We start from the raw sequence: 72,089 nt of genomic DNA, 5'->3' as shown, positions 1-72,089 counted from the left end.
TAACTTATTTCCTAATCCTCTGTTATTTTTTTTCGAAAACTTTTTCGCCTACCTCAAATACCCTGTTTTGTCTATTCGGGTATTATGTCGATGGGTGTTTGGTCTATAACCGAATGTACAGATCGATTGTATGCTATTGTTACTCTCGACTGTGTAGTGACAAATTTTTTGAAGGCGAAACGCTCTGGCTATGTCTGCGAGTCTACTATGAAAGCGTTTCACCTGGCCATTGCATCGCGAAAGATTTGTTTAGTATTTTCCTGGGCGGCTCTGTGCGCACGGTCGACCACGATATTTTTGCAGTGCTGGAATGGGGTTGCCGGGAAATTTAAAACGAAATCATATTGTATACTGGCTAGTGTTGGTTAGATCGCATTATACATTATTATTTGTTTCGAATAGGGTGTTTTTGTCTGTGAAATTTATAAGGTGACTTATTTTTTGGCCAAAGAGTTAGATATCTCGTTTCGATGGGAATTTTGATTCTTCAAGAACGATTTGATTTTTGAAACAGTTTTAAGGCTTTTCTGTCGTTTCGATCGTGTAGGTCAGGGAATTTTCGCTGTGAATCGTTGCAGCGTCTGACTGTATCTCGTTTTGTAAGGTGTTTAAATTGGGTCTGCCCCCTTGGGGCAGGACTGCACCAATGCAATCTATGGAGGTGTCAGTAGTTAGATCTAAGGGCTGCTGGAAATCTGGGTACATGAGTATGACATCTTCTGATGCCAGGATATTGCTCAGTCTTTCGAATTACGTTGAGTTTCGTGAAACTCAATCGAGAATTTTTGGACATATGCTTGGTCACCGAACCATTTTCTCTTTTGAGAATGTTGGTTAAGGGCCTTGCTATTGCTGCTAGTTAATAGAAAAAATCGAGTCGATACTACCGCAACTCCTATTTACTACATAAAATGATTTTCGTTTCTCTAACAAACCTTATGCCGAATATGTCGGTCAATATGACAGCGATATATGTATGCAAGAGTAAATATTATCCGGTAGCACCCGAACTTAGCCCATCCTTACTTATCATTATTACTTTTATTAAATTTCCGCTTCAACATTTGCTTTCATCAATTTGAACAATTTCGTCAGGATGACCAATTTTACCGGGCGCTTCCTACTCTGCACTTAGTATGCGAATACTCTTATATAATGCGGAATTAAATTCACTTAGGATGCGAATACTAAATTGTTGCGTAGCGGTGGCGGACAAGCGACGTAGCGACCAAGACGATCGAATCGAAACTGATTTGTGTGAAAGCGGACCCTTTTTCCATGGAGTGATGTGGTGTGTGTTTTAGTGTGTGGATCCTGCGCTCGCGCGTGTGGGTGGTGTTGATGTGAAGTGTGGTGATGTCGAGGTGAGTGTGGTGAGTGTGCGTGTTAATGATGGGTGTAGGTGTGGTGTGGTCCAGGCGACTAAGGCTCATTTAGCCATCCCGGCCCCCCTAGGCGAATATTTCAGCCTAGATTGCTTTGAAGCTGCTGGAGTGTGGCTACGACGCTGCTAAGGCCTGAGGCGCGGCGTGGACGCGGTCGTGGTTGCTGGCGTCGTGTTGATGCCCCATTGTGTGGCCGTCGGACACGGGATGATGATGGCCCACTTGTTCGACGGGGCCGCGTATCCCGGCTTACTGGAGGTCGTCGTATTGCGCCGCGGTTGCGGCCGGAAGGTTGTTGACGGGTGTCATTCCGAGTGAGTCGGTGCAAAATGGTGTGATGCGGCCGCATACAAATTTGGCACAGATTGCCCGACGTACACTCGTGCGTTTGGTGGACAGGAGTCAGGCAATTCAGACAATGGCCGTGCGCCTGCACGACCAACTGGCGTTGTGGAGGTGGCAATCCCTTAAAGAAGACGCATTGTGGCAGCCGGTGGGGTCGACGACATAGAGGACATCTACGGCGTTGTGGGTCGACGACAAGCGCGGGTGTTGGCGGCAATGCTACCCTTCCATTCCGAGGTGCCGTTGGGGTGGTTGTTCGGGGCGCTGCAACTGGGGCAGCCACTTGGCGTGGCACTTTGACAGCCGAACGAGTGATTGGTGTCGGGGCTGCTGGCATGCCTGCATCCATATTGACCTGTTTGAAAGAGTGTAATTTCAATTAGGATTTGGTTGCATATAAGACATATGAGCATGGCTGCCACGTTATGCGACATGAGTGGGTCGTTAGATGAATCGACTACATTTGTGTGGTATTTTAAATATATATATATGTATACGTATTTATATAAATTTTTATTTTATTTGTTTTTATATTCGGTTTATTTAAGCGGTTTTTCGGTTTTTGTTTCGCGGTTATTGGCGATCGGTAAGAAGCATAGTTTGACGAGCGATCTTGTTAGCTTTCCGGATTGCGTACGGAGATCGACTACGCGAATATGACCGTCGGAGCCTGGATAAAGCTTCTCTATGCGGCCCAGCCGCCATTTGGTAGGTGGCAGGCAATCGTCGTGAATCAGGACACAATCTCCAACTTTTGGCGCATTTTCTGTATTTTTCCACCGGTACCTCTTGTGGAGGTCCTTTATATAGTCTTTTTTCCATCGGCTACTGAAATTATGATGGAGAATTTTAATTCTTTCCCATCTATTTAATAAGGAAAGCGACTCCACGGCTGGCTCAGGTGTGGCCAGAATGGGTGCTCCTTTTAAGAAATGCCCTGGAGTTAGGGCTGTGAAGTCGGACGGATCTTGCAATAATGCTGTGAGCGGCCGTGAGTTGAGAACGGCTTCAATTTTAGCTAATAACGTCGTGAATTCTTGAAATGAGATTTGAAGCTCTTTACAGCTGATTCCCATAAACCACCCATATGAGGAGCGCTTGGAAGTATAAATTGCCAATTGATACCTTGAGGGGCGTACTTTTGTACGATATCAGGGAACACTTGTTTTAAGAAATCCACAAACTGTTTTTCTGTGGCTCGTTGGGCTCCTATGAATGTTTTGCCATTATCGCTCATGATTTTGGAGGGGAAGCCACGTCGAGCGACGAAACGAGCAAATGCCGCGAGAAAAGCCTCCGTCGTCAGATTAGTACACAGCTCAAGGTGTACTGCCTTTGTCGTGAAACATACAAAGACAGCCACATAGCCTTTCATGAGAGTGGGAGATCTTAGCATGGACACCTTTATTTGAAAAGGCCCAGCAAAATCGACACCGGTGGTCGTGAAAGGCGGAGCGAAAGTGCAGCGTTCAGGTGGAAGTGCTGCCATAATCTGAGTTCGCATTTTTTGCTTATGCATAGTGCATATCTTGCATATGAAAATGCATTTCTTGATCTGGGGCTTAAGACGGGGAATATAATACTCTTGGCGTACCATATGTTGCATGAGGCGCTGCTCTGCGTGCAACATTAATATATGGATGTAATTCAGGAGTAATGTGGCAAAAGGAGGCTTCTCAGGTATTATGATGGGGTGGCGTTCGTTGTAAGTCAGGCTTGAATTAGCGAGCCGGCCATTGGCACGAAGCAGACCTTTCGTGTCAAGAAATGGGTTTAGTACTAAGAGTGAGCTCTATTTGTCAATTGGCTTCGATTCTCTTAGTAACGATATGTCGCGACTGAAGTAGCGCGTTTGCGTTGAGGCGATAAGCGCGACCTTTGCTTTTTGTAAGTCCTGGTGCGTCAATGTATCGCAATGGGTGTAAGTTACTTCTTTAACTTTAAGTTTAAGTTGCTCTATGAATTTGAGCATATATGCGACAACTCTGAGGGCTCGGGGGAACGATGAAAATCGTTCAAGGATTTCATTATCATCCACTACTGTATGATAGGTGTCGATTTTTCGACTTTCTGGGGCGATTATGTTGTGCATTGTCGATTGTGGCCAAGAATCTGTGGATTCAGTTAACCATCGGGGGCCATTCCACCAGAGCGTGTTGGTGGCAAGATCCAGGGGTTTGCACCCTCTTGTACCTAGATCAGCAGGATTGTCGGCACTGGCTACGTGTCGCCATGTGGCTGCTCCTACTAGGTCAAGAATTTGAGACGTTCGATTAGAAATATATGTTTTCCACGAGTGTGGTGGCTTTTCTAACCAGGCTAGAACGATTTTGGAATCGGACCATAGATATAATTTGCATTTGGTCATGTTCATGTGGGTCTGCACTGTGGAAACCAGCTTGGCTAGTAGCAGAGCGCCACAGAGTTCAAGTCGTGGTAGACTTATCGTTTTTAGAGGCGCAACTTTTGCTTTTGCCACTAGTAGGTGGCTTGTGGTTGCGGTGTCGCTTTGTGCGCGCACATAGATCGTGGCACAATATGCCTTTTCAGAGGCATCGCAGAAGCCGTGTAGTTCCACTTTGTATTCGGAGGAATAATTTACCCACCGTGGAATTTGTATCTGCGAGATGTCTTTTAGATTATTAGCAAACCGGGACCACTTCTCTAAGCGAAGAGGTTTCACTTGTTCGTCCCAGTCTGTTCCGTCAAGCCATAATTCTTGAATCAGGATTTTCGCTTGTATCATAATTGGCGCAAGCCATCCTGCGGGGTCAAAAAGTTTTGCCATTGAGGATAAAATTTGCCTCTTTGTTACGGCGGATAATGCGGTTATGGACTCTGTCGTGTATGAGAACTGGTCCGATATCGCATTCCATTGGATGCCCAGTGTTTTTGTTATACTTTCCTTTTCAAATATAAGGAAATTAGAATCCAATTTGTTATCGTTTGGTATATATATTTTTTAAGATACTTGGGTGACTAGCTGTGATCTTTTTTAGGGGAAACCCTGCGGTGTTGAGGGCCTTTATCACTTGTGATAAGGACTCGTATGCTTGTGAGAGGCTGTGGCTCCCAGACAGGATGTCGTCTACATACGTATGTGTTTTTAAGACTTGTGTTGCCAGAGGAAACTCTGACTTTGTGTCTTCTGCCAGTTCGTGGAGTGTACGAATGGCGAGGTATGGGGCACAGTTTACGCCAAAGGTAACTGTTTTTAATTTAAAGTCGCGTAATGGACTATTGGGAGATTTTCGGAAAATAATTCGTTGAAAATCTTGATCATCTTTATGTACGACTATTTGTCGATACATTTTTTCAACATCCCCATTGAAAACGTATTTGTATATACGCCAATTTAATATGAGGAGCATTAAATCTGGTTGGAGTGTGGGGCCCGTGAATAGAATATCATTGAGGGAATTCCCCGAGCTAGTGCATCTGGAGGCATTAAAGACAACTCTAACTTTTGTTGTTTTTTGGTCAGGCTTTACTACTGCATGGTGTGGCAAGCAGAATGAGTGATATTTTCCTTTTATAATTTTTTCGCATGGGCTTACTTCCTCCATATGATCTAAATGGAGGTATTCTTCTAAGACACCATCATAATGTTGTTTGAGCTCACCTTTTCTAAGTAGGTTTTTTTCCATATTTAGAAACTACTGTATTGCAGAGGTGCGAGAGTGACCTATGGCGAGTGTGTCTGGAAATTGTTGTTTAAATGGTAGTCGTACGACATACCGACCATTTCCTGATCTAGTAGTTGTGGCTTTGTAAAAGTCTTCACAATACTGATCTTCTGGCGTTGTATGTTCGAATGTTCGAAAATCCTCATATTAGAGTAACAATGACTTGGCCGATTTTTCGGTCAAATGTATCTATTTTAGTCGCAAAGATACACTGTTATGAGTAAAACACGCTCTCTGATTTTCATTGAGATGTCTCACATATTGGCGATATGTAAACATGGGTTACAAAGTCACCTGCAAGTTCAAAAACCTTTACATCAGGTATATGGGTGCTGAGCCAAAGTATTTACCCGATTTAACTCATTTATGATACACAGAGTAATTATTGTCAGAAAAATATACTCGCTGAATTTACCTAACTATTTCGGTACATAGGGGCTTTAACAGTTTCGGTTGCATTTGGGAAATTTTTGGTCACAAGGTGGCATAGTGTAAAGGAATTATTCGTGCAAAATTTTATTCCGTTATGTTTGGGACTTCTTGATTTGCATAATGAATGGTGTAATAATCAAGTGAAATTCAAAATTGTGTTATAAGGAAAGTAGGCGGGGTTCTAGTCAGATTTCGCCCATTTCCGTACTATGTCTTATATAATGATTATATAATGATTTTCGAACTTCCGGGCGACTTTATACCGCATGTATCGGTTAATTTGCGACTTCTTCTTCTTTACTGGCGTAGACACCGCTTACGCGATTATAGCCGAGTTAACAACAGCGCGCCAGTCGTTTCTTCTTTTCGCGACGTGGCGCCAAGTGGCGGAGTGGAAGTCTTCCTCTTCCTCTGCTTCCCCCGGCGGGTACTGCGTCGAATACTTTCAGAGCTGGAGTGTTTTCGACCATCCGGACAACATGACCTAGCCAGCGTAGCCGCTGTCTTTTAATTCGCTGAACTATGTCAATCTCGTACAGCTCATCGTTCCATCGAATGAGATATTATCATAAATCTTTCGCAGAATTTTTCTCTCGAAAACTCGTAACGTCGACTTATCGGTTTTTGTCATCGTCCAAGCCTCTGCACCATATAGCAGGACGGGAATTATGAGCGACTTATAGAGTTTGGCTTTTGTTCGTCGAGAGAGGACTTTGATTCTCAATTGCCTACTCAGTCCGAAGTAGCACCTGTTATCAAGAGTAATCCTGCGTTGGATTTCCAGGCTGAGATTGTTGGTGGTATTAATACTGGTTACTAAATAGACGAAATCATCGACAACTTCAAAGTTATGACTGTCAACAGTGACGTAAGAGCCAAGTCGCGAGTGCGACGACTGTTTGTTTGATGACTGGAGATATTTTTTACGAAATATTGCTTTGCTTTGCTTCCTTGTCCAGTCTGGAGATTAACGGCGCGGGTGTTGAGACCGATGATATCAATATCATTGGCATACGCCGTATGCTCGATTAAGTTCTGCAGCTCGAACTATTTTCTACAGCAGCAGATTGAAGAAGTCGCACGATTGGGAGTGGCCTTGTCTGAAACCTCGTTTGATATCGAACGGCTCAGAGAGGTCCTTCCCGATCCTGACAGAGCTTTTGGTGCTGCTCAACGTCAATTTACACAGTCATCAAAAGGGGTGTCACTCATCCGAGGCTTGTTGTTCCTTTTCATTGGTATAATTTTTTACGTGGCGGGTCCCAAACCCAACGCAAAACCCTGCGAAGGGCATGTTTCGCCTTCTCACTTTAGCTCGCCTTCAAACGGATGTTCGTGGGCTACCCAGAGGATACTTGGCCAAAGAATCGTTTCTGGCCACTCCCAAGTGAATGGCGATCAGAGAACTTTCCTCACTTGCGTGAACTTCTACACATGACTCCATCCTTAATTTGTTACTAGCCTTTATAAACTTGAGAGAGCGTGTTTTTTTATTAACGGGGCATAAATATACAAGTAGTATAATGAGTAAAATCGGGTGAAAACTTACCCCTGACCGTATCGTATTCTAATGCTTCTGTCTTATTGGCCGATACATACAATGTACAGTAAGGTGGGTAAAAAAAAATAATAAAGCGAATGCTCTTGTTTCGCTGCGTACTCTATACTCGTAAAATTGGTTGATATTCGCCTATAAGAATGGCTCCAATTGTAATGGGAAGGTCCTCAATCTAACAGGTTTCTGTTTTTTTTTTATTTATTTTAACGGATAGAAAAGATGATATCTAGCTTTTAACTATTTTAAAAATTTTCATAAATTTTGTAGGAATTTGCTGAGTTCGCAAATTGCAACAAATTTGGCATAACATTCTGTATTCATAATTCACAAAATAGTGAACGGATTGCAACCACATTTTGTAACGTAGTAACATGTTTTATGGGCCTAAGAGAAATTACTGGCTTTTGGTCGAATAAAGCGCTAAAATTTACCATACAAAATAAAAATCTTACTTGACTACATTAACTCTTAATCGAGTTGAAAGAAAAGTGCAGCACTGCGAGTTGTTGTCAATACTGTGAATAAAGCTGTTTTTAACTCTGAGGGTTCTTGTACAAGATGTAAAATTGTTTGCGCGGATGTACAAAATATCAATCAGCTGGTGAAATTAACTCAATAAAAAATATACAAAATGAAGAACACATGCAAATGTAACACAAAAAAGCCTTGCTCTAAACAAAAATATTTGGCACAAGCAGCGCAGTTGTACCGCGTTTTTTTTCTTTGATGCGCAATATCCACATCGGCCAATTTTATTGTTGTTAGATGCAGCTGCAGATTCAGGGCCATCTTAACCTCAATATCCTTGGCAGAGAAAGAGTGAGGGCTAGTCGCCTGAGGTGAGGATTTAGCAAGTTGTAAGACAGTGTTTCCAAAAACGCTCGGCGGCTAATCTTCTTGTTAGCATTATTCATAAGATATAAAACAAACGAATTTATTCCTGCCAAATTCATCAAAATGTAAAATATTACCATAGGCCAACTTTTTGTGCCTCGAGCGACATTATAAGTCTCACACATTTGGTCGACCGTATAGACTTCACTTTTAGTCGCATTATTGTCCATGATGATCTGTGGTTTGCCTATCTCTTCATCAATATTTTCATCATCGTGCATGCTGGACAAAAGTAAGACATTTTTGCCTTTTTTAGGTATATATGATACAAGGCTGCAGTTGCCGCGATGTCCAAATACACTGGATTTTTCAGCTTGACCTCGTAATTCAGTAAACTGTTTGGGTAGCTCTTTTTTATTTTTCCGCACAGTTCCAATCAGGCTCAACTTATATTCGTGATCGAGGTTATCTAGCAGCGGAATGCTTGTGAACAAATTATCACATGTGATGTTACGACCAGTGTTTCGAATACATTAACTCAGACGCAAAACTAGTTCTAAAGCCGAGTTATCAATTTCATAGGGACCTTCAGGTTGTTTTCCTACATACACTTACATGTTTTGTGTATAAAACATTTTAGCGTCTGTCAAAGCGTAGATTTTAATTCCATATTTATTTGGCTTCGATGTGATATATTGCCTAAAAACGCTGCGATTTCTAATAGCTTTTCCAACTTTTCGTCCATTGTTAGAAACTGTGACAAGCTGTTATATTTTTTGAAAGGTTCTACGACCTTTTCAAACAACTCTCTGATGGGAGCAAACTTATCCACTATGTGCGTTCTACACGAGTATCCTTATCATGAACCGGAGACACCGTAGCAATAAATAGAATCTGTTCCAGCTCATAGCTAGTCGAAATATTTCCGGGGAAGACCCGTCAGTTTTGAACCAATCTTTGGAATTTAGTCGACTATTTCTTCTTACTCCTGCAAAGAGTAAGAGACCCAACAACGCTTCAATTTCTAATGGATCGGTCTCTAATCAGTCCCTTTCTCGTGAAAACTTAGGCGGTTATTTCTTTATTTGTGCACTGAACAATCCGAATACAAACACTTTCCGAGAAAAATATCCTCCATATTTCTAGTGGCGCTTTCGTGTTTCTAGCTTCACCCTTAGCACCTGGAAGTTGTGTGACGAGGTTTCTCATACGGCGCCTAAACTGACTTGATCCAGGAGTTTTACTCCACCGCGTACGCCCGTCTTTTCCGATGTAATAATCTCTGTTAATTTCATTATTTTCTGTTTCTGATTGAGAATCATCCTCTCTGTCAGAAGACTTAATTTTATCCTTGAAATCTTCAACTTCGCTATAAAATTCATCGTCGTAATTGGAGTCTGAAATTTCCTCCTCCAACAACAATCGAATACGTTGATCATTCATTTTTTAATTATTCATAACCTAAAAATTTCATAAATCGTTACTGTAGTTGTAAAAAAATACAACGCAATTCAAATAAATACATAAAATCAAATAAATAACACATAATTACTCATAATAAAAAATATGACTTACGTAAAAAGTTGATCGTATATCGGCGTCGGTGTGACAGACCGATCAGACCGTAGTAGACCTACACGTCCTGCTCGCATGACTGCATGCCACGTACTAATCTAAAGCGAGCCCCAAATCATGCAGCTAGCAGAACGCGCAAACTGTCAAAGTTCTTGGAAAAAAACTGTTTCGTCGGCCTCACAGACATGTGCGCGGGTATAGGAAGGTTAAAGTTTACCATCTAACCAAAATTACTATAAATGGTATATTGGGGATAATGTAAGATATGAACTAGTAGCATTAACTTTGAAATTGCTCATGTATACTCGATGAATACCTTTCCACAGAATTTTATGAAGATAACACATACCAACCTATATGTATAAAGGTCATTAAATGAAATATATAGGAGCCCGTTGACCGTTTTCCAACATTCTCAGTCTACTATAGTCCAACTAAACTATTAAATATATCACATTAAAAGGTGACCATGTTATTAAGATATCTTACATTCTTTTTCTTCTTCTTTAATAGCGTAGTCATAGTCGAGTTAACAACAGCGTCACAGTTTTTTCCTATTCGTAATTTGAAGCCAATTCCTTTATCTCAGTTGTCCTATAACTCATACAGCTCATCGTTTCATCGAGATATTATGAGATAAACTTTCCGCAGCACCTTTCTTTCGAAGCAGGACGAGAAAAAGGAATGACTTATAGAGTTTGGCCTTTTTCGTCGAGAGAAGACAAGAGGCAAGAGTTCCTCGATGTTAGATTTGGAAGCTGACGTTGTTGTTGCGAGTGCGACAACTGTTTGTTTAATGACAGGTGTCAGTTTACACAGCCGTATTATTTTTGCGTGGATACCGAATTCAGACATAGCAGCATAAAAGCAGCTCCTTTTCATGCACGGTGATTTTCCATAGAAGTCATAGACACTGGCGTCTACTTATTCGGTCTGGAACTCGAAAATTATTTCAACATATTGTTAGACGCGAAATACCCTGAAGCGTCTAGCTTTTTCGGTGTCACTGGTTTTTGATTTATATAGTATACTGTGAATATCACATGGAATTTAAAATTATAATATAATAGCATAAGAAAGTTCCAGTAATGTTAAGAATCAAATTTGAATTTGTATAGTCGAGTAGTTCTTCATATAATACATATAATAAAAAGCACATCAGCAACAATGAAACAACTATCTCGTTTTACAAAGGTTCTAACTGAAAGCGTCAAAATCTACTTGGACCCAGAATGGCTGCACTCCTGTCTACTTACTTATTTATATGGGGTTATATGGGAACTAAGCTGTATATGTATGGATACATATATACATATATTGATTGTCAAAAAAGTCTTGCGGTATTTTTATTGAATCAATTCGTGTGGTACCCATAAATCGAGCTCCTTGGTGACTTCAAGCTCCTTCAAATGGTTTATAACGGTTTGATGACTACTATGCCGGTCTCTTTCGATCAATTCAGCGATTTTATCGCAATTTTCGACGACAAGCCTTCCGGAGCGTGGCGCATCTTCGACCACCTCTACACCAGAACGAAAACGTTGAAACCATCGTTGTGCGGTGGAAATGGAAACTGTATCGGGTCCATAAACTGCAAAAATTTTATTGGCGGCATGAGATGCATTTTTGCCTTTATCGTAGTAGTACTGTAAAATATGCCGTATTTTATCTTTATTTTGCTCCACGTTTGCGACGCTATAACTCACCAACGACTTAAAAGAAACGACAATCAATCAAACGCGTGTTAGCGCGTGAAATGAACTTTCCAAAAAGGTATAGCGTGACCCGATGCGACGAATAAAACTAGAACTACGCGCTTTCAGCGCCAACTAGCGAAAATGCCGCAAGAATTTTTTGACAACACTTTATAGGTGTTTGATTAACGGCATTTTGTAGGCAGACAATGAATCGTCTACGTATACCAAGCTTTATCAATATACATATGTATCTGAATTTTTACCGCTATTTAGTAGTTTTGAATATAATTTTTTATATGGGAACTGAGCGGTATATATGTATATATACATACTGTATAGTTATACAGATCGTTAAATGTATTGGCCAATTAAAAATAAAGATTCGAGCTGTATAGGAGCCGTATACACCAACATTGTATAGGTGTTTTGTACAATATTTGTTTCCAATCAAAACGTAGCCATTTTGCACGACGGCATGACGCTGAGTCATCCTGGTAGATTAGCGAATCCTATAAGGATAATCCCCTTCAACTGCGGATCCTAAAAAAAAAGTTGACCACTGTCGCATATTTTTATGTATTCATTATTCCATCAGCAAGGTGTAGAGGTTCCAAAACACGGTATAAAAAGCAGCATCAAATTACTTGTATTTGAGGAAACTTAATTTTTTTTAATACACAATTATTTTGGAACCTTATTAGCCCGATAGAGTCGTGCATTCTTCGTTTTAAGTGTTTTTGCAGGTATGTTCCATATAAACCTACATCTGTTAGACCTATGTTATTCTAATGGCGTATGGTTTGGATATTTACGAAATCAAGTTCTAGCTGGTCTTTACAGAGAAGATCACTTTTCATCGTTTTATGCCATTTTGCGAATTTTTGGTCACGCTTTAAGGGGCTATACCAATGTGACCAGTCTTTCAATAGTTCTTGAATAGTTTTAGGATGGCAGCGTTCTAAAGAGCGACCGCTCGAAGGTGCAAACATATATGTACGTTATAGTGAAGCTTTAAATGCGTTTTTCTCGAAACGACATTTTTTCAAAATTGCTGGCGTCATAACTCAACGACAAATAGACCGATCGACTTCAAATTAAAACTGAGTATTTTTGAATACATTTATTATATGTACAATGACCTACGCTCTTTTTGAGAGGTTGAAAATTGTCAATTTGGCATTAAAAAAACGGCAATTGTCATTGTATAGGAAATATCTTTAAGTTTAATAAACTTTTAAAATTTTTTTGTTTCAGCTACTCATTCGGCCGGAAGCATGCCAGCTCTTTTTTTTTAGCACCTCCAAAGACAGCCCATAACTCCGTCATTTTTCAACATTTTTGAAAAAAAAAAATTTAGTATAGTTGAAAATATTTACCTTATTACATTCAAAGAAGTTCGAAATATTCAATCGCATACTTTCTCTTAAAAAAATTCACGAAGATCGCCTAATTTTCATGCGTCACACTTGTAAAGCACCTTAATTTCTTCTGATCAGTGGTATTTTGCGATCATTAGAGCTTGGTTATCTACGGATGGGTGTAAGCATCCCTAGATTATAATTTAATTCTTTAATAGTCGGAATTTTGATTTCGGAAATTTGTTTATCTTTTTTGTTTTTTCTCTACTTTCTACTTCTTTCTATACGCCGTGTTGTCAAGTTTTTGACATCAATGTAGTGCTTGGGGCAAGGTTGTCGGATCTTTCATGCTGAGAAGACGAGGTAAATCGCCATTAAGTCCCCTAATGAATGTGTCAAGGGTTTTGTCCTTATATGAATTCGTCATAGTCCGTTTGGACTCGTCGCTCAACTCGAGACGTGAAATTTAGTCTAAAATAAGGTTGATAAACTTTTTGGTAGAAGGTCGGAATGTCATCGTGGCGTTGGACCAGAGTGGTCATCTGGTATTCGAGGGTACCTATGTATGTCCCTTTTATCCGAATAATGCATCAGAAGGCATTCTTGCATTTGACTCCAATCAAGTGGAGTATTGTACGATTCCAATGCGGTGTCGGCATCGCCTATTATTTTATGCCTGATCGTATGAAGTATCGCGAAGTACTTAGGAGTATTCTTGACTTCCTCATGTGTTTTAAAAATTGTGTCGACGCTTTTCCTCCAGAAGTAAAATTCTCCTTATTTGGTTTAGTTGTTCGATCAATTCTTCAGCAGTGTCTGGCATTAAATTAAACTTTTTATTTTTATGTCAATTAATTAAATTTATTTTCCTTATAATAGCACTCGATTTCTTTTCTTTTATTTTTATGTCAATCAATTAAATTTCTTTTTCTTTCTAACAGCACTTGATTTATTTTATAATATTTGGATTTTTTTGTAAAAGCTTATAGTAATTTAAGACCTTTTATCTCTTATAAAATTTATTTTTTGATTTTTGATACACAGAAATACTATTGCCAGGAAAGGATTATCTGTGAATTTCAAATGTACATACATACATACATATGAATGTCCCATACTTGACCGAAATTTTTGGTCAAACGTCAGCTTTAGATACTAGGGTTTACATATTCGGTTCCTAGGGGCTTGAAAAGTTTTGGTTGGATTTCGGAAAGTTTTCGTCGTAAGGTGACATACTTCAAGAGAATTATTAATACAAATTTGTATCCCATTAATTAGTATTAATTACTTCTTAATTTGTACGTAGGAAAGTGAAAGACTGAAAAGGAATTTAAAGCTGTGTTATATGGGAAGTAGGTGTGGCTGTACTTCGATTGCGCTCATTTTGACACCGAGATGTAGCAATGTGTGAGGAATGTCACCTACTAAATCTAGTGGAAATCGGTTGGTGGGGTTCCGAGAAACGTTATTTCACCAAAAAGTTAAGGGTGGCTCGCCAAACGTCTATCTTGTTCCTTTGATATTATAATGTCTTCTCATACCATTTCTCAGGTACATATATTTTAACATCTCTTGCGTATTTAGTTATTGATTTATCGTAACTTTATATGGATAGTGAGCAGCATTTTCATCCGATTTCATCTATTTTCACACGGTCGGTAGGATTTCTTATAATAGTTTAACTGGGTAAACTTAATTTTGGCACTTTATAGGTTTTCGGTTAATGGTTAATGGCGTGGCTGTGGTCCAATTACGCCCATCTACAAACTCGTAATTTTAATAACCCCGCATATCCAGTTTCATCAAGGTATCTCAAATTTTATTCAAGTTGCTGCTTGCATGGACAACGGACAGACACACTGTCACCCGGATTTCAACTTTTCTCGTCATCCTGATTATTTATATGCATATACGAGGGCTGTCCGATAAATAACCGACCTAACCATGATGCACGCGACTTTTTCAAAAATTTTTTTTTTTTGTTTTCCTACATAGTCTCCTTGTAACTCCACACACTTCTTCCAGCGATGTTCCCATCTCTGCAACCCTTCCAAATAGTACTTAGCGTCTTTGTCTGCCAAATACGAGTTCACGAAAGAGATTGCCTCCTCATTTGACGAAAATCTCTGGCCGCCGAGCGCAGTTTTAAGTTAAGGAAACAAAAAAAGTCGCTTGGTGCTAGATCCGGTGAATAAGGTGGATGGTCAAGCAGTTCGAACCGCAATTCGTGGATTTTCGCCATGGCGACTGTTGAGGTGTGAGATGGTGCGTTGTCTTGGTGGAACAAGACTTTCTTTTTTTGCAAATGTGGCCGATTTTTCGAAATTTCTTCCTTTAGCTTGTCCAATAATGATGCGTAGTATGCTCCTGTTATAGTTTTTCCTTTTTCAAGATAGTCGGTAAAAATAATTCCATGGCTGTCCCAAAAAACACTCGCCATCACTTTCCCAGCCGAATACACAGCTTTAGTTCTTTTTGCGCCTGGTTCTCCCTTTTCAATCCACTGTTTAGATTGGTTTTTTGTTTCGGGCGTATAATGATGAATCCAAGTTTCGTCTACAGTTATCAATCGGCGCCAAAACTCGGTCTTATTGCCTCTAAACTGAGCCAACAGAGCGCTGGAAATGTTCATGCGCGCACGTTTGTGGTCTAGCGTAAGCAAACGCGGCACCCAACGCGCGGACAGCTTTCTCATGCCCAAATCTTGGTTTAATATGTGACAAACAGTTTCTTTTGACATCTTCATAATCTCAGCTATTTCCCTAACTTTAATCCGGCGGTCGTCTAGTAGCAATTGATGAACTTTAGCGATGTTATCGTTAGTGGTTACAGTTTTTGGACTCCCAGGACGTTCATCATCTTCCAAGCTCCTGCGACCACGTTTAAATTCAGCTGCCCATAATTTTACGTTGGTAAACGATGGTGCAGAGTCACCATACACAGAGTCCAACTCATCTTTGATTTGTGAAGGCGTATTGCCTTTCAAAAATAAAAATTTAATTACAGCTCGATATTCAATTTTTTCAATTTTGGGGAAATCACCGAAATAGACTCACAAAAACGACTGTCAACAGATAATTGCGCAATATAAATTTCTGAAATTTTGGCGAGTAGCTATTATAATATGCACAATTTGAAGTAGGAACTTTTTTTTCAGATGTGCCGCTAGCTTCACGTTGAGGTCGGTTATTTATCGGACAGCCCTCGTATGTATATAAAAACCCTATATCTTCCCGTTATATAAGAGTATGTATTAAAGAGGGAGAGTTGTAAAACAATTCTGGTAGATCTAAAACTGCTTCTGAAGGTAGCATTGTTCCTGAAATATCGATGCTTTTTGACAAAAACCATTGATGCCGTTGCCATTGATGTTGTGATTCTAATGTCGATGTTTTTTCAAATTTTACTTCACATCTTTGCAGCACTTTTTCTCGGTATTAATGCGAAAACATCTGCTTCGAAACGCTTAAACTGTCATGTGTTTTGTTGTAAAATACGGAGAATTCGTTGGTTGAATGTGCACTTGAATAATACTGAGAATTCGCTTATGAATTAATGTGAAATAAGTTTTACAAAAAATCGAAAATACATTTTGTGTGACAGTCTATTTCGTGCTATGTGTGTTAGAAGTTGTTTTTGAGCGTTTAATATAAGTTTTGTTTCGAATTCATCTGTTGTCATTCACAACTTTATTTACACCTGTAATGAATATAAAATCTTTATATGTATATATAAATCTCCTGACCGTGTGTTTGCATTTGAACTGCTCCTAAACGGATGGACCGATTTTGATGATTTTGTGTGTTTGTTCAAGGAGATTCGGGAATGGTTTAGATTTACAATTTGGTCCACTGGAAAATGTTTTTTTAAATTAATTTTTCATTTGTAATTAATTGCTAATTTTAAATGTTTGACCGATGGATGGCGCTACCATCGCAGTATTCAATATTCAAACCTTAAATTGGCACAAACGTGCATTAAACAAAACGATGCCAAAGTAAAAGGCGACATCTGTGGATCAAGTTTTCATATTGTGGACAGAGTTGTTCGTTCTTAAATAATAAATTGGGTCATTCAATACATCTATGGGTAGCTATAATATTTTTTTCATACCTGCTAACTATTGGAGGGGGTATCTTGACAGGCAATTTACAATTGCAAAAGGTCTGGCATAAAAAATAGTGGCATAACTAAAGTGTTGATAAAAAGGTCTATTAAAATTTGAGATATACAGAAATATTTTCGAAGCATTGCACAGAGCAATGCAACATTTAAGCGGGAACGATGAATACATATATGCGTACAATTTCAAACTGATTCTTCCTGAAAAATATTAAAATAGATAATATTAGGAATGGTAGAATAGAACTGCAATCAAACACACAATGCAATAAATTAAAACTGGCTCATTTATCATTCGATAAATAATATACCACGGGCATCCCAAAAGACTGATGCCATAACCTTGCCAGCCGATTATTTTGTCTTTTCACGCTTGAGAACCGTTTCTTAATATGCAGTCCACTAGGCTGACAATCGATTGGACTCGATTGATTTCACTGATGCACAGCCCAAATTCAATAGTATTTTTACCCCAAAAACCAATTCTTTCTTAACGCACGAAATTCTTTATGATTCATTTTTTATAAACTAACACAAGTTGCTTCACCAAAAATGCGATTATTCCTTAAATAATATTTATAATCTAACTAATAGAAATCATATAGATGGTATTAGTAGTACTACCCAGCGTTTGAAAAACTACGCTACTCCCAAGAATGATAGAATACAAGATTACGACAACCGCCATTATGAAACGTCATAGTTGCGTGTTGAGAAGAACAAGAGTGAAAAACTGTCAAATGGCTTGCAAATTGTAAACAGAAAAGTGAACACTTTTGTAAATTCGCAAAATATTATTAATTCTTTCGATTTTAATGAAAAGTTTTAGTGAAGCGATTGAATATTGTTGAGTGAAAAGATTTGAATCATTTCTAAAGAAATATATCGGCCTATTGATAATAAAATTGTCTATTAAGTTGTGATTCAAATGGATATAATGATTCTTGTGTTGTATATAAATATATACATATATTATAAGTTCAGATGTATCAGATGTATGAAATTATGATAAAAGAATTGTGAAATTAATTAATTAAAGAGGATTTAGTATTAAATATATCATTTCTTTTGAAAAATAACACCCACTTTTTTGGCAACTTTTAAATCGGCCGAAAAACTGACAAAAACTCGTTTTCGATCCTTTAATTGCATAATAATTATTACAACAAGCCACTGCACATTTCATTTTAGAAAATTAATATATTTATGCTTAGAAATTTAAATAAATACAACAGTACACTTTCACTGGTTTTCTTCATTTGAACAATTTCCACACATGCTACTCTATTTATTGTGGATGTGCCTAAAACTACTTACATATATCTTTTCTCGCAACAATATTCTAAACATTCCACTGAAATTTTTCCTGCAAAGACGAATGAATTAATATTATTTTGGGAATTTCCAAAAGTGTTTACTTTTCTGTTTACAATTTGTATGCATTTCTATGCTTGTTCTTCTCAACGCACAAGTGTGACGTCACGAAATTGTTGCACAATGTATTTGTTTTTGTAGAATTGTCAAGAGCTAAACCGAAAAAAACTAACGGTGAACTAGTGTCGTAATCTCGTATTCTATCATTCTTGGCTACTCCCATAGCATTTCATTTTACTCTTGCTACCGCTCTCTCTTTGTCGGGAGCCACAGCATAGCCTTAGCATAACAATGTAAAAGAAGTGCTCTACTCTGCTCCGAGTTTTGTTAGGTAAAAAACTATAGCTGGAGCGGGAGCAAAAAATTAAATTCTGCGCTATGCTCTGGCGTAGCGGTAGCAAAAAATTGGGAGCGGTAGCACAGCAGAGCTAATGAAAATTTTCATGTGCTACAACTCCCGCATGTGTTTGTTGTTTTTTTTCTTTTTTTGCTATTTTCTGTCATAATATTTGAATTAATTGAATAATTCAAACAAAAAAATGTTATGCAAATCATTTTGGCACTTGTTGCGTCAAGTGACTTTATAAATCTAAAATCAAATATTTTAAGAAATATATTAATAAAGTCAATTAGATAATAATTGAATAAATTATACATATATATTTTTTTATTATGTAAAATATTTACCATTTATTTACCTTGGAAATACCATACAAAAACTTCCTTGAAATATTTAGCCCTAAATATTAACATTAAAAACTGGACCAAGGAATGTAAAAATTGTCCATAGAAAATACACGACAATCCTGATTTTTTATCTTTAAAGGTATTTTAAGGCATCGCTTGACTTTAGACGCATGTTTCTCAGAATTGATCACTCTTCTTCTTCACATTTCGTGCAAATGCGAATTTCTTGGAAAAATCAAGTTTAGAGCCCCGTAATACCTCGCCGGTGTGAGTTTCGACTTTGTTGCTGTGGGCACTTTTGTAGAGTGAACAATTCTGAGAAACATGTGTCTAAAGTCAAGCGATGCCTTAAAATACCTCTGATCTGTAGGAATTTAAAGATAAGAAATCAGGATTGTCGTGTATTTTCTATGGACAATTTTTACATGCCTTGGTCCAGTTTTTAATGTTAATATTTAGGGCTAAACATTTCAAGGAAACTGAAAAAAAATAATAGTTAAAAAAAAACACCCTAATGTATATAAAAAAGGGGAAAGTAATGTAGTTAAAATTAATTTCGAAAATTCATAGAATTGAGTATTGTAATACATTAGGAATAGATGATGTTTTTGGTAATATAAAAATGGTAAATATTTTACATAATAAAAAAATATATATGTATAATTTATTCAATTATTATCTAATTGACTTTATTAATATATTTCTTAAAATATTTGATTTTAGATTTATAAAGTCACTTGACGCAACAAGTGCCAAAATGATTTGCATAATATTTTTTTGTTTGAATTATTCAATTAATTCAAATATTATGACAGAAAATAGCAAAAAAAGAAAAAAAAAACAAACACATGCGGGAGTTGTAGCACATGAAAATTTTCATTAGCTCTGCTGTGCTACCGCTCCCAATTTTTTGCTACCGCTACGCCAGAGCATAGCGCAGAATTTAATTTTTTGCTCCCGCTCCAGCTATAGTTTTTTACCTAACAAAACTCGGAGCAGAGTAGAGCACTTCTTTTACATTGTTATGCTACGACTATGCTGTGGCTCCCGGAAAAGTGATAGCGGTAGCGATAGCATAGCAATAATTCTAGAAATTTTGCTGCTACGGAGTAGTAAATGAGAACCCTGGTACTACCTATGTAACAGCCACAGTAAAACTTGGGCGGGTCCTCTAGTATACATATATAAAAGAAAGTGACGTTAGTTACTACGCTTATAACTGGAGAACGCCTGGACCGATTTCGGTGACACCAATACGGACAGGTCTCCTCCCAAACAAGGAGAATACTTAAGAAAATTTTGGAAAATTTTCCGAAAAAAAAATTCTGAAGAAAATAAATTTTCAAATACGATTTTAAAAAGGAAATAAAAACGAACATGATTTTAAATGCTGTATTGCCAGTAGATGGCGTTGTGTGCATCAACTTTTGACAGCTGCATGCATATGCACATTTGGCAACCCACGCAAGATGCAATGACTTATGTGACTTGAGTTTAGTAACATAAATATCGGCATTTTCTTAAGCTTTTATCGGCTTTCATTAGTTATTGCAATTCAATTTGTTCGGGTTTGTTCGAACACTTATAACTCGAGATCTGCTGAACCAATTTTCATGGTTATTGATTCGTTGGATTTGTCTCCACCCCGAATAGCAGAATACATATTTAAAACAATGAAAACTCGATAAAATTGGATAATTCCAAACAGTAACTTTTTCCCATAAATTTTTTTTTTCAATTTTTCTTTGTTTTGTTTTCCAATATTTTGATTTGTAAATTATTTGAATAGTTTAATTTCGGTCGCTTACTTTTTTATTCCGACTATTCAAAAGAAAAATTATTGAAAATTATTCAGAGAAAACTTTACGTGTGTTTCACACAAAGAGGTCAATTGCAGATTAAAATTTGTTACGAAGCCACGAAGAGGTCACCCTAATATCGGCCGGCGTTCGTTTTGCCCAAGGCAAGGCAAGGCAAGAAGTACCCCCAGGATGCGGTGACATACGTGCGGAATTATGGATCGCGGTCAATCAGCTAGCGATCATCACAGCACGACTTTTCAAACAACAGTTGCGATGTTTGATTGACTTTATTTTGAAGCAACGTATACTCGTATATGGTGCTGTTAGATGCTAGATGTACTCTGTTGAGTGGCAAAAGAGAGGCACGCACACATTCTTCTTTTGATGGTGGATGATGGTCACACCAGATCAAATTGATGAAATCATTTCTCCGGAAATTCCTGATGTAGAGAAAGATCCAGTATTATATGAAGTGGTGGAAACCAATATGGTTCACACTTCAATCCCTTTTCGGTTTGTATGTCTGATAATAAATGCACGAAACAGTATCCACGTGCTTTTCTCTCGGAAACGCAAACTGGAAATGATGGATATAAACTCTATCTCTATCTATCTATCGTCGTCGCTCACCAGATAACAGAACATTCAGCATTCTTAGAAGAGTGAATATCGAAGTTGACAACACATGGATCGTACTATATTCACCATTATTGTCTAATTCAAAACTCATATCAGTGTTTAGTATTGCAGTTTGATGAAATCGATAAAATACGTTTGTAAGTACGTCACCAGAGGGGGCAACATGACGATTATTGGTCTTGAACGATACGGTCGATACGTGAACTGTAACAAAGCGCTTTGTAGGTTATATACTTTTGCAATTCATGAACGTTTTCCGACTGTTGTGCGTCTCGCAGTTAATTTGGAGAATGGGCAAAAGGTGTATTTCAACCCAGAGAATATAGTATAGCCAGTGGAAACATCGACAGCAACAAAATTAACATTGTCGAGTTTTTTCTCAACTTTTGTCAGTGATGCGTTTGTGAGAACATTGCTCTATTCGGAAATACCTTGATATCATACATGGAATGCATTGTCGAAAAAATAGTTACGCAGAAAGCAAGGCCAACCAGTAGATTGACATCCAGGTGTCTAATGCATTAGGATGAATTTACACAATCCACCCGAAAAACGACGATTGTTTCTACCTTCGGTTGCTATTGATTAATGTACGCGGTTCAACTATATTTGAATCATTGCTTACTGTGAATGGTTCGATGTGTGCAAGTTTTGGAGAAGTAAGCCAGCAATTACATTTGCAGGAACACGTTAATCACTGGAATGAAAATGAAGTTCGCATTCTTTTCGATATAAACATCGACATTACCAAAGACATTTTACATCGTCTTCGCTAAAAATTGATAATGGTACAATTTCGGTTGATACTTCCGGTGGTTCGATATCAATTCACGAAAGATGAACTCATAACAAATGTTCGGACATTGGCTAAATTATCGTAACTACGATTCCTTAAGTGCACGCGCAATGTTAGCTGCCAAAAATGCCGAAGTTGTTGACTTAAACTGGAAGATTCAAAATTAAATTCCGGGAGACTTACGCTCATACAAATCGATCGATCGTCTTGACAATGAAGACGACGCCGTAAATTATCCAGTGGTATTTCTAAATTCTTTGGACAGGCTTGGTATGCCACCGCGTCATTTGCGTCTTAAAGTAGAATCCGTCGTTATTATGTTCTGCAATCTTCATGCGCCGAATACAAGGAAGAGAATGATTCTACGAATTCCTTTGATTTCTAACGATTTTCCATTTCAGTTCAAACGTATTCCGGCATAAATAAGGAAATGCTATGTTTTTCACACGGCCGTGGCGTGCTCACGAGTTGGAAAACCATTTTTTCTGTACACCGGAACAGAAACCAAAAAACGTTGTTTATAAAGCTGCATTACATTAAAAAAAAAATTAAATGATAAATTTAACTTTCTTTTCATTTCAAAATACATAATTTCACGCAGGACAACAGCTGCGGGGTCTAGTATATGTATGTAAATAATTGCGTTAGACGTTTAAATATGTACATAATATTTCAGATTTTCAAAATTCTGCCTTCAAAATTAAAAATCGAGGTCTGGAGCTTCTTTATAAGAAATTCAGATGCTTCCGCCACAACAAGAAATTAAAAACATCTGAATTAAAAACATCAGGTAACACGTCGAATCTTCGCTATCACTTTGAGAATGTACATAAAAAGGTATTATTCGATCAAGTTGATAATGCAGAATGCTCCTCTAAACTTACGCCGCACTCAGAACCAAAACATCGATTTTTGAAATAATTAACATATCACCAACCGCTGGGACAACAGCGTCAAGTGAGTTATCCGACAATAGTAATAAGAAGACCGCATGCATTGAATCGTCTCCTAGTACATGTACTCCGCCAGTACTGCAAAATAAATCGGATCAGTTGCCAGCGCTGATCCAACCTAATGTAAAAGATTTTTGGAGCAGGTCAAAAGTAGTTTTTACCAAGATGGCCCTAAATCAAGGAAAATTTCTGAAACAAATGTGAAATATATTATAATGGACAACAAGCCATTTTCCACTGTAGAAGGAAAAGGTTTTCTGCAGATGATGAAAGAACTGGTTCCGCTTTTTAAAGTTCCAAGTAGAGAAACAATAAAATTACGAGTGGATGAAAAATATGAAGCGCTGTCTTCAATTTGCAAAGAGTATATTCGTTAGTGCGACAGTTATTGCCTAACGTATGACATATGGACGGAGACAATGAAAAATCAGGCTTTCCTTGGGGTAACACATAATTTTTTGTGCAATTTACGTTTGTTGAGTGGGACGTTAGGAGTAATTGAATTGCACGAAAGTCATACAGCAGCTTATTTAGAAGAAACTATGTTTAAACTTTTCAACGAGTGGAACTTTTCTAAAAATAAAGTTTCTGCTTGTTTAACTGATAATGATTCAACCATGATGAAATTAAATAGAAGTTTGTTTGGCGAAAAAAAAAAATAATACCCTGCTTCGCACACACGCTTAATTTGGTTATAACGCAATCAATAGATAAGTCCACGGAAGTATCAGCTTTGATAACTAAGGTACGCGACATTGTTAAGTTTATAAAAAGAAGTGTTAATGCCAGTGATAAATTGCGGAAGAAACAAATAGACACGGGGCTTCTACAAGTAAACCAAGAAAATTATTCTTGACGTAGGAACGCGATGGAATTCATGTTTTTATATGTTAGAGAGATTTGTCCAGTTAAGTATTTTAAGTGAAGTACTGCTCACTCGTCCAGCAGCACCCTCTACGGTTAATGCCTCCGAGCTGAACAAAATTAAGGAGGTGATTGAATTATTAAAGTGTTTTTAAATTGTGACCAGGGAGATTTCGGCTGATACCCACGTTACCATTAGCAAGGTAATACCTTTAGTAAGCTGTTTAACTGAAGCTCTGGCAAAAATTTCAGCTCAAGACGCTATTGTCGGGGAGCTAAAAAGTGAACTGCAAAGGAACATGAATAAGAGATTTGACAAACTTGAATTTAATTCAGTTCAGGTGTTGGCTACTGTATTGGATCCGAGATTCAAATTTCTGCGTTTTAAAGATGCACTGGCTAAAAACAAAACAGTTTTGTATTAAAATAGTTTCATAAAGGTTGCAAATAATGGCGTTAGTACGTCGGAATCTTCGGATGAGTGTGCAAAAGAAAACCCGTTTGATATTTGGAACCATCATAAACAGTTGGCATACAAAAATGTGAAATGTAAGTTTTCCAATTTATCTGCTATTACAAAAACGGAAGTTGAAGTGCAACTTTATCTTGGATCAGCTGTTGCTTCTATCATTCAGAATCCAACAGAAATGTGGGATGATATGAAAAATGTATTTCCTGAATTGTATAAACAAGCTTCCAAATATTCATCCATTGTGGCCACTTCAGTCCCTAGTGAATGACTGCTTTCTAAAGCTGGAGCAACGATCATACAGCAAAGAAATCGCTTGACAGGGAAATGCTTTCCAAATTTTTATTTTTAAATTCTGTTTTAAATAAAAAAATTGTTGTTTGTTCAAAAACTATTTATATCTTTTATATATTGAGAAAAGGTTTTAATAGGTAGCTATTTTTTTAAGAGCTTGATAACTTTTTTTAAAAAAAAAAACGCATAAAATTTGCAAAATCTCATCGGTTCTTTATTTGAAACGTTAGATTGGTTCATGACATTTACTTTTTGAAGATAATTTCATTTAAATGTTGACCGCGGCTGCGTCTTAGGTGGTCCATTCGGAAAGTCCAATTTTGGGCAACTTTTTCGAGCATTTCGGCCGGAATAGCCCGAATTTCTTCGGAAATGTTGTCTTCCAAAGCTGGAATAGTTGCTGGCTTATTTCTGTAGACTTTAGACTTGACGTAGCTCCACAAAAAATAGTCTAAAGGCGTTAAATCGCATGATCTTGGTGGCCAACTTACGGGTCCATTTCTTGAGATGAATTGTTGTCCGAAGTTTTTCCTCAAAATGGCCATAGAATCCCGAGCTGTGTGGCATGTAGCGCCATCCTGTTGAAACCACATGTCAACCAAGTTCAGTTCTTCCATTTTTGGCAACAAAAAGTTTGTTAGCATCGAACGATAGCGATCGCCATTCACCGTAACGTTGCGTCCAACAGCATCTTTGAAAAAATACGGTCCAATGATTCCACCAGCGTACAAACCACACCAAACAGTGCATTTTTCGGGATGCATGGGCAGTTCTTGAACGGCTTCTGGTTGCTCTTCACCCCAAATGCGGCAATTTTGCTTATTTACGTAGCCATTCAACCAGAAATGAGCCTCATTGCTGAACAAAATTTGTCGGACGTAAAGCGCGAAACACATTTCGAACCGAACACTGATTTTGGTAATAAAATTCAATGATTTGCAAGCGTTGCTCGTTAGTAAGTCTATTCATGATGAAATGTCAAAGCATACTGAGCATCTTTCTCTTTGACACCATGTCTGAAATCCCACGTGATCTGTCAAATACTAATGCATGAAAATCCTAACCTCAAAAAAATCACCCGTTATATATCAATTAAAGGCGTACTACTGTATTCCACTTATTTAAGGTTCTGAAATAAGCTTTTTATGCTCACTAATAAAATACGTTTAAAAAGTTCAAAAATCCATCGATGTTTCGATACATCGATGTTTCATTTCACGGTGTTTGCATCCCAACTTCGGCCGCACTTCAAAAAAATAATGTTGATCAATCCGACACCATAGTTCTTTCGCGTCAAGCTATTTTCTGCATTAATATTTATCAAGAGAAGTGAAATACTAAAATATTTAAGATAACCCATCACACGTTTATGGATTCTGTATTGTGGTATAATTTTTCTTGTTTGTCAATTTTTCCCACCCGAGTTCGGTGGATACTACACTTTCTAATTTGCATTTGGTATGTAATAACAGGTGATCTAAGTAGAGTTACTTCCTTCAATAGTCAGATCACGCGTTAGTCGTATCAAACTACCATGTTATTTGTGTTCAGTATTTCTTGGGTTTTTATGACGGAAATACTTACGTTTGCAAATCACTCAACTTTATTACAAAAATTCACGTTCCACAGAAGCGTACAAAATACTCGACTTTCTCAAGCGAGATCGCTTCGTTCTATGGGCTTTTGAAAAGTTACTGTTTGTTGCCTGCAATTGAAGAACGTGATTTCGCTGACATTTGGGTTTAACAAGGTGGCGCCACTTCTAAAACATCACCTCAATCAATGGATTTATTGAAAGCATACTGGAGGATGGAGTCATATGTAGAAGTTCACGCAAGTGAGGAAAGTTCTCTGATCGCCATTCACTTGGGAGTGGCCAGAAACGATTCTTTTACATATGACTCAAGCAGCTCACGACTTCCGGTCTTTGACCAAGTATCCTCTGGGTAGCCTAAGAACATCCGTTTGAAGGCGAGCTAACGTGAGAAGGCGAAATATCCCCTACATAGGGTTGTGCGCTGGGTTTGGGACCCGCCACGTAAAAAAACAACCCCAGCGAATAGCAACAACCAGCCTCGGATGAGAGACCCCCCTTTTGATGACGACCATGGAAAACGAAATAAGGACTACGAATTGAGGGCATGCACCTGGAATGTCCGGTCCCTTAATTGGGAAGGTGCCGCTGCCCAGCTGGTTGATGTCCTCGTGAAAATAAAGGCTGACATCACCGCCGTCCAAGAAATGCGATGGACGGGACAAGGACAAAGACGAGTAGGTCCTTGTGGCATTTACTACAGTGGCCATATAAAGGAGCGCAAGTTTGGTGTTGGATTCGTGGTGGGAGAGAGACTCCGTCGCCGAGTACTATCATTCACTCCGGTGAATGAACGTCTAGCCACAATCCGCATCAAAGCGAGGTTCTTCAACATATCGCTGATTTGCGCCCACGCCCCGACGGAAGAGAAGGACGATGTGACCAAAGATGACTTTTATGAGCGCTTGGAGCTCGCTTATGAGAGCTGCCCCCGCCACGATGTCAAAATCGTGCTTGGCGACTTCAACGCCAGGGTGGGCAATGAAGGTATCTTTGGCACTACGGTCGGTAAATTCAGCCTCCACGAGGAAACTTCCCCAAATGGGTTGAGGCTGATCGACTTCGCCGGGGCCCGAAATATGGTTATCTGTAGTACTAGATTCCAGCATAAGAAGATACATCAAGCTACCTGGCTGTCTCCGGATCGAAAAACTACCAACCAGATCGATCATGTTGTGATAGACGGAAAACACGTTTCCAGTGTTTTAGATGTGCGTGCGCTCCGAGGTCCTCACATCGACTCGGACCACTATATTGTTGCAGCCAAAATTCGCACCCGCCTCTGTGCAGCAAAAAACGCACGCCAACAAACACAAGGAAGGTTCGACGTCGAGAAGCTGCAATCACAACAGACAGCCGAACGATTTTCTACTCGGCTTGCACTCCTGCTCTCTGAGAGCACTCGTCAACAACTCGGTATAAGGGAACTGTGGGACGGCATTTCAAACTCCTTACGTACAGCTGCAACCGAAACCATTGGTTTTCGGAAGGTGCAAAAGAACAGCTGGTACGACGAGGAGTGCCGTGTCGCAGCGGAGAGAAAACAGGCTGCCTACCTCGCAACGTTACGATCGACCACAACACGTGCGGGATGGGATAGATACCGAGAGTTGAAGAGGGAAGCGAGACGCATTTGTAGACAGAAAAAGAAAGAGGCCGAAATGCGTGAGTACGAAGAGCTTGATAAGCTGGCCGACAGGGGTAAAGCTCGAAAATTCTACCAAAAGATGCGGCGGCTTACAGAAGGTTTCAAGACTGGAGCATACTCATGTAGAACCCCCCAAGGTGATCTAGTTGCTGATGCCCAGAGCATACTTAAATTATGGAGGGAACACTTCTCCAGCCTGCTGAATGGCAGTGAAAGCACAACACCGGGAGAAGGCGAACCCGATTCTCCAATCGATGACGATGGAAAAGACGTTCCATTGCCCGACCAAGAAGAAGTTCGAATAGCAATTACCCGCCTGAAGAACAACAAAGCGGCGGGGGCGGATGGATTGCCAGCCGAGCTATTCAAACACGGCGGCGAAGAGCTGATAAGGAGCATGCATCAGCTTCTTTGTAAAATATGGTCGGACGAAAGCATGCCCAACGATTGGAATTTAAGTGTGCTATGCCCAATCCATAAAAAAGGAGACCCCACAATCTGCGCCAACTACCGTGGGATTAGCCTCCTTAATATCGCGTATAAGGTTCTATCGAGCGTATTGTGTGAAAGATTAAAGCCCTCCGTCAACAAACTGATTGGACCTTATCAGTGTGGCTTCAGACCTGGTAAATCAACAACCGACCAGATATTCACCATGCGCCAAATCTTGGAAAAGACCCGTGAAAGGAGAATCGACACACATCACCTCTTCGTCGATTTTAAAGCTGCTTTCGACAGTACGAAAAGGAGCTGCCTTTATGCCGCAATGTCTGAATTTGGTATCCCCGCAAAACTAATACGGCTGTGTAAACTGACATTGAGCGGGACCAAAAGCTCCGTCAGGATCGGGAAGGACCTCTCCGAGCCGTTCGATACCAAACGAGGTTTCAGACAAGGCGACTCCCTATCGTGCGATTTCTTCAATCTGCTGCTGGAGAAAATAGTTCGAGCTGCAGAACTTAATCGAGCAGGTACAATCTTTTATAAGAGTGTACAGCTGCTGGCGTATGCCGATGATATTGATATCATCGGTCTCAACACCCGCGCCGTTAGTTCTGCTTTCTCCAGACTGAACAAGGAAGCAACGCAAATGGGTCTGGCAGTGAACGAGGGCAAGACGAAATATCTCCTGTCATCAAACAAACAGTCGTCGCACTCGCGACTTGGCACCCACGTCACTGTTGACAGTCATAACTTTGAAGTTGTAGATAATTTCGTCTATCTTGGAACCAGCGTAAACACCACCAACAATGTCAGCTTTGAAATCCAACGCAGGATAACTCTTGCCAACAGGTGCTACTTCGGACTAAGTAGGCAATTGAGAAGCAAAGTCCTCTCTCGACGAACAAAAACCAAACTCTATAAGTCACTCATAATACCCGTCCTGTTATATGGTGCAGAGGCTTGGACGATGACAACATCTGATGAGTCGACGTTGCGAGTTTTCGAGAGAAAAGTTCTGCGAAAGATTTATGGTCCTTTGCGCGTTGGCCACGGCGAATATCGCATTCGATGGAACGATGAGCTGTACGAGATATACGGCGACATTGACATAGTTCAGCGAATTAAAAGACAGCGGCTACGCTGGCTAGGTCATGTTGTCCGAATGGACGAAAACACTCCAGCTCTGAAAGTATTCGACGCTGTACCCGCCGGGGGAAGCAGAGGAAGAGGAAGACCTCCACTCCGTTGGAAGGACCAAGTGGAGAAGGACCTGGCTTCGCTTGGAATATCCTATTGGCGCCACGTAGCGAAGAGAAGAAACGACTGGCGCGCTGTTGTTGACTCGGCTATAATCGCGTAAGCGGTGTCTACGCCAGTAAAGAAGAAGAAGATACTTCGGTCACGGTTCACGTTTGGGCCAGTCGATTGGTTATTAGATCGTATGATATCTACCTGTGTTTTTATTATGGGGATATGTAAAACCTAAGGTCTACGCGGACAATCTCACTCTTATTAAGCCCTTGGATCAAAACACTATATAACGATTTTCTTAAATTCTTAAAAATAATTTAATTTTAAAGTTATTCCAACGCTAAATCAGCAAATAGACGTTTACGTTGGTCCAATGGCATCAGGTATTGTGTGAAAGAACTTTTAGAGCAATCCCAAATCTTTTCGCAAAATGCACCAAGTTGCCGTTTGGGACAGCCCCAATTCTTGAAACTTTTTGGAATCGACAAATTGAGGTCTTCAGCAAGACTTGCCTGAACGGCAGCAATATCTTCATGACTTCGAGCGATTCCTTGTCATATTAGCACTTGAACTTTCTTCTTCTTATTTACTGGTGTAGACTCCGCTTATGCGATTATAACCCAGTTAACAATAACGCGCCAGTCGTTTCTTCTTTTCGCAACGTCGCGCCTATTGGAAATTCCAAGCGAAGCCAGATCCCTCTCCACCTGGTCTTTCCAACAGAGTGGAGGTATTGTACATACGAAGGACATGACCTAGCCAGCGTAGCCGCTGTCTCTTGATTCGCTGAACTATGTCAATGTCGTCATATATCTCATATAGCTAATCGCTCCATCGAATACGATACTCGCCTTAGTCAATGGAAAGGACCACAAGTCTTTCGCAGAAAATTTCTCTCGAAAAACCCTATGGCCGACTAATCAGATATTGTCATCGTCCTTCTGCACTATATAGCAGGACGGGAATAATGAGTGACTCATAAACTTTGGTATGTGTTCGTCGAGAAAGGAGTTTGCTCCTCAATTGCCTACTCAGTTTAAAGTTGCACCTGATGGCAAGAGTTCATTTTTTTTTGTTAGATTTCGAGGCTGACATTGTTGGTGGTGTTAATGCTGGTTCCTAAATAGAAGAAATTATCTACAACTTCGAAGTTATGACTGCACCAGTGACGTGGGAGCCTAGTCGCAAATGCAACGACTGTTTGTTTGACCACAGTTTGCCTCCTTATCCAGTCTGGAGAAAGCAGAACTAACGAGGCGAGGCGAGGGTATTAAGGCCAAAGATATCAATATCATCGGCATACGCTAGCAGCTGTACACTCATAAAGAAGATTGTACCTGCTCAGTGCAGGATGTATTCTCTCCGCTGCTCTTGTCTTACCAGCTGTTCGTTTGCGTTTTCCGAAACCAATGGTTTCGGTTGCAGCTGTACGTAGGGAGCTTGAAATGCCGTCCCACAGTTCCCTTATACCGAATTGTTGATGAGTGCTCTCAGAGAGCAGGAGAGCAAGCCGAGTAGAAAATCGTAAGTTGTGATTGCAGCTTCTCGACGTCGAAACTTCCTTGTGTTTGTTGACGTGCGTTTTTTTGCTGTAAAGAGGCGGGTGCGAATTTTGGCTGCAACAAGATAGTGGTCCGAGTCGATGTTAGGACCGCAAAGCGTACGCACGTCCAGAACACTGGAGACGTGTCTACCACAACATGATCGATCTGGTAGGTGGCTTTTCGATCCGCAGACAGCCAAGTAGCTTGATGTATTTTCTTATGCTGAAATGTAGTACTACAGATAACCATATTTTGGGCTCCGGCGAAGTCGATCAGCCGCAACCCATTTGTGGATGTTTCCTCGTGGAGGCTGAATTTACCCACTGCTGCCCACCCTGGCGTGCAAGTCTCCAAGCAGGTTTTTGATGTCGTGGCGGGGGAGTTCTCATAGGTGTGCTGCAAGCGCTCACAGAAGGCATCTGTGGTCATATTATCATTCTCCTCCGTTGAGGCACCGGCGCAAATCAGCGATATGTTGAAGTATTTTATAATTAAAAAAATGGACGCTGAAAATTTTCAACCATTTCGAAATGTAGGCAATTCTTAGGACCATAAAATGGTAAAAGTTTCAATTGAAGAACGATTATTTTGATAATAAAATATAATTTGTAAACTTTATACTTGTGTATATAAGATGAATATAATGAAAACAAAACTAGACCTCAGTTCGGGTGCAACCAAACATTTTATATTTTTGCTATTTGCAGGAATCAAAGCCAGGGAAATACCGTATTATATACTATATATAACTTATACACTTATCGACAAATACGGCATAAGACTACTTAGAAAAATTCTGATTTTGCGCTGGATTTCAAGGCTGATATTGTGTTGGTGTTGATACTGGTTGCAAAATAGACGAAATTATATACGATTTCATGGTTTTGACTATCAACAATAGCGTGTGAGCAAAGCTGCGAATGCGTTGACAGTTTGTTTGGTGATAGGAGATATTGTGCCTTGTCCTCGTTCAAAACCAGACCCGTACACTTTGCTTCTTTATCCAATCTGGAGAAAGCTGAACTGACGGAGTGATTGTTGAGGCCAATGATATCAATATCATCCGCCTACGCCACCAACTGTACACTCTTATAAAAAAGTGGATTTACTTGTACCTTCTCTATATAACTGTACGTATTATTTTCTCCAGCAATAAGTTGAAGAAGTCACACGATAAGGCTTCCCTTTGTTTGAAACCTCTCTTGGTATAGAACGGCTCGGAAAATTCCTTACCGAACCTAATATAGCTTTTTTTTGTGTTGCTTAACGTCAGCTTACATGGCCGTATTAGCTTTGTGGTGATACCAAATTCAGAGATAGCTGCATAGAAGCAGTTCCTTTCAGGGGTTATTTCCAAGACTTGGCACTTCAGCCAACCATATCTTGCAAAAAAACTGATGCGTTCACCTTGTCAGTTCTTCTTCTTTGTATTTGAATGGCTCGATCGCCTTTGTCTCTTTGTTGTTCTTAAGGCATGTATTTGCTTTCTAAATTGGGGAATGGGGTTAGCTATCTCTACACGTTACACTTTCATTGCCATTCAGCAGGCGGGAGAATACTCTGAACATCAGCTACTTGATCACCACTTGGTGACCTACAAGAGCACGCTCCAGTCATTGATCATAGTCCTTATAGGAATGCTGTGGTCACTATCAAAGTTAAGGCCTTTCATCCGCAACTGTGGTTTCTTTTTCGTGAGGAGTGGTTTTTACCTGGTGTGTTCCAAGCCCAACGCACAATCACGTTAGGCGAGTAGTAAAGAATTTTATTCACATACACTTAAATATAGCGAGCCATTCCATTCATGACCGTTTATTTTATTCAGCAAAGTGTTGTAACTTAACCAAAAATTCATGTATTATTGTAAACTATTTTCACAATAATACGCGACCTTTGGTTCATTATTATTATTAGCTTGTACTAAGAATTATTTTTCACTTTTTAGTTTGATGTACTTTAAAAGCGTATTGTTTATTTTTTAGGGTAAATTTTAGAATAGTATCCCTCGATTTTGGGATTAAAAATGGTATGTACTATGGTATTAAATAGTGCAAAATTAACTCTTTTTTCAATATTTAACTTTTGTTCAATTATTTTTCTTGTTCACATAATAACAAAAGGGTTGCATTACAGAAGTACTAAAATAAATAAAGAAAACAAATAATATGACCGAAAATAAATAACACATTCGGTCTCGCTTCAAAAAAACAACCCTTGCCGGATTGCCGGACCAAAACCTGGGCGAACTCAGTTTTTTCGGGTTGATCTCTTTTTTGCGTTGGCGGCTTCAGTCGCGCTTCAAAAAAATAACTCTGCTCAGTTCTTTTCGTTGAACTCTTTTTGCGTTGGCTTCAAAAAAAATAACCCTGGCCGATCCAACATCGCGATTAATTAAGATATTGAAAATTCTGAAAGATTTTACATTACTCATCACACGACCATGGATTTTGTATTTTTCTTTTTTACTTATTTTTATTCAATTATAACATATGGTAACACTATTTTTTTTGCATGTTTGCAACCATTTTTTGATTTTGATTGACCCACGTGTTGATCGTCATTTATGTCCTCACGATCACTTTGAAAACATTGACACCACTTGTGCACTGCTACGGGATATGAAATTCTAACTGGACAATCGATAAAAATAGCAGATTTTAACGCATACATATTGACATATAGATGGCGCCACCAGATTCAAAAAGTCCTGTTTACTTTGGAAAGCACCCTTGTATCACTCAATGTGTGAGATATGCAATAGAAATTCAGACAGAAACCTTTTCTTGCAGATGTAATTTTGTGTATTCAAAATGGGTGGAATCGGATCAACACTTCCCTGAGCCCCAATTTACCTAATATAAAGATTTTCGAACTTCCTGGTGACTTTATGTTGGATATATTGGCCAATATTTGAAAATTTCTGAACATATTTTACTCATAACCGTATATGGATACCATTGGGAAAAAACTGTACCTAATCTCCGTATAACCATTACCAGGATTTTCAAACGTAGGGCTGATTGTGTATAATGATTTTGGTTTTTCTAACAAATCTTATGCGGAATATATATGTATATAGGTCAGTGTATAAGTTATACATATATGGTTTATCTATATATAAAAATACTAAGATACCGATCCTCTGGTTGACGTTTTACATCGTAAGCTATTTCCTTGGCTTTGATTCCTGCAAGTTGCAAGAGTATTAAATGGTCGGTTGCTCCTGAACTTAGCGATTTCTTCCTTTTTTATACTATATTTATTGTGTTTGTTTTTATTGCTTGTGCGTTATTTTGCTTTTTGCGGTATATTAACATTAACGCTTATGGAGAGCCACGTCGTCCGACGAAACGACCGAATGCCGACAGAAAAACCACCGTCGTCGGATTAGTACATACATACCTCAAGATGTACGGTTTTTGTCGTGAAACAGACAAAGACAGCCTCTTAGCCTATAATGAGGGTAAGAGATCTTAGCATGGACGCCTTTCTCTGAAAGGAGTAATCTTTAGTAAGCTAACCCATTCGCACGAAGTAGACCTTTCTTGTCTAGAAATGGCTTTGTAACTAAGAGTGAGCTCTTTTTATCAATCGTCTTCGATTCTTTTAGTAATTATATGTCGCAGCTGAAATATAGCGTTTGAGTTGATGCGATAAGAGCGATCTTCTAATCGGAGGGCTCAAGGGAACGATGGAATTTATTCAAAGATGTCAATGTGATTTAGTGTTGTTTAATAAGTGTCGCTTTTTGAACTTTTGCGCATGGGTTATTGTGGTCAAAAATCGGGAGATTCCGTTAACCATCGTGTGGCATTAACCAGAGGAACTACTGCTACTACTACTACTGCTACTGATGCGGCAAGTAGAACGAATAGTTTTTGCCTTTAAAGATTGAGGTTTATTTCTTCTAAATCCTAAAATTTCATTAACTGTGAATAGAGCTATTCATTGGGTATTTCTTCAACTCGAGTTGTCATTGTGGTAACTGGCTCCGTAACTTGTCCACTTAGTATCCAACCAAATATAGAACTTGCAGCTAGAAGGGTGTTTGAGATTTTTTCAACACTTTCTGTGATAATTTAAGGCCATGTATAATCGTTGTGATCCTTGTTCTATTAAAGTCCTAAGTGTGAGCAGTTCTCTTCGTTTATTTTTTTTTTAATTCTCGCAAGTATTAAGCTTATGCCCTCCTTTACATACTTAAAGGCTAGCCACTGAAAAACGCAACTCCCTTCTTTCCTTTTCCTTCCTTATCGGCAAAATGTGTGCACAGTCAAAAACGTGGTAAAAACGCAGAAATCAGCTGTTCTCTTTTGTTTACATTTCATTTGTTTGACATTTCATACAATTCTAAAAATTGTGTCAGCAGCAACATGGAAGTGGACAATAGTGATCAAATGTTTTTAGAATTGTGCGAATTATACTCTTTATATAGTTTATATAAACAGTATAAAAACAAAAAAACGAAAGAGAAGGTACAAAATTCGCCCAATCAATCAAAACTGGGGCGTTTGCGGTTACCAGATAAAAACTTTTCGGGTAATGAAAAACAGGGAACCAGAACAACTTTTTTTGCATACAAGGATGCCAACGGACGTTTATAATTTGCTTCTGAATTTGATATCGAAATCCTGGAAGAAGCCAAGGCAGGGGATTGGACCCAAGGAAAGGCTCTAGTTGGTATTACTGTAAGTTGATTTGTTGTGTTTTGCGAATTAATATACGTATGGATGTATATACATATGTACTTCTCTTACAATTGTTAGCTTTTTGTCACAAGGCGTGTCGGTGCAGAGCATTGCATAGAGCTATAAGTTGGGAAAGTCAACAGTACGCGAAATCATAACTATTAGAGACGTGTGAAGTAATCTGGCAGCTACTTTCCCCAATTTATGTAAGCGAGCGAACAGAGTCTCAATACAAAGACATTGCAAAACATTTTTATAATATGTGGAACATTCCGAATTGTGTCGGTGCAATTGATGGTAAGCACGTTGCAATTAAGTGCCCGGCCAATTCCAATTCGATGTTTTACAATTATAGAAAATTCTTTAGCATCGTTTTGATGGCTGTATGTGATGCGAAATATACGTTCACAGCAGTTAGTATTGGCAGCTATGGAAGTCAAAGTGACGGAGGTACCGTATATTAAATTGATTAACATTATAGTATAATGCATTTCTGTTATTATTTATGCAGGAATCTTTCGACTTACTCCATTTGGTCATGCATTAATACAAAACACTCTGCCTTTGCCACCACCTGTGCCACTGTCTGACGTGTCACCGGAACCTTTTCCTTACTTTTTCGTTGGAGATGCCGCATTCCCATTACGAAATAATTTAATGCGCCCATTTCCTGGAGCTAATCTAACACACACGAAACGTATTTTCAATTATCGATTGTCACGCGCTCGTAGAGTCATAGAAAATTCCTTTGGTATATTGACTGCTCGGTGGAGAATTTTGAAAACAACGATTGAATGTAATCCAGAAAATTGTGAAAAAATTGTATTGGCTTGCATAGTCTTACACAATTTTATAATGTTGAATGATCACAATCGCTGGTATTGTCCGGAGAACTACGTAGATCGAGTGGAAGGACATAACATTCTTAATGCCGGTGAGTGGCGCCGGGAAACTGAAAACAACTCTTTACGACCAATGCGAACTTCGGTGCGTAGAGGTCCTTCAACTGCGTTTAACCTACGGGAGAGACTTGCTAACTATTTTATAAATGAAGGATCTGTACCATTCCAAAACAAGTTAGACTCTATTACAGGAGAACCACATGCTCCTGGAGGACCGTATTAAAAATAAATACCATTTTTTTTAGTTCATGAGATCATTTAATTTTTTTATTTACATAAGAATTATTACTTACATAAGAATGAATGAACAACATATATGTATGTAAAAAAGTAAAATAATAATTTAAAAATAAAAAATTCATTTATACATATATGTATACTATTAAATTAACTTAATGTTTTATTGAAAATCATTCTCCTCTCTGCACTGCAAACGCAGCCTCCAACATTTTTTTAATAGCCCTAACTTGTTTTGCCTCATCCATTTTATTTAAAATGGACACGGCTAAAGTGCTAAACGATTGCACAGCCGGACTTGTTGATTGTTGTTGTTGTTGGATCTGCATGGTGGCTTGCGTTGACCATCTCTTTTTAAAAATTTCAATGGCTTCCATCGGAGGATGGAGTCATGTGTAGAAGTTCACGCAAGTGAGGAAAGTTCTCTGATCGCCATTCACTTGGGAGTGCCCAGAAACGATTCTTTTGCATATGACTCAAGCAGCTCACGACTTCCGGTCTTTGACCAAGTATCCTCTGGGTAGCCTAAGAACATCCGTTTGAAGGCAAGATAACGTGAGAAGGCGAAACATCCCCTGCATAGGGTTGTGCGCTGGGTTTGGGACCCGCCACGTAAAAAAAACACCCCCAATGAAAAGGAACAACAAGCCTCGGATGAGTGACCCCCCTTTTGATGACGACCATGGCAAACGAAATAAGGACTACGAATTGAGGGCATGCACCTGGAATGTCCGGTCCCTTAATTGGGAAGGTGCCGCTGCCCAGCTGGTTGATGTCCTCGTGAAAATAAAGGCTGACATCACCGCCGTCCACGAAATGCGATGGACGGGACAAGGAGAGAGACAAGTAGGTCCTTGTGACATTTACTACAGTGGCCATATAAAGGAGCGCAAGTTTGGTGTTGGATTCGTGGTGGGAGAGAGACTCCGTCGCCGAGTTCTATCATTCACTGCGGTGAATGAACGTCTAGCCACAATCCGCATCAAAGCGAGGTTCTTCAACATATCGCTGATTTGCGCCCACGCCCCGACGGAAGAGAAGGACGATGTGACCAAAGATGCCTTTTATGAGTGCTTGGAGCGCACTTATGAGAGATGCCCCCGCCACGATGTCAAAATCGTGCTTGGCGACTTTAACGCCAGGGTGGGCAAAGAAGGTATCTTTGGCACTACGGTCGGTAAATTCAGCCTCCACGACGAAACATCCCCAAATGGGTTGAGGCTGATCGACTTCGCCGGGGCCCGAAATATGGTTATCTGTAGTACTAGATTCCAGCATAAAAAGATACATCAAGCTACCTGGCTGTCTCCGGATCGAAAAACCACCAACCAGGTCGATCATGTTGTGATAGACGGAAGACACGTCTCCAGTGTTTTAGATGTGCGTGCGCTCCGAGGTCCTAACATCGACTCGGACCACTATATTATTGCAGCCAAAATTCGCACCCGCCTCTGTGCAGCAAAAAACGCACGCCAACAAACACAAGGAAGGTTCGACGTCGAGAAGCTGCAATCACAACAGACAGCCGAACGTTTTTCTACTCGGCTTGCACTCCTGCTCTCTGAGAGCACTCATCAACAATTCGGTATAAGGGAACTGTGGGACGGCATTTCAAATTCCTTACGTACAGCTGCAACCGAAACCATTGGTTTTCGGAAAGTGCAAAAGAACAGCTGGTACGACGAGGAGTGCCGTGTCGCAGCGGAGAGAAAACAGGCTGCCTACCTCGCAACGTTACGATCGACCACAACACGTGCGGGATGGGATAGATACCGAGAGTTGAAAAGGGAAGCGAGACGCATTTGCAGACAGAAGAAGAAAGAGGCCGAAATGCGTGAGTACGAACAGCTCGATAAGCTGGCCGACAGGGGTAATGCTCGAAAATTCTCCGAAAAGATGCGGCGGCTTACAGAAGGTTTCAAGACCGGAGCATACTCCTGTAGAACCCCCAAAGGTGATCTAGTTGCTGATGCCCAGAGCATACTTAAATTATGGAGGGAACACTTCTCCAGCCTGCTGAATGGCAGTGAAAGCACAACACCGGGAGAAGGCGAACCCGATTCTCCAATCGATGACGATGGAGCAGACGTTCCATTACCCGACCATGAAGAAGTTCAAATAGCAATCACCCGCCTGAAGAACAACAAAGCGGCAGGGGCCGATGGATTGCCGGCCGAGCTATTCAAACACGGCGGCGAAGAACTGATAAGGAGCATGCATCAGCTTCTTTGTAAAATATGGTCGGACGAAAGCATGCCCAACGACTGGAATTTAAGTGTGCTATGCCCAATCCATAAAAAAGGAGACCCCACAATCTGCGCCAACTACCGTGGGATTAGCCTCCTCAACATCGCATATAAGGTTCTATCGAGCGTATTGTGTGAAAGATTACAGCTCACCGTCAACAAGCCGATTGGACCTTATCAGTGTGGCTTCAGACCTGGTAAATCAACAACCGACCAGATATTCACCATGCGCCAAATCTTGGAAAAGACCCGTGAAAGGAGAATCGACACACACCAATTCTTCGTCGATTTCAAAGCTGCTTTCGACAGCACGAAAAGGAGTTGCCTTTATGCCGCGATGTCTGAATTTGGTATCCCCGCAAAATTAATACGGCTGTGTAAACTGACGTTGAGCAACACGAAAAGCTCCGTCAGGATCGGGAAGGACCTCCCCGAGCCGTTCGATACCAAACGAGGTTTCAGACAAGGCGACTCCCTATCGTGCGACTTCTTCAATCTGCTGCTGGAGAAAATTATTCGAGCTGCAGAACTTAATCGAGCAGGTACAATTTTCTATAAGAGTGGACAGCTGCTGGCGTATGCCGATGATATTGATATCATCGGCCTCAACACCCGCGCCGTTAGTTCTGCTTTCTCCAGGCTGGACAAGGAAGCAAAACGAATGGGTCTGGCAGTGAACGAGGGCAAGACGAAATATCTCCTGTCATCAAACAAACAGTCGTCGCACTCGCGACTTGGCACTCACGTCACTGTTGACAGTCATAACTTTGAAGTTGTAGATAATTTCGTCTATCTTGGAACCAGCATAAACACCACCAACAATGTCAGCCTAGAAATCCAACGCAGGATAACTCTTGCCAACAGGTGCTACTTCGGACTGAGTAGGCAATTGAGAAGCAAAGTCCTCTCTCGACAGACAAAAACCAAACTCTATAAGTCTCTCATAATTCCCGTCCTGCTATATGGTGCAGAGGCTTGGACGATGTCAACAGCGGATGAGTCGACGTTGCGAGTTTTCGAGAGAAAAATTCTGCGAAAGATTTATGGTCCTTTGCGCGTTGGCCACGGCGAATATCGCATTCGATGGAACGATGAGCTGTACGAGATATACGACGACATTGACATAGTTCAGCGAATTAAAAGAAAGCGGCTACGCTGGCTAGGTCATGTTGTCCGGATGGATGAAAACACTCCAGCTCTGAAAGTATTCGACGCAGTACCCGCCGGGGGAAGCAGAGGAAGAGGAAGACCTCCACTCCGTTGGAAGGACCAAGTGGAGAAGGACCTGGCTTCGCTTGGAATATCCAATTGGCGCCACGTAGCGAAAAGAAGAAACGACTGGCGCGCGGTTGTTAACTCGGCTATAATCGCGTAAGCGGTGTCTACGCCAATTAAGAAGAAGAAGAATGGCTTCCATCATCTTCTCGTCAACCTCGCTTTCTGCCCTTTTGGGTAGCCACCTGCGTAGAGCAGGATGGTGAGGGAAGCGAGGTGGATGAGGAAGGAGTCGGGGATGGCGGCACGGCGACAGGAGGCGATGGCGACGGCAGCGATATTACTAGTGGATTTGGCCATAGCGGTGATGGCACTTCCACCTCCTGCACATGGACATGTGGCTGCAATCCACTGTCTTCAGTTGCAATCGGCACCTGACTCTGATCGGTTTCACAAATATTTTGTGAGTATCTAATCCTGTAAATTTAAGTTTTTATTAATACTTTTTCAAATATATGTATGTATATTAGGGTGATTCAAAAAAAAAATTTTTTGTTTTTTTTTATTGGTACTCGGAAAAATGGGTTCCTAGACACCTCTAAGAAATCATCTCCAAATATGAGTTTTTAATTGTAACGGGAAGGTCCTCCGCCTAACGGTTTTCTATTTTTTCTTATTATCAGATAGAACAATTTATATCTCGCTTCCAACTACTTGAAAAAATATCGTGTTAATTAGGTTTTGTAGGAAATTGAATGCTCTAAAATATGGTCTCTCATGATTTTTTCGTAAACCCAACCGTTTAAAAGGTATTGACGGTTGAAATTTGACTATTTTTGGAAAAATTCTTTATTTCTTATTAATTTTATAACTCAATGAAAAAAAATTATTATGAATAGGTTTTTGGAGAGGATTTCTTAGAGGTGTCTAGGAACCTATTTTTCACAGAACCAAACGAAAAAAAAAATTTTTTTTTTTGATCCACCCTAATATGCATTGATGTTTGACGATGAATATCTCGTAAACGCTTAACTTAATCGAAAAATCATAGTAGACCATTTTTATAGAGAAGTAAATTTCCTACAAAACTATGTGTTTCATCATTCATAATAATTTTTTTTCATTGAGTTATAAAATTAATAAGAAATAAAGAATTTTTCCAAAAATAGTCAAATTTCAACCGTTAATATCTTTTAAACGGTTGGGCTTACGAAAAAATCATAAGAGACCATATTTTAGAGCATTCAATTTCCTACAAAACCTAATTAACAAGATATTTTTTCAAGTAGTTGGAAGCGAGATATAAATTTTTCTATCTGATAATAAGAAAAAATAGAAAACCGTTAGGCGGAGGACCTTCCCGTTACAATTAAAAACTCATATTTGGAGATGATTTTTTAGAGGTGTCTAGGAACCCATTTTTCCGAGTACCAATAAAAAAAAACAAAAATTTTTTTTTTTGAATCACCCTAATGTATATTCAATTAATATACTAAAACTTACGGCCGTGGTACAATGTGTGGCTGAATGAACTTCATCGCGTCCAACAAATGCCACTGTCTTTGGACCTCCATCCCGCTGCCGCTGGGGCGTTAGCCTTCTCTCCCATACCAGTCGCGAAGTGTCAGCCATCTTCGGCGACACATTTCTCCTTTATAAAAATAACTAATTATTATTAAAAACATAAACAGTTGTAAATAACATAACAACTTACCACTTGCGTTTAACTCCCTTCCCATTTCAGCCCACAAAGCATCTTTCCTAGATTGCAGCTTGTAAAATGGACTGCTCTTATTAAATAATTCACTTCTAGCCTCAACTAGAGCTATTAACTTTTCGTCTTCCATAGTTTTCATTGATTTGCACACGCGTATTTTAGTTTTTCAATCAATCCAATAAATGTTTCATTTGACGTTTGTTTTAATGGCACTTGTTTATATTTGATCATTGTTGCCATTGCTCAATGCGCATATATAGTTTTGAGCACATCTTTGTTTTCAATTGCAATTTTTTACAATATAAAATCTCAAAACTGAAAACAAACTATTAAAAATAGTTTATATATTTATAAATAATAGCATTCGGCTCTGATTTTGAGTTATTTTAAGAAAATTTCAAACATATTGAACAGATTGAATTGTAAAAGTTGATAATTATTGCAGTATATCTGCCAGCTGACACGACCCACGATTCTGCGTTGTTCACTGTCTAGCCTATTAGTTCGCATGACGTATTTTTATTCTGTTCAGATGTGAACGATTGTGTTTTGAAAAGCAAAATTATAATTCTCTGTAGCAACTGGTTGCAAGAGTATAAAAAGTTGCGTCAAAGCTATTCTAAATTATAACTGCTGAATTGAAAAAGTTCTTAGGAGTCTGTTTGCTTGAGCTTGGCACCTTTGCCATTTGCGAATGTATTGGGCAGCTGAATTGGGTTTACCATTGATAATGGAAACGATGGTGGTAAATAACTTGCAAAAAATTTGTCCATTTCTTCATTTCAATGACAATACATTGATGCGTCCTTTTGGTCTAGACATGATCGACCTATTTTAAAAACACTTGAGAAAAAGTGTCACAGGGATCCGCATAAATGAGGGCATAAACTGCGGGTTCTTTGCGACGATGGAGGGTTTACTTACGACTTTGAAATATATTCGAGAATGGAAAACGATTCAAATCTCAGATTTTCAAACGAGCCGGACCTTGGTGCTAGTGCAAATATTTTTGTCCGCATAGCTTGGTCCAGAGTTAATTTCATATATGTATAGCCAAAGAAAGAATACAATCGTGAGAAACTCTGAATAAAGGGCGTATATGGAAGGATCTGCAAATACCCTCTCTAAATGATCCAAAAAAGGCTAAGGAGGAAAGGGGGTTTTTTGAGGAATGGGGTAGCTTACGTTGACGATATGATACGTTGTGATTGTAATGTAGTATGACAACAAGCGTCATACTGTCGTCTTCTTTTGTGGGGCAAGAGCCAGTACATTTAGTAAGGAGGTATTGTAAGAAAGAAAAAATATATACACGTAAATGTCCCTCAAATCGTGAAGGTGTATAATCAAAATATGGGCGGAGTCGACTTGCTGGACTTATTCCTAGGCAAGCACAAAATAAAAATTTGAACTAGAAAATGGTATCTAAGAATATGTTATCATCCTCTTGATACTATTATTATAAATAGCTGGTTGCTGTACAGGAGAACAAAAACAAATGCGAACTCCACTAAAACTGAAAGACTTCAAATTGTCAGTTGGTAAAGCCTTTGCATGTACATATGTATGGTCGATCGATGGCAAAGACGAAAGGTAGACCACCAGCATTGCTGGATGAGATTGAAGTAAAAAAAAATTGGGGTTTTTCAACAACCTTACTTCCTCGTGATGTCGGATGCGATGGATTTGAACATTTTCCTATTTGGGGTGAAAAGCGGAAGCGCTGCAAAAATACAGATTGTAAGGGAAAAACCTTCATCAGTTGCGAAGAGGAGCTATGCTTAAAGAAATTGCTTTCGCAATTAATAATAATTATTATGTTTATAAATTTATCATGCTAAATCAAATTCTTTGAAATTGTTTTCTCATTATGCCAAAAAAGTAGCGTCTATGCACAATGTACCTGATGTGGAACAGAAATAAAAAAAATTATTTTCTAAGTAATTATTGGAATTTGATTTTTTATTTATCTTCCTTAACTTCTAATCCGATACCAAACAACATATTTTTATTTCAGTTAAAGAAAATACTTCTTAGTGATATTCAGAAATGCATATCCTTTTGTATGAAAGAAAACTAGAAAACTTAAATTCACATTTTATAAATTTATTACGCACATAAAATGAAGAATAAAGCAAAGTCTAAATGAAGGAATTTTGACTCGGAAAGTAGTTCCGTCTCTTCGTTGCGGAAGAGAATATGCAACGTAATCATCTCTCCTTTGTTCTTCGCCAATTTGGCTGCCATATTGACTTGTGAAGATCAATTTTTTGTTGGTGACATATTCATATGTGTACGCATATGTATGTTTGAATGCTTGTGCATTATTTGTTCGGCAATGTATGCAAATACATGTACATATAAGTATATACATATAAATGTATAAACATGGAAGTCAATGGGCGCACATGTAATAAGTATATTGATAAGTGATGAAAATATGATTTCAATTTCTGAACGCGCACATGCGTATACATACACTCATATAAGCATGAGCAGATACACAAGATAGGATAGAAGATGTATGCCTTTTAACATCGTATACTATACTAATAAATATTTTTCTTACTAATAGAAATTAAATTTATCACAGCAATATACATAATATACATATACATAATATTGCTGTGATAAATTTAATTTCTATTAATAAGAAAAATATTTATTTTTATAGTATACGATGTTAAAAGCAAAAAATTAAAAATTTATTCTGTCGAGATTCGAACCTTTGTTAGCATCTTCACTTTCCAAGCGCTTACCACCAACACTACCATAGGGATGGCAAGATTCGTTACAGAATCGATTTTCGATTCTGACTATTTTTATTTTTTTTTTCGATTCTAAGAATCGATTATCCGGGGGCAAAAATCGATTCTTTCGATTCTAATCGATTTTAAATTAAAAGGACAAAAATTTATTTATTAAATTACAAGGCATAAATGAATGATTAATCAAATCGATTAAATAAAACACAAAAATAGTTAAAAACAATTATATTGTTTTGTTTTTAAATAAAGCACCAAGAACATTACATTTCATTTAATTTTTTTTTTTAAATAATTCTAGACGTACTATTATTATATTTTAGTTGCTTTCCAAATTGGTGACACTGGACATTCGACCCGTTGTTTATTTTTTTAAAGTAAATCCATACAGCGCTAGGTGCCATTTTAATAAATTTATCGTCAAGAATTAAGAATCGCGAGTTTTCTTGTGCTTGTATGTAGTATGTATAGGTCCGTATCCAACTCTTAAGTAATTGCTCAAGAAAAATATATACATAATTTCTTCAAGTAATTTTGACAGCTGGTTACGCATTGTGAATGATCCACATTAAAAGAGCAAGGGAGAATAAACAAAGAAAATAAACTTTGTTCGTAATACATGTAGGAAGAAATAATATATTGTTACGAATTTACTGCTTGCTAGTTTACTTTGTTAGGTTCGTATCTCTGGATTGACAAATAAAACAAACACTGTTTAATTTAATTCAACAACTCTTTATTTCACAACTCGTCTACACTATAGCAGTTTACTCTTAGCACTGAATGATTACGTTGGCGTTGCCACGGCTTATATAGCCACGCACTTCTCGCTGATGCCGACGTGTCCTTCTAGAATATTCTTCTTCCTAATTGGCGCAGACACCGCTTACGCGATTATAGCCGAGTTAACAACCGCGCGCCAGTCGTTTTTTTTTTTCGCTACGTGGCGCCAATTGGATATTCCAAGCGAAGCCAGGTCCTTCTCCACTTGTTCCTTCCAACGGAGTGGAGGTCTTCCTTTTCCTCTGCTTCGCCCGACGGGTACTGCGTCGAATACTTTCAGAGCTGGAGTGTTTTCGTCCATCCGGACAACATGACCTAGCCAGCGTAGCCGCTGTTTTTTAATTCGCTGAACTATGTCAATGTCGTCGTATATCTCGTACAGCTCATCGTTCCATCGAATGCGATATTCGCCGTGGCCCATGCGTGCAAAGGAACATAAATATTCCGCAGAATTTTTCTCTCGAAAACTCGTAACTCCAACTCATCAGATGTTTACATCGTCCATGCCTCTGCACCATATAGCAGGACGGGGATTATGAGAGACTTATAGAGTTTTGGTTTTTGTCTGTCGAGAGAAGACTTTGCTTCTCAATTGCCTACTCAGTCCGAAGTAGCACCTGTTGGCAAGAGTTATCCTGCGTTGGATTTCTAGGCTGACATTGTTGGTGGTGTTTACGCTGGTTCCAAGATAGACGAAATTATCTAAAACTTCAAAGTTATGACTGTCAACAGTGACGTGAGTGCCAAGTCGCGAGTGCGACGACTGTTTGTTTGATGACAGGAGATATTTCGTCTTGCCCTCGTTCACTGCCAGACCCATTCGTTTTGCTTCCTTGTCCAGTCTGGAGAAAGCAGAACTAACGGCGCGGGTGTTGAGGCCGATGATATCAATATCATCTAGAATATTGCGTCTGGAAATTACCAGAACATAATGCTATACGGCGCCAGACGCAAGCAGACAAGCAGGCAGCCGCGGCGCCAGACTCAGCAATTGTTTAAGTAGACAAGCAGACAGTGCGGCGCCAGATGTCTATTGTTTCGCGGCGCCAGATGTCTACAACAAGACAAATGTTATTCCATATACCTACAGCTATTGTTCATAATAAGGGATGCATATAGCAATACAAATACATCTTGATACTACTTTTGTAACACTGCCCTCCACTAAAGCCTAATCGTCCCGATTAGGCACAAATCCTCTTGAACCAAATGGGGCGAGCCTCTCCAAATGTACTACTTTCATTTTACATCGTGCTTTTTCATTTCTTTGTATGCGGTATACCACGTCATTAAGTCCTTTCATCACCATATAGGGTCCTTCCCAGGCTGTCTGCAGTTTCGGGGACAAGCCTTTCTTTCGAAGTGGATTGTACAACAGGACCAGATCACCTTCTTCAAACCCTTTTGAATTTTTGCTTGATCGAATCGGTCCTTCATCTTATTGCTCATCAGATGCGTATGCTGTCTTACCATTAGATGCAATCCATTCATTTCTTCCTTTAAGGCAGAACAATAATCTCCATCATTTCTTACAGCTCTAGGATTCGTTCCAAACTTAAGATCAGCAGGGAGTCGCAGATCAGATCCGAAAATAATTTTTGCTGGCGTGTAACCAGTTGTCTAGTGCGTCGCTGAACGATACGCCAGCAGGAACATCTGGATGCACTTGTCCCAGTTCCGTTGATCTTTATCAACGATTTTCCGCAGATGTTCTTCGAGCGTTCGGTTGAATCTCTCCACCATTCCATCTGATTGTGCATGTAACGCTGTTGTCCGTGTCTTGTGGATGCCCAATAATGTACAGACTTCTTGGAAAATGGAAGATTCGAAATTCCTGCCTTGATCTGAGTGTAATTCGACGGGCACTCCGAACCTTGTTATCCAATTTTCTACAAACGCTTCGGCTACTGCCTTCGCTGGCCATTTACTGAAATAGTCCATGACAACCAGTAGATATTTGTTTCCGGCCGTACTGGTTGGGAACGGACCTGCAACATCCATTGCGACTGTTGTAGCCTACCGCGACTTTTGGCTTTAGGACCTTTAGCTGCCATGCACTCTACGCAATTACTTATCCATTCTGCTATGGAATCTCGACAACCGATCCAGTAGAACCGTTGTTTAATCTTCTCTATAGTTTTTGTAATCCCAAGATGCCCTCCACTAGGTCCATTGTGATATTCTTTCAATACTTTCGGGATCATGGATTTCGGTACTATGATCAGCAGACGAGACTGTTTGCCATCTTCGCTTTCCCAGGTACGATGAAGGTATCCATTAACGAGGTTTATGCTGTTCCATTGGGCCCAATATGCTTTTGCCGTTGGACTCTCGTTACTTATTTGTTCCTTTGGTGGTCGTACCCCATTTTCTTTGGCTATTATCAGCTTTGCAAGATCAGGGTCCTCCAGCTGATTGATTCTGATGTGGTGAGGAGTCCAATCATCCTCAGGTTCTATATTCAGTAATCGCACGTCGATTATACCTTCTTTTCCCTCTGAATTGGAGCAATGTTTACATTCCAGTGGACAAGGGCGACGTGATAATGCATCCGCATTTTTGTGGTGAATCACCTTTCGATGTTCCGTTTCGAAGTCGTAATTCTGTAATCTTTCGATCCATCGCGCAATTTGGCCTTCCGGATTCTTAAACTGTAATAACCATTTTAATGCTGCATGATCAGTCCTCAGCAAGAATCGTTGTCCATACAAATACTTGTGGAAATGTTTTACACATTCCACCACAACTAGTAGTTCTTTCCGCGTCACACAGTAGTTTTTCTCTGGTTTCCCGAGCACTCTGCTGTAATACCCAATTACTCTTTCTTGTCCGTCGATGAGCTGAGACAGGACACCTCCAATTCCATAAGCGCTCGCATCTGTATCCAGGATGAATTTCTTTCCAGGTATTGGATAAGCCAACATCGGCGCCGTACAAAGTAGTTCTTTAAGCTGCTCAAACGCTTTTTCTTGTTCCAACTGCCATACAAACGGACGATTCTTCTTTGTTAAATCATGTAAACTTCTAGCCACGTTCGCAAATCCAGGTACAAAATGGCGGTAATACGTGCATAAGCCGAGGAAGCTGCGGAGTTCATGTATGTTGGTGGGTTGAGGCCAATCTTTAACTGCTTTTATTTTTCCCTCCTCGGTGTGAATCCCCTCAGTTGACACTTTATGTCCGAGATATGTAACCTGCTTCTTCCATAATGAACACTTTTTGGGATTCAAGCGTAATCCGGCTGATGCTATTCGCTGAAAGACTTCCTCTAGATTTTTCAGATGATCATCAAAACTTTTTCCCATGATGATAATGTCATCAAGATACACCAAACATGTCTTCCAGTTGAGTCCTTTTAACACATGTTCCATCAGTCGCTCGAACGTTGCAGGCGCATTACATAACCCAAATGGCATCACAGAGAATTCCCATAGCCCGTCGCCCATACTGAAAGCGGTCTTTTCACGGTCACATTCATCAATCTCGACTTGCCAATATCCACTTTGTAGATCTAATGTAGAAAACCATTTCGCTCCAGACAAGGTGTCTAAGGTATCGTCGATTCTCGGTAGAGGATAACTGTCTTTCTTTGTGACATCATTCAACTTCCTATAATCTACGCAGAAACGGGTGCTACCATCTTTCTTTTTAACTAAGACGATAGGTGAGCTCCATGGACTTATTGAAGGTTCGACTGTACCGTTTTTGTGCATGTCTTCAATAATTTTGTTAGCATCCTCACGTTTTGCTAGTGGAACCATACGCGGAGCTTGCCGGATTGGTTTAGCGTCTCCGGTATTTATGCGATGTTTGACAATGCTCGTTCTTCCTGTGTTGTTTCCTTCGTTTGCAAATATGGATGCGTATTTTTCTAATAGTTTTCTGCTTTTAATTTTTCATTTCCATGCACCTCATTCAGCAAATTGTTTAGGAGTGTAGGACTTATCTGCTGTGGCTCAATAGTAGGCTTCTGTTCTGACCATTCGCATCGTGCTATTGTACTTATATTCTGGCACTGTCCAATTACTGCTCCTTTCTTCAGCCTTATAGGCGTGTTGAATTCATTCACTACTCTGACCGGAATGGTGGCGTCTTCTCTAGTTTTCACAAGTGTTCTTCCTACCGATATGGGTGTATCTATTTTTGTTGGTTCCACAATCCACAATTCTTCAGTCCCACCTCCTCCATTCACTTTACCCCATACAATCGCCTCAGATTTTGGTGGAATACTCTGATTATCATCAACAATCACCCTCTTACTTTCAACGTTGGTCACATATCCGGTGTTTAAAGGCATCTCCATGTTCTGGCAAAACAGCATTTGCTTGTTTAAATCCAAAGTAACCCCGTGATCAATCATGAAATCTACTCCCAATATAATTTCATCCGTGATTTCTGCTGCGATGAAGGTGTGATTAACTTCTAGGGTACCAATCATCACTTCGCAAAACACTTTTCCCGCGACAGCTGCTTCCTCCCCGGTGGCCGTTCGAAGCTTGCAACCGACTAATGGCTCAACCGTTCTTCTTACCACATCCGGTCGGATAATTGAATGTGTGGCACCAGTATCCAAAGTAAGCGTTGACAGTCGTCCATTTACGATGCCGTTGATAGTAAGATTGTTGTCATGGTGACCTATTTGTGATATCGAGATGGCGGGGCAAATAGTTGTGGGAACCAGTAAACGCCCCTTTGAACTGTTCCGTTTTAGTTTAACGACTTGTGAGATGTGGATGCTCCGTCCTCGTTATCTGTTGGTTGTTTCCGTTTTGATGGGTTTACTTTTATATTGCAATTTCGGGCAAAGTGACCCGCTTTTCCACAGTTGAAACATCTGCCTGTTGTATTTACTCGCGGTGCAGCAATTGTCTTCAGAGTCTTCAATATTTCTTCCATCAGCGCCGGTTGTTCCATTTCAACTCTTTCTTCTACCTTTTTAGAAGTTTCTGGGCCATCAAATTCGAATTCGTCGACATTAATTCCATCCGCTTCCATTGCTTCACGTAATCGTGCCTGCAGATCCGCCTTTTGCCCGCTTATCGGCAAATTACGCTCCTCCAGTTCCTTTTTTAATTGCTGAATTCTCAATTCTCCGAATTTAACCATCTTGAATTTGGAGTATTTGACAATCCCACTTCTGACACCAATTGTTACGAATTTACTGCTTGCTAGTTTACTTTGTTAGGTTCGTATCTCTGGATTGACAAATAAAACAAACACTGTTTAATTTAATTCAACAACTCTTTATTTCACAACTCGTCTACACTATAGCAGTGTACTCTTAGCACTGAATGATTACGTTGGCGTTGCCACGGCTTATATAGCCACGCACTTCTCGCTGATGCCGACGTGTCTTTCTAGAATATTGCGTCTGGAAATTACCAGAACATAATACTATACGGCGCCAGACTCAGCAATTGTTTAAGTAGACAAGCAGACAGTGCGGCGCCAGATGTCTATTGTTTCGACAAGCAGACAGCCGCGGCGCCAGACTCAGCAATTGTTTAAGTAAACAAGCAGACAGTGCGGCGCCAGATGTCTATTGTTTCGCGGCGCCAGATGTCTACAACAAGACAAATGCTATTCCATATACCTACAGCTATTGTTCATAGTAAGGGATGCATATAGCAATACAAATACATCTTAATACTACTTTTGTTACAATATAGAACATGTGGCAGTATTGTCACTGAACGAATAATGTAGTGCAGATAGCAACACTGCAAATCAGCTGTTAATTGACGAAGCGTCCATCAGCAGCCATCATTGTAACGGTCCATATGGATCATCCATTTTTGTATTAGAAATAAGATTAATTGTTTAAGTATCAGTTGTTAAGTTTAGTCGTTTAAGCATTAGTGCAGGGATAATGGGATGCGCAACTTATTCCAGTGTGAGAGCGCCTCAAAATAAACGTTTTTTATAACATTTTCCATTATGGCCAGATCGAACAAAATAAAAATTTTTGGACATTTTAAATTAAAACATCCAACATTTAGTACGAATAAAAACAGCTATATAGTGGTTATTTCTTATATGGAGAAACTATTTATATCTTTTTAATGTATATTAAAACAATTGACTTTTGAACTTTCATTACCCAATAAAAGGATTTAAGCTTTTTAGCTCTTAATCAATAAATGTTTTTAATAAATTTCCATTGAAAATAATACTATGATGCATCACATTACAAAACGTTTTATCAAATACCTTTCAATTTCATAAATTTATTTAATTTTCATTGCTTGACATTTTTTATAAGTGGTCTTGAACGATGCAACAAATTCCTCCGTTTTCATATTTTTTTGGTAAGATTTCAATCTGGCCATCGCTCGTTTCCAATTGCTAAACGTCAAAACCTCCTCAATCCAGTAAACTGTCAAAGTTTAGGTGGTTTTGACGTTTAGCAATTGTTCTCTCACTTCCAGTGAGAGAGGAGTTGGACATCTCTTTATCTCTGCATTAGTGGTTAAGAAGACGTTGTACAATGCGGTCACGCCACCGCCTGAATTTTGAAGTGCGAAATAAACCAAATGAAGTTAAAAACTAAAACGCGGTGTGTTTTTTTTTAAATAAATCCTACATACATATGTGTGTGTGTATGTATGTACGCTCTTCTTCTTCTTAAACGATTACTTTGAATTTCCTTCAAGAAACAATTGTTGATTTCATGTTTCTTCGCAAAACTAGGTTTGCCATATTCGCATTTTATTGAAAAAAAGTATTAAAAATTAGTACTAGATTTCTTTAGAGCTGCATACTAGCACTAGTAAATTTATCGCAGGAAAGTTTCTTAAGCGTTTTTTTATATGAAGTTTTTCCATTTCTAGAGAGCTGGATACTAAGCTTATAACTTGAAACTGGTCACTTAATTAATAGTCAAGTTGAATGTCAAGAATCGATTCTTAATCGACTTCGACTACTGAAGATCAATTCCGAAAACTCGATTATTTTACGAGAAAACTCGATTCTCGAGTAGAATCGGAATCGAGTTTGCCATCCCTACACCACCATTGACACTTAGGTTGCGCTGACTTAAGTATGGTTTGGTTATACATGTAAGAAACATACGATGGTTCAAATAATTTTGTTTAAGTAGAGAAATTTGCTTTTGTAGAACACTTGCTTTCGCAAACATATAGATAAATGTGCAAACGACATAATATATGTATGTATGATTGTTTCGAATTTTGCTTCTGAATATCACTAATAAGTTTAACTTCTTCCGCGCGTAGGGACTCCACACGCACCTTTTTTTTGTGTAAAACCTTGGAGTTTATTCATTAAAATCACCACTCAGAAGTCGTTTTATCCGTTGTAAGCGAACGTTTTTCGAAGAAACATCATTTCTAATATGCCACAAGACAAAATTAGAAATGAACTTCTTAAACCTCACGCTGTCAGATAAAACGATATACCTCGGCATCGCGAGTCGATTTCCAAAAATGGAAATGAAGACACACAGAAATGATTCTGTGAAGTATAGTCTTAATTTTTCAAAGGCCAACGCAGAGTATTTCAAACAAAAGTCACATAAAATAGTTGAGAATTCGCAGAAATGAAAAACAAACGAAAGAAAAAGAAGTATAACTTCAATAATGCACAAGCATACAAACATACATATGCGCACACATGTGAATAGTCACCTCGTCATCGCGGGTCGATTTGCAAAGAAAGTAAATGAAGACTGACCAGAGAACTTAAAAGTATAGATAAGGTGCGGGTTCGACTGCGAACATTCGATAGATTCAAATTAGGGAATTCACCGCATTTATTAACATTGTAGGTCGGAATTCGCCTCGCAATTTTAACATTTTTTACAATTCTCTCACATATTCTAACCGAGAATATGAAGAGACAGAAATATATATATTTATAAAATAATTTCTTTGATATTCCATAGGATGGAAATATGTATGTAGAACTTTTTTTATTTTTGATTTATTATTTTTCAAATTATTTAATGTTAATTTGATCTTGTTTTATAATAACTCATTTTAAATATATAAAAGATTTACCTAAACATTATGATGATATTTTCATGATTCATACGCAATGTACGAATGTAAGCAATTTCGTTTTGCCGTCGGCATTTCAATTTCTTATGCTTCAATTTTTGCTTTCAACCAAGAAATCACTTGCAATATATGCATATATTAATTAATTTGAAAGTGCCGAAAAATGCGAAACGGAATTTCAATAAATTTAAGTAAATTTACATGTATTTTCATTTATATTTAATTATCAATAAATTTTTTAAAAATTATTTGCCCTAGTTGTCCATTTTATTTTCTCACACATTTCAGCCGATTTTTATACTCTCGCAACAAAGTTGCTAAGGAGAGTATTATAGTTTTGTTCACATAACAGTTGTTTGTAAGTCCTAAAACTAAAAGAGTCAGATATAGGGTTATATATACCAAAGTGATCAGGGTGACGAGTAGAGTTGAAATCCGGATGTCTGTCTGTCCGTCCGTCCGTCTGTCCTGTACTGTACCTTGAGTAACTTGAGTAAAAATTGAGATATCATGATGAAATTTGGTACACGTATTTCTTGGCTCCATAAGAAGGTTAAGTTCGAAGGTGGGCAAAATCGGCCCACTGCCACGCCCACAAAATGGCGGATACCGAAAACCTATAAAGTGTCATAACTAAGCCAAGAATAAAGATATTAAAGTGAGATTTGGCACGAAGGATCGCAATAGGGAGGGGCATATTTGGACGTAATTTTTTTTGGAAAAGTGGGCGTGGCCCCGCCCTCTACTAAGTTTTTTGTATATATCTCGGAAACTGCTACAGGTATGTCAACCAAACTCTACAGAATCGTTTCCTTCAGGCATTTCCATATACATCTCAAAAATGGAAGAAATCGGATAATAACCACGCCCACCTCCCATACAAAGGTTATGTTGAAAATCACTAAAAGTGCGTTAACCGACTAACAAAAAACGTTAGAAACACTAAATTTTACGGGAGAAACGGCAAAAAGAAGCTGCACCCAGACCATTTTTCAAAATTGAAAATGGGCGTGGCGTCGCCCACTTATGAACCAAAAACCATATCTCAGGAACTACTCAACTGATTTCAATGAAATTTGGTATATGATATTTTCTTGACACCCTGATGATATGTACGAAATATGGGTGAAATCGGTTCATAACCACGCCTTCTTCCAATATGACGCTATTTTGAATTCCATCTGATGCCTTCTCTGTATATTATATACATTAAGAACCAATGATGATAGCGGAATAAAACTTTACACAAATATGGTATTTGAGCTGAGGTATCCCTTTCGGAAAAATTGTCGTGATCGGACTATAACTTTTCAAGATCCCTGATATCGAACACGAAGAACTCAGTGCCTAACCTTACCTAACCTAATTTTTCACCGAAAATATCGGTAAATCTCTCAGAATTTAATTCTAATTAATTTTACAACAAAATAAAAAAATATGTAAATGACGGATAATGAAATCTCGATTATCACTTTATCATGCGAGAGTATAAAATGTTCGGTGACACCCGAACTTAGCCCTTCCTTACTTGTTGTATAGAAATTTGATCGGTGTAGAACAGCGTTGTCCACGGCCTATGCGCACAATAGCGCACGGATAGTGCCAGACACCTCACACCAACATGTCGCGACAAGTGTCTGTGAAAGCACGATTGTGCTACTGTCTTCAACTTCGTAGGCAAGCAAAGCAAAATTTTGCGATCAGTTGACGCTAGAATAACCAACACAAGCATAACGTGCACACAGTCACGTTGGACAACACTGGTGTAGAAGCAAAATGAGAAACAATCATACATACATATATTATGTCCTTTGCACATTTATCCATATGTTTGCGAAAGCAAATGTTCTACAAAAGCATATTTCTATACTTAAACAAAATTATTAGAACCATCGTATGTTTCTTACATGCATAACCAAACCATACTTAAGTCAGCGCAACCTAAATGTCAATGGTGGTGTTGGTGGTAAGCACTTGGAAAGTGAAGATTCTAACACAGGTTCGAATCTCGACAGAATAAATTTTTAATTTTTTGCTTTTAACATCGTATACTACACAAGTAAATATTTTTCTTATTAATAGAAATTAAATTTATCACAGCAATATTATGTATATGTATATTATGTATATTGCTGTGATAAATTTAATTTTGTGATAAATATAATTTGTATAGTATACGATGTTAAAAGGTATACATCTTCTATCCTATCTTGTGTATCTGCACATGCTCATATGAGTGTATGTATACGCATGTGCGCGTTCAGAAATTGAAATCATATTTTCAGCACTTATCAATATACTTATTACATGTGCGCGCATTGACTTGCATGTTCATACATTTATATGTATATACTTATATGTACATATATTTGCATACATTGCCGAACAAATAACGCGCAAGCATACAAACATACATATGCGTACACATATGAATATGTCACCAGCAAAAAATTGATCTTCACAAGTTAATATGGCAGCCAAATTGGCGAAGAACAAGTGTAGTAAATTTTACAACAAAAACGATTTCATTCATTAACGCAGGCGCAAATTCCACCAGCGATCTCGCTACATTCATAAAAACAGAGGCCGTAACATCTCCCCGAGCATGCCTTTGCCAACAAGTCTTCTTTTCGCGACGATGGCAAAAGCTAAAAATCATAAATTGCACAACTTTCTGGTGCTTACTTTTTTCACCGAAGTGATGAACAACGAAAAAAATAAAACAACTGGGTTGAAGGTTTAATCGATAATCAGCGTTCCGTTTTATTTCGTGCTTTTTTAAATACTAACATTTTGCTTTCTTGCAACAACTTATAAATAAATGTTTGCATAACAATTCTTAGGAAATGTGTCTTGTGCATTTTGCAAAGTAATACAATTAATAATAATAAAGTTATTATACATTTTGTTAACTGTTGCATTTTCGTTAGCGAAGATGCACTTGGACAAACAATTCTTTGGAAAACTCAATTAATTAATATTCGTATTAAAATTCTTTGGAAATAGTATTCTTTATAACACCCCCACCGTTAGTTTGAGGCTCCGACGAAATTATATTATCTTTGCCGGATTGTTTATAGTAGTTTCATTTTTTGGTTGTACATTTGGAATATATGTTTTTGTATTCTTAAAGAGGTATATAAAAATAATTAAGGTACATATTGTTATAATAATTGAGATATCTTTACCAAACCTAAGTATTTTTGAGTTCTTATCTGTATGTATGTGTATATTTTTCAGTGTTTCTTCGTATTTTATTTGCTTCAGATATAAAGATTCAATTTTTATGCCTGCTAGTGTTGTATTACTATTGTCTTTAATTTTTGTAATGATATTAGGTAGAATAAACTTGTCTTGTATTTTTATTTTGACATTTGTAAAAGTCTTGAATGTTGGGGTAAGTGTTGCCATCATTATGATCCATTTAATCATTAAAAAAAAATTACATTTATTTAATTGTAGCTTTGATTTTGGGGTTACTCTTGTCTTGGTATTTCTTCTTAGGTCTAACGTGAGCTTTATAATATTAATGTCCAGTTTCTGTTATCTGTAAGTGGTCATCATCTATTTTTTCAGCATTAATTTTCCTGTATTTTCTGTGATTTTTACCCCCTCTTATCTCTCTAATGTAATTTGGCCCGCCTTCTAATTCTATATCCCTCCGGCTTTCATTTAACTTCTGAATGTACTTTTCTTTCTTTGAATTTAAAAGATCATGAATTGCTATCTTCATGTACTTTGCCATTTACAAAATCAATCAGGGCCCGAATCGCGGCAGTCGTGAGCGAGCAAGTAATCGTATCGAATGAAATTTCGTAACGTGTCGAGTGTGCGGATCGTCGCACTCGATACGAAACGAATAGAAATTTTATGAAATAACTTCCCTGGTGTAGCTCTAAATGACTTTTTCGAATAACGAAACAAAACAAAAGAAAGAAATATTTGAATTGGAATTGAATGTAAATATTCAAATTTATTAGACGTTTATACATATATAAATTTACTAAATTTAGTTTTTGCAGGCAAAAAAAATGAACCCTAACGTGTTTTTTTATTCAAGTTCATCTGAATCAGATGAAGAACATCAGCAAATGGCCATAAGGTCCAGGATCCGTGACAAAAGTAATCCCCTGGCTTTACCTGAAGCAGCGTAAGAACATTTTTAATTACATCGTTTAACTTGGTATAGATATTATTATTTTAAATCATTTACAGATTCAGGAAGCGGTTTAGACTGACCAAAGACGCATTTACATTCATCTTATCGGAAATAGAATTTAACGGACATTTGTCAACCGCAGTACCACCAATTCTTCAATTAGCAGCGACTTTGTCCCTTTTGGCGAGTGGAGGCTATCAACACTCAGTTGGAAACGACTTTTTAATTGGAATGTGTCAAAGCACAGTGTGTAAAATTGTAGGGGACGTAGTTAATGAAATGGAGACAAAACTTTGTCCACATTTCATTAAGTTTTCGCCAAACCGTTTATCTAAGTGCACAGAATACTTTGTTGAGAAATATAAAGTTCCAGGAGGTATGTTGTCGACTAAATAAAGATGCTAAAAATAAATATACAAATGTTTAGTTATCGGATGTATTGACGGTACACATTTTGGCCTTCAAAAACCAACTGTGAATGAACATATGTTTTTCAACAGAAAAGGATACCACAGTCTTAATTCAATGATAGTAAGTCGCATATATGTACACATGGATGTACTCATAAATACACAGCATATGCATTTATATACATATATATTTGGATTTGTAGACCACATAATTACGAATATGTATGTATGTACATATATATATTTGCAGATTTGTGATTACGAACATCGAATTTTAGCTATTGATTCAAAATATGGTGGAGCCGCTCACGATTCCTTTGTATGGAAGCATTCTGCGCAGAGGAGATTTTTGGAGGAAGCATATAATCAAAACAATATGAGAAATGTCTGGCTTTTGGGTAATATATGCACTTATACAGCTGCAAAATATATTTATAAACATATCTACGTATTTTCTCAATTAACAGGAGATTCTGGATATCCTTTGGAACCATGGTGTTTGACACCATTTAGAAACCCCGAAGTTGGCTCGTGCCAAGCACGGTTTAATGAAATCCATGCAAAAGCACGCTGTATTGTTGAACGAACCATTGGTATACTGAAAGGCCGGTGGAAAATTCTTACCAATGATAAAAGAAGTCGGTATAGTCCTGAAAAGATGGCAAAGTTCGGCAATGTATGTGCAGCGTTGCATAACATTTGCATACAATATAAAAATTCAACATATTGCAGATATTTTGTAAACGAAAATAATGATACAGAAATAGATACCGGAAATGAGACTCAATTAATCAAAATTGGTCATAAAATTAGAGATCACATTATGTTGTCTTTAGATAATAATTGAATTAAACGTTCCAACAACATTTGAATTCATAAGTATTTTATTTTAACAAATATATTTTCAATAAAGAACTTGGAATTAACATATCTTATATATTGGTATTTATTTATGGATTTTTCTCTTTAAAATATCAAGCTCATGAGTTTTAATCTCCAACTCTATAGCTTTTATTTTCATATCTGCAGCATGTGCCTCTTCTTTTATTTGGAGAGATCTCTGCTTTAGCGCAAGTAGTTTCTCAATATTATTATTTATTTGCGCTTGCGTTACTTCATATGCGCGTAAATTGCATTTTAAAAGAGAAAGCTTTTCACTTTCGACAGTGGGCTTCGCTTTACATGACTTTGTCGCACTGCGACTGGTGGATGGAGTCGGATCTTCTTCCTCGCTATCTAAAATCATTTCTACCAACTCATTTAATCCTTCTTCGGGCTCTACATTTCCAAAAGATTTTACTACAGTCAACCCTTCTACAGCAACATCTATCCCCGTAGCTTGGAGGAGTTGCTCTTCTGCTGCAGTTAATAGCTTTTCCTCGTACGGACCACCACCAGTCCTTTGTTTTGAGGCTTTGTTGAAAGAAATTTTCTTTTTTATGTTGTGCTTCTGGTCAGCAAATACCTATTTTTGTATTTTATTATTATTTTAATCATCTATTATTTTATTTATCTTACTTTTCGCCAAGATTTAGCATCTTTCATCGGTGGCCCGGCAGCGTTCAGTTTTAAAGTCAACGCCTCCCATAGCTTATTTGCTGCAACTTTGCCTTGCCCACAATTAGGCAAAATATTTTTTGCCAAGTCCTGATGCTGTAGCATAAAGTCACTCATCAAATTTTTTTGACGCATATTTATTTTGTTTACATTGGTCCTTAAATTATTAGTTATAATTATATCACATGTTAAATAAACTAAATAAATGAAAAATTACTTACATTTTGCCCCTCGGACTATTTTTAGCGGATATATTCAAATTTTTTGTTCAATTTGTGCTATAACGTTTCTCAAATACCTAACGAATGAAATTTCGATTCTTTCGTACAAACAAAAACTCGTTATCGAATGAGAAAATTTCAAATTTCGAAAGTGCCTATTCGATAGCGACTACAACGATCCGAAAACAAAAAATATTCTTAAATTTCGCTCGTTAACGTGTGCCGCGATTCGGGCCCAGTTTGATGCCGGTCGTGCTATGTATTGTATTATTATAAAAACCTATTATTCTCATCATTTTATCTTCTATACTTTCGTCTTTGTTTTCTTTATCGTGCCTTAACAAGCGTATGTGCTCGTTTATTGTGTTGTGTAGTCTCTCAATGTCGGCGTTAGACGTATGGTTACTATTGGAAGTATAGTGAATATCTATGTTCTCCTTTTTCAAAAATTCTTGTATCGGTATAGCTTTAAAACCTAGTTCATAATCCACAACAGTTTTATTTATTTTCCCATAAGTATTGATTATCAGCAAAAGTTTTGTTTTAAATTCTGTCCAACTCCTACCGTTTATTTGAAATGCTAACGCGAACTTCGAAAATTTATCAATTGCTGTCTTAAAAAGTTTCTTACCTAAAGTAAAAAATACGTCTATATTGAATGTTTCCAGAGGTTTGGATGGAGTTTCTGTAATTTTGTAAGGGACTTTCGGGGGTTTCCTATCGTATTTTTTTAAGTTACAAATTTCACAGTTATTTATGAACTGAGTTATCCTTTGTTTTAATTGAGGATTGTACATTCGCGTAATTAATTCTTGATATACTGCCTGAATTCCTCTATGGTTTTTGTCAAGATGTTCGTTTTTAATAATTTCAGTTAATCGATTTTCGTCTTCTATGTCTTCCGTCATGAGTGTAGATCTAAGTACTTTAAAATTTGTGTTATTTGAAAATAGTTCTTCATAAACAGTTTTAAATATAGTATAAAATTCGTCTTCGATAAAAATAGCATTCAGTTGTGTTGGATTAAAATGATTCTTTAATATTGTAATTGCTGTTTCCCTGTCCATTTCCTTCATAGAAATTATTCTTCTTTTATTTTTAAAAACAGATTTATTTTTTATTCTTAATGATCCAGAGGTAGTTTTCATTATAACTACTTGATTTTTAAACATATTAATTGGTGAACTAGTACTTTTTATCGTTCCCTTGTCGCACTCTAGTGTATTAATGCTGGGTTCAATTTCAATCCTTGACAAAGTGTCGGCATTACTATTCATTGTTCCTTTCTTATACCTAATATCATAATCGTATTCAGATAGTCTTAATCTCCACCTAACAAGTTTTGAATTTGGTTCCTTTATAGAAAAGAGCCATGTCTGTGGCTTGTGATCTGTCTCTATTATAAACTTACGACCAAAAAGGTATGGCCTAAAATATTTTGTAGCCCATACTATTGCCAATAATTCCTTCTCTATTGTGCTATAATTTGTTTCATGCGTATTAAGGGTGCGACTGGCGTAGCATATTGGATGATTATCTTGGGAAAGTACCGCTCCCAAAGCGTAATTACTCGCGTCCGTTGTCAATGTAAATGTCTTAGAAAAGTCAGGGTATGTTAATATTGGATCATGTGTTAGTAGGGTCTTGAGGGTGTTAAAACTTTTTTCGTAGTCCGAGTCATTTATATTTATCTGTGAATCTTTCTTTAAGCACCTTGTCATTGGTTTAGCTATAGCCGAGCAGTCCTTTATGAACTTCCTATAGTAGCCTGTGAGCCCTAAGAATTGCTTGATCTGTTTTGCTGTTTTGGGTATTGGGAAGTTAACAACGCATTCTATCTTTTTAGGATTGGGCTTGACTCCTTCCGTTGTAATTATGTGCCGAAGGAACTCTGTTTCCTTTTTTAGAAATTCTGATTTATCTAGCTGGACTTTTAAATTTGCCTCCTGTAATCTTGCGAATATAAGTCTAAGTGAGTTCATATGTTCCTGTAAGGATGTTGAAAATATGATTATATCGTCCAGGTATACTAGGCAGATTTTGTTGATATAATCTTGAAGTAGATTATTCATCAATCTCTGAAACGTTGCAGGGGCTGTTTTTAGTCCGAAAGGCATTCGCAGAAATTCATAGTGCCCTCCTTCAACACTAAATGCAGTTTTGTGGATGTCTTCTTCCTCTATCTCGATTTGGTGGAAACCCTTCGCCAGATCGAGTGTAGTGAAGTACTGGCTTCTTCCCAGTTTTTTAAGAATCTCGTCTATGTTCGGGATGGGAAACTTGTCATCGATCGTTACTTCGTTCAGTTTACGATAGTCGATTACAAGTCTCCACTTTGGTTTCCCGCTGGCATCGGCCTTCTTTGGCACGATCCAAATTGGGGCTGAGTAGGGAGAATTGCTATTCCTAATTATCCCGTGTTTTAACATTTCTTGGATTTGATCTGTGACTTCTTTCTTATGTACGTACGGGTACCTATATGACTTAGAAAATATAGGTATGTTGTTTGTAGTTCTAATTCTATGTTTTATTGCTGAAGTAAATGAAAGTCCTTCATTTTCCTGGTAAAATATATTACGATATCCTTTTATTATTTGCAACAATTGTGATCTTTTCTCGGGGTTCAAGTGTCCTATTCTAATTTGGTCAGCCAATGGTTTAGATTCTTTATTTTCGATTATGTTAAAATTTTCGTGATCTACTTTTTGCGTAGTCACCCGATTGGTTTCGGATAGTAAGTTTATCTTTGCTTCTTTATTTCTTACATTTAAAATTCCCTCTCTTACAATGTTTCCGCCGTTTTCTTCCTTATTATATATTAGGTCAGAGTCATCTGGTACTACTATCTTTCTTTCATTTAAGTTTTCGTTTTCGAAGTGCATTGGGAGTGTCTTGTTACCGATGTTTATTTCGTTCTTTCTATAATCGATACAGGCGTTTAGCGGTCTCAATATATCGTTACCTATTAGACCGTCAAAAAAGTGATGAAATTTTATTATATAAAATTCTATTGGTTTATTAGTTCCAATGTCGCTAAATTCTTCGAACATGGCTACTATTGCCTTTTTGTCAACGTAAATTCGAAGTTGGAGAGTCTTAATTAAAAGTGGGCTAGTTGGATGAATTCTTTCAGGGTCGCAGATACCCGGATTTAAAATGGAGTTTGTTGCGCCTGTGTCTATTATAAGTCTTATAAAACCTATTTTTGTTTTTATTATTATAAATGGTAATTTATTCTTGAGGCTGTATAAAAAATCATAATCTCACTTTTTCCTGTGCACCTTGAATTCTTAAATTTTCCCACGCACTCACCTTCTCGATGACCACCAAATTTGGTTTTAGAATAAAATTAAAAAATGGACTTACTTCAATGTGCATACGCGTGCACTAGTGTAGGTAATTATATTGCGTTTGGATTTAGTTTATGTACAATTTTAAATACTTTGTAAAATGAGTATCGGCTGAGAATTCCGACTCGGGATGAAAAGATGGTGAAACTGGAGGATGGCACAAACGCCGTTCGAAGATGTTCGCACACGCGTAACTCTGACTCAGGATGAAAAAATGTTGAAACTGGAGGATGGCACAAACGCCGTTCAAAGATGCTCGCACACGCGTAACTCCGACTTGATATATAAAAATGTTGAAAAACTGGACGATGGCACACACGCCGTTTAAAGATGTTCGCACACGCGTAACTCCGACTTGATATATAAAAATGTTAAAAAACTGGAGGATGGCACACACGCCGTTTAATGATGTTCGCACACGCGTACTTTTGACTTGATGTATAAAAGGTTGAAAAAACTGGAGGATGATGAAACGTTATTAAAAAATGGCTGGCACACGCGTACTTGTTGCTGCGGAGAACGAAAGCGAAGTGAGTTGCAGTTGTCCTTTAGGTCCCCTTTTCTTTTCGTTTGGGTGTATAATCAGCTGGTGTGTCGTGTGGAATGTAAGTTTTGCTGGTTTGTGACGTGTGAGGGGGGATGCATTGCGGTGGAACATGGTGTGATGGTGACCCATACAAACCTGGCACTGATACCCGGTGGTGCATTCGCGTGTTAGATGGGTAGGTGCCAGACAATTTAAGCAATGCCCGTGGGCCTGGGCGACCTGCTGGCGTTGCTGAGGCGTCATCCCCTTGAATATGCCGCAATGTGGCAATCGATGTCGGCGGCGACATAGCGCACACTGAAGTGGTGCTGGTTCCGGAGCCCGTGCTTGCGCGTCACTACGCGGAGCTGTCTGAACTTCTCGGTGGGCTGCGGGAACGATGGTTGTTCGCGGCGCTGCTGAAGCTTTTTACAGCTGACTCCCACAAGCTGCCCATATGAGGGGCGCTTGGGGGATAAACTGCCAATTGATACCTTGTGGAGCGTATTTTTGGACAATGTCAGATGAGACTTGTTTTGTGAAGTCCACAAACTGTTTTTCGGTAGCTCTTTGAGCTCCGATAAATGTTTTACCATTATCGCACATGATTTTTGATGGAAAGCCTCGTCGTCCGACGAAACGAGCAAAAGCCGTAAGAAAAGCTTCCGTCGTCATATTCGTACATAGCTCAAGGTGTACTGCTTTTGTCGTGAAACAGACAAAAACAGCCACATAGCCTTTCATGAGGGTAGGAGACCTTAGCATGGATGCCTTTATCATAAAAGGCCCAGAAAAATCGACACCTGTAGTGGTGAAGGGTAGAGCAAAATTGCAGCGTTCAGGTGGAAGTGTTGCCATAATCGCATTTTCTGCTTATGCATAGTGCAGATTTTGCACATGAAAATGCACTTCTTTATTTGGGGCTTCAGTCGGGGTATGTACAGCTCTTGGCGGACCATATGTTGCATGAGGCGATGATCGGCGTGGAACATTAATATGTGGATATATCTAATAAATAAAGTGGCAAACGGACACCTCTCTTGTATGATTATAGGGTGGCGTTCGTTGTACGTGAGGCTTGAATTAGTAAGCCGACCATTCGCACGAAGTAAACCCTTCGTGTCTAGAAATGGGTTTAAAACTAAGAGTGAGCTCTTTTTATCAATAGGCTTCGATTTTCTTAGTAATGCTATATTGCAGCTGAAGTAGCGCGTTTGGGTTGATGCGATAAGAGCGACCTTTGCTTTTTGTAAGTCTTATTGCGTCAATTTATTGCAATTGAGATAAGTTGCTCCTTTAACTTTAAATTTAAGCCGCTCTAAAAACTTGAGCATATAGGCAACTACCCGGAGGGCTCGGGGGAACGATGAAATCGTTCAAGGATGTCAGTGTCATTCAGTGTTGCATGATAAGTGTCGATTTTTCCACTTTCTGGGGCAAGTATGTTGCGCATGGGCGATTGTGGCCAAGAATCGGGAGATTCTGTTAACCATGGGGGGTCATTCCACTAGAGGGTGGAGGTGGCGAGTTGCAGAGGTTTACATCCTCTTGTACCTAGATCGGCAGGATTGTCAGCACTGGCTACGTGTCGCCAAGTGGCTGATCCTACTATGTCAAGTATTTCAGACGTTCGATTAGAAATGTACGTTTTCCACGCATGTGGTGGTTTTTCTAACCAGGCTAGAACTATCTTGAAATCGGGCCATAAATATAATTTGTATTCCGCCAGGTTTAAGTGGGTCTGCACTATTGAAGCTAGCTTTGGTAGTAGCAGAGCGCTCAAGTCGTGGGAGACTTAGCGTTTTTAGAGGCGCAACTTTTGCTTTTGCCGCTAGTAAGTGGCTTGTAGTTGCGACATCGCTTTGTGTACGCACATATATAGTGGCACAATATGCCTTTTCAGAGGCGTCGCAGAAGCCGTGTAGTTCCACATTGTATTTGGGGGAATAGTTTACCCACCGTGGAATTTGTATCTGCGAGATGTCGTTCAAATTATTAGCAAACTGGGACCATTTTTCTAAGCGAAGAGGTTTCACCTGTTTTGTCCCAGTCGGTTCTATCTAGCCATAATTCTTGGATCAGGATTTTCGCTTGTATCATAATTGGCGAAAGCCATCCTGCGGGGTCAAAAAGTTTTGCCACCGAGGAGAGAATTTGGCGTTTTGTAATGGCGGATAATGCGGATATGGACTCAGTCGTGTATGAAAACTGGTCCGATATCGCATTCCATTGGATGCCTAGTGTTTTTGTTGTACTTTCCTTTTCAAATATATGGAAATTAGTATCCAACAAATGGTCTTTAGGAATATTTTTTAAAATATTTGGGTGATTGGCAGTAATCTTTTTTAAAGGAAACCCTGCGGTATTGAGGGCATTTATTACCTGTGATAAGGTCTCGTATGCTTGTGGAAGACTGTGGCTTCCAGACAGGATAACAACAGACTTGTGTTGGCAGTGGAAATTCTGGCTTTGTGTCTTCTGCCAGTTCGTGTAGTGTACGAATGGCTAGATAAGGGGCACAGTTTACGCCAAAGGTAACTGTTTTCAATTTAAAGTCGGCCAGTGGACTATTGGCAGATTTTCGGAAAATAATCCGCTGAAAATCTTGATCATCTTTATGAACCAGTATTTGTCGATACATCTTTTCGACAACCCCACTGAATACGTATTTGTATATACGCCATTTCAATATGAGGAGCATTAAATCTGGTTGGAGTGTGGGTCCCGTAAATAGAATATCATTTAGGGAATCACCTGAGCTCGTGGATCGTGATGCGTTGATGACCACTCGAACTTTTGATTTTTTTCTTCTCAGGCTTTACTACTGCATGATGTGGCAAGTAGAAAGAGTAATATTTGCCTCTTATGATTTTTTCACATGGGCTTATTTCCTCCATGTGATCTAAATGAAGGTATTCTTCCACGACACCATCATAAACTTGTTTAAGCTCACCTTTTCTAAGTAGATTTTTTTCCATACTTAGAAACTGCTGTATTGCAGAGGTGCGAGAGTGACCTAAGGCGAGTGTGTCTGGAAATTGTTGTTGAAAAATCTCAAGCTTTTTTGAGAAAACTGATTAATTGGGAATGCGTGAACCGAAGGTACAAAATTGCCTGTGCCGAGAAAATGAAATAGCGACCGCTCGCGAATGTTCTTCTTACACAATTGAATTCTTTATTTCATGAATTTTATGACTTAGCCTAAACCTTAACCTAACGGCTTAAACTAACGGGACGCGTAAATATGTATTTATAAAAAAGGGGTAAGTAGAATTCAATTCGTTACATTATGGTAGAAAATTATGGTGAGTATATAAACAGTATTATTAGGGTGAGTATAATATAATATAAAATAAACTTTAACATTTTAATTTAAATATTTAATATAAAATTAATTCATAAACATTCGTTTAGTATTATGTTTAAAAATATGATATATGTTTAAAGGATGTCGCTTGACGCAACACCGGCCGCCTTGACAGGATCATGATCCTTCAACGTTGATGGGTAGCAGGGCGAGCTTATGAATGGGCCGCTTGATTGTGCCTGCTTTCGTTGCCACGTCTGCCACTCGCACCTTGCCGTCTTGCCCTTCTACGGTTGCGGCGACTCGTCCTAGTACCCACTGCTGCGGTGGTGTGTTGTCTTCGTGTACGAGGACGAGGTCGCCGGCCTGCAGATTCCGCTCCGGATGTAACCATTTGTTCCGCTCTTGAAGGCTCGTGAGATACGTTTTGGACCACTGCTGCCAAAACTGTCGCTTGAGATAGCAAACAAGTTGCCATCTCTCGCAACAACGAATTATGTCCGTTGGCACTTGTGCTGGTGGCAGTGCTCGTAGAGGGCAACCGATCTGCAGGTGTGCTGGCGTTAGAGCCTCTCCATCGTTGGGGTCTTGGCTCAACGGTGCTAGTGGACGCGAGTTGAGAATGGCTTCCACTTCGGCTAGTACTGTTGACAGCTCTTCTGCGGTGAGAAGAGCGTTGCCGAGTTCGCGAGCTACCAGGTGTTTGGCGGATTTCACCGCGGCCTCCCATAATCCGCCGAAGTGCGCCCTGGGTGGTATGAAGGTGAGGCTGAATCGTTCTTCTGCGGCGCATTCCTTCACTTCCGTTGACTGAGCTAGAAATGCCTCTTTCAGCTCGCGAAGCTTGCGGTCGGCGCCGACGAAGTTGGTTGCATTGTCGCTGTATATTTTCTGCGGAATCCCTCGGCGACCAATGAACCTTTTGAGGGCGAAAATAAATGTATTAGTCGATAAGTCAGAAACTAATTCTAAGTGCACTGCTTTCGAAGTAAAGCACACAAAAACAGCAATATAAGTTTTCACGGGTGGTCGACCACGTATTTTTAATGTTGTATATATTGGACCACAAAAATCTACGCCACATATAAGGAAGGGTCGTAGCGCTCGAAGTCTTTCTGATGGCACGTTTCCCATTATTTGGGTTTGCAGCTTCGGCTTGTAATAAAAGCAGTGTGTGCAGTTTCTTACGGTTCTACTGCATGCTTCTCTTGCATTAATCAGCCATATGCGTTCTCGAAGAGGCGCAACCAGCGCTTTTGCTCCAGCATGGTGATTTCGAAAATGCAGGAACCGTAAGTAAGTCGTAACGAAGTGCGAATTTTTATATAGCAATAGTGGAAATTTGGCATCGTATGGGAGAGGTGCATTTAAAAGGCGACCTCCTACTCGGATTAATTTGAATGACAGCGACATGTCCGAGTACTCATGCAAGAACGGATTTAGTTTTTGCAAGTTTGCCGGTAGCGTGGTGCCCTTAGTCAGTTTTTGGATTTCATTTGCAAATTCCGTATTTTGAATCACTTGAACAATTTTCAAAAAACTCAAGTGCAATTCGTTAGATGTCAGATCCCTACCCTCCGTAGGCATTTTTGGTCGTCTGATCCATCGTAGTAAATATGCGACCACACGAAGCATTTTTCTATGAGAAGATAATTTTTCAATGAGTTCCAATATTGGATTTTTCTCTGTGGTCGAAATTAATGTAAATGCATTTTTCTTCTTCTCTAACGCTTCGTCTTCTGGTGAGAGCTGGAAGTGGGTGTTAATTGGCCATAATGCAGGGTCTTCTAGGAGGAACTGTGGACCGCCAAACCATATTGAATTATTTAATTCGTCCAAATTACAACCCCGAGACACTTGATCCGCAGGATTTTGTTTCGTTGGCACATGTCGCCAATGTACTTTGTCTGTCAACTCTTGGATTTCGGACACTCTATTTGCGACGAATGTTTGTAATGAGGAAGGATGTGTTTTTATCCAATGTAAAACAATTTCGGAGTCTGTCCAGAATGTAATTTTTTCGAAATGTCGATTCAACATAGGCGCAACTCTTGACCATAATTTTGAAAGAAGATGTGCTGCCGAGAGCTCAAGACGCGGAAGAGATTTGGTCTTCAGCGGAGCCACTCTAGACTTTGCAGTAAGCAGCATGCATTTAATGCCACTAACAGATTGGCTTCGTATGTATATGCAGCATCCGTACGCCCTTATTGAGGCGTCGGAGAAGCCATGTATTTGGCAGATGGCACTCGACTCAACGTTTACGTAACGAGGAATGCTTATCGATGAAAGCTGCATTAGGTTGGCTTTAAAGTTCTGCCAGCTAGTGTCAAGGCGCAATGGAATCGACTCATCCCAATCTAGTTTTTGGATCCAAAGCTCTTGCAATAAGATTTTTGCTTTGGTAACTAGTGGGGCTAGTAATCCAAGAGGATCAAAAAGGCGAGCAGAAACTGATAATATGTTTCGTTTAGTGGCTCGCAAATCATTAAAATTGTCGTCTAGGACAAATCGAAACAAATCCTCTTTCGGCAACCAATGGATTCCTAACGTTTTAGTGGAACTTTTGTCATTGAAGCTTAATGACTTTTCAGTGCAATCACTGTCGAAAAATTTAGGGTGGTTCGAAAACCACTTCGTTAAGGTGAATCCTGCCGAGTTTAATATTTTAATTACTTCACTTCTTATAAGATCTAGAGACTCAAAATTTTCAGGTCCTGTTAATAAGTCATCAACATAAAAGTCTCTTTTAATGGCCAATGAACCGAGTGGGATGGAGTCATGCCCCGAAGTTCACGCAAGTGAGGAAAGTTCCCTGAGTGCAATCACTTGGGAGTGGTCAGAAACGATTCTTTTACATGTAACTCAAGCAGCTCACGACTTCCGGTCTTTGACCAAGTATCCTCTGGGTAGCCTAAGAACATCCGTTTGAAGGCGAGCTAACGTGAGAAGGCGAAACATCCCCTGCATAGGGTTGTGCACTGGGTTTGGGACCCGCCACGTAAAAAAACATCCCCAATGAAAATCAACTATAAGCCTCGGATGAGAAACCCCCCTTTCGATGACGAACATTGGCAAACGAAATAAGGACTACGTTTTGAGGGCATGCGGCTGGAATGTCCGGTCCCTTAATTGGGAAGGTGCCGCTGCCCAGCGGGCTGATGTCCTCGTGAAAATAAAGGCAGACATCACCGCCGTCCAAGAAATGCGATGGACGGGACAAGGACAGAGACGAGTAGGTCCTTGTGACATCTACTACAGTGGCCATATAAAGGAGCGCAAGTTTGGTGTTGGATTCGTGGTTGGAGAGAGACTCCGTCGCCGAGTACTATCATTCACTCCGGAGAAGGAACGTCTAGCCACAATCCGCATCAAAGCGAGGTTCTTCAACATATCGCTGATTTGCGCCCACGCCCCGACGGAAGAGAAGGACGATGTGACCAAAAATGCCTTTTATGAGTGCTTGGAGCGCACTTATGAGAGATGCCCCCGCCATGATGTCAAAATCGTACTTGGCGACTTCAACGACAGAGTGGGCAATGAAGGTATCTTTGGCACTACGGTCGGTAAATTCAGCCTCCACGAGGAAACATCCCCAAATAGGTTGAGGCTGATCGACTTCGCCGGGGTCCGAAATATGGTTATCTGTAGTACTAGATTCCAGCATAAGAAGATACATCAAGCTACCTGGCTGTCTCCGGATCGAAAAACTACCAACCAGATCGATCATGTTGTGATAGACGGAAAACACGTTTCCAGTGTTTTAGATGTGTGCGCTCTGAGGTCCTAACATCGACTCGGACCACTATATTGTTGCAGCCAAAATTCGCACCCGCCTCTGTGCAGCAAAAAACGCACGCCAACAAACACAAGGAAGGTTCGACGTCGAGAAGCTGCAATCACAACAGACAGCCGAACGATTTTCTACTCGGCTTGCACTCCTGCTCTCTGAGAGCACTCATCAACAACTCGGTATAAGGGAACTGTGGGACGGCATTTCAAACTCCTTACGTACAGCTGCAACCGAAACCATTGGTTTTCGGAAAGTGCAAAAGAACAGCTGGTACGACGAGGAGTGCCGTGTCGCAGCGGAGAGAAAACAGGCTGCCTACCTCGCAGCGTTACGATCGACCACAACTCGTGCGGGATGGGATTGATACCGAGAGTTGATGAGGGAAGCGAGTCGCATTTGCAGACAGAAGAAGAAAGAGGCCGAAATGCGTGAGTACGAACAGCTCGATAAGCTGGCCGACAGGGGTAATGCTCGAAAATTCTACGAAAAGGTGCGGCGGCTTACAGAAGGTTTCAAGACCGGAGCATACTCCTGTAGAACCCCCCAAGGTGATCTAGTTACCGATGCCCAGAGCATACTTAAATTATGGAGGGAATACTTCTCCAACTTGCTGTATGGCAGTGATAGCACAACGCCGGGAGAAGGCGAACCCGATACCCCAATCGATGACGATGGAGCAGGCATTCCATTGCCCGACCATGAAGAAGTTCGAATAGCAATTGCCCGACTGAAAAACAACAAAGCGGCAGGGGCCGATGGATTGCCGGCCGAGCTATTCAAATACGGCGGCGAAGAGCTGATAAGGTGCATGCATTAGCTTCTTTTCAAAATATGGTCGGACGAA

General features: G+C 39.2%; 4 protein-coding genes, 1 long non-coding RNA gene and 1 pseudogene across 5 annotated transcripts; 2 read left to right on the top strand and 4 right to left on the bottom strand.

Annotated features, from left to right (window-relative positions):
- Window positions 1-1,464: 1,464 nt before the first annotated feature.
- LOC125777891 (uncharacterized) lies at window positions 1,465-2,079 on the bottom strand. The gene has a single exon (XM_049454023.1). It carries the CDS (start codon window positions 2,077-2,079, stop codon window positions 1,465-1,467), a length of 615 nt encoding a protein of 204 aa, XP_049309980.1.
- A 16,093-nt stretch (window positions 2,080-18,172) lies between these two features.
- Window positions 18,173-19,210, bottom strand: LOC125775703 (uncharacterized). The gene is made up of 2 exons (XR_007421309.1): window positions 18,423-19,210; window positions 18,173-18,358 (listed from the first exon to the last, which is right to left on the bottom strand). It is a non-coding gene; the product is annotated as an uncharacterized LOC125775703 (long non-coding RNA).
- Window positions 19,211-36,318: 17,108 nt separating this feature from the next.
- On the top strand, window positions 36,319-37,164 carry LOC125777890 (putative nuclease HARBI1). The gene is made up of 2 exons (XM_049454022.1): window positions 36,319-36,489; window positions 36,551-37,164. The coding sequence occupies exons 1-2, from the start codon at window positions 36,378-36,380 to the stop codon at window positions 37,162-37,164; spliced, it is 726 nt and encodes a 241-aa protein (XP_049309979.1). The 5' UTR covers window positions 36,319-36,377.
- A 16,031-nt stretch (window positions 37,165-53,195) lies between these two features.
- On the bottom strand, window positions 53,196-53,394 carry LOC125775888 (small nucleolar RNA U3; annotated as a pseudogene).
- A 4,264-nt stretch (window positions 53,395-57,658) lies between these two features.
- LOC125775385 (putative nuclease HARBI1) lies at window positions 57,659-59,354 on the top strand. The gene is made up of 6 exons (XM_049445922.1): window positions 57,659-57,881; window positions 57,945-58,072; window positions 58,138-58,457; window positions 58,509-58,612; window positions 58,742-58,889; window positions 58,959-59,354. Exons 1-6 carry the CDS (start codon window positions 57,822-57,824, stop codon window positions 59,336-59,338), a joined length of 1,140 nt encoding a protein of 379 aa, XP_049301879.1. The 5' UTR covers window positions 57,659-57,821; the 3' UTR covers window positions 59,339-59,354.
- A 51-nt stretch (window positions 59,355-59,405) lies between these two features.
- LOC125775513 (uncharacterized) lies at window positions 59,406-60,368 on the bottom strand. The gene is made up of 2 exons (XM_049446173.1): window positions 60,010-60,368; window positions 59,406-59,956 (listed from the first exon to the last, which is right to left on the bottom strand). Exons 1-2 carry the CDS (start codon window positions 60,181-60,183, stop codon window positions 59,438-59,440), a joined length of 693 nt encoding a protein of 230 aa, XP_049302130.1. The 5' UTR covers window positions 60,184-60,368; the 3' UTR covers window positions 59,406-59,437.
- Window positions 60,369-72,089: the final 11,721 nt, after the last annotated feature.

The sequence above is a fragment of the Bactrocera dorsalis genome, chromosome 1, assembly GCF_023373825.1.
Source record: "Bactrocera dorsalis isolate Fly_Bdor chromosome 1, ASM2337382v1, whole genome shotgun sequence".
In the NCBI taxonomy this organism is placed as follows: Eukaryota; Metazoa; Arthropoda; class Insecta; order Diptera; family Tephritidae; genus Bactrocera; species Bactrocera dorsalis.
The sequence above is the reverse complement of the archived record's forward strand: the minus strand, read 5'-3'. Positions and strand labels throughout refer to the sequence as shown.

Coding starts and splice junctions, on each gene's coding strand:
- LOC125777891 (XM_049454023.1), bottom strand. CDS start 2,079: ATGGATGCAGGCATGCCAGCAGCCCCGACACCAATCACTCGTTCGGCT.
- LOC125777890 (XM_049454022.1), top strand. CDS start 36,378: ATGTTTTACAATTATAGAAAATTCTTTAGCATCGTTTTGATGGCTGTA. Junction 36,490..36,550: donor TGGAAGTCAAAGTGACGGAG/GTACCGTATATT, acceptor TTATTTATGCAG/GAATCTTTCGACTTACTCCA.
- LOC125775385 (XM_049445922.1), top strand. CDS start 57,822: ATGACTTTTTCGAATAACGAAACAAAACAAAAGAAAGAAATATTTGAA. Junction 57,882..57,944: donor TATTTGAATTGGAATTGAAT/GTAAATATTCAA, acceptor TAGTTTTTGCAG/GCAAAAAAAATGAACCCTAA. Junction 58,458..58,508: donor GAAATATAAAGTTCCAGGAG/GTATGTTGTCGA, acceptor ACAAATGTTTAG/TTATCGGATGTATTGACGGT.
- LOC125775513 (XM_049446173.1), bottom strand. CDS start 60,183: ATGCGTCAAAAAAATTTGATGAGTGACTTTATGCTACAGCATCAGGAC. Junction 59,957..60,009: donor ATGCTAAATCTTGGCGAAAA/GTAAGATAAATA, acceptor ATACAAAAATAG/GTATTTGCTGACCAGAAGCA.